The sequence below is a fragment of the Triticum aestivum genome, chromosome 2B (assembly GCF_018294505.1).
Source record: "Triticum aestivum cultivar Chinese Spring chromosome 2B, IWGSC CS RefSeq v2.1, whole genome shotgun sequence".
NCBI classification, from domain to species: domain Eukaryota; kingdom Viridiplantae; phylum Streptophyta; class Magnoliopsida; order Poales; family Poaceae; genus Triticum; species Triticum aestivum.
This window is the reverse complement of record NC_057798.1, coordinates 580,997-652,756: the sequence shown is the minus strand read 5'-3', so window position 1 is coordinate 652,756 and position 71,760 is coordinate 580,997. Positions and strand designations below refer to the sequence as shown.

Genomic DNA, 71,760 nt, shown 5'->3' with positions numbered 1-71,760 from the left:
GCATATTATTTTTTAGTAAGAAGGAACCAGATGCAGATTCAGTACACAGGTAAATTCGGAACTTCAGAGGGACAACATTTCTATAACATGTACCAGGAATCCAGGTTACATGGAGCTACTGTTAATCCACCACTGAGCATTGAAGGCAGTCAAGGTAGTCATGGTAATGGAATAATCCAGAGAGGGATGCATGAGAGCCACAATGGAAATGGAGTTACTCCACCACAGTTATCACTGTACTGCATTAACACAGGAGAAAAGCAGTTTGAAGCCAATAAAAGGGGTACGAACAGTCCAGAGAAAGAGATATCGAACAATCAGAATGGAGGTCTTCTGAGAGAGGAAATGGACACGGTGCCATATAGTGTTCCTAAGGAATATGGGGTGAGACATGTCCTTCAGGAGAGGAAAAATTATGAACCAGACATGAGTGTGCGGCGAAATGTTTCGGCTTTAACCCCAGATACCGTGCAAATTAATTCCTATTTAACCAACACCCCAACCTTAGTTGGCAAGAGAGGTCATTCCCAACACACACTACAAGAAACACCGGCGAGCAAGAAGTGGGCATCAGATAGAGGAATCCATGGTGGGTCAACGCAGAGCATTTTTGAAAGAACTCAAAATCAGGAGATGCAGATTCCTACTGAACCTAGAGAAGCTGGAGGTCAAGTAGCAGAAGAATGCGACTCGATCCAACTCGGCAGTCATGTTAAAAATGAAGGAAATATGCCCTAGAGGCAATAATAAAGTTATTATTTATTTCCTCATATCATGATAAATGTTTATTATTCATGCTAGAATTGTATTAACCGGAAACATGATACATGTGTGAATACATAGACAAACACAACGTCACTAGTATGCCTCTACTTGACTAGCTCATTAATCAAAGATGGTTATGTTTCCTAACCATAGACATGTGTTGTCATTTGATTAATGGGATCACATCATTAGGAGAATGATGTGATTGACATGACCCATTTAGTTAGCCTAGCACGTGATCGTTTAGTATATTGCTATTGCTTTCTTCATGACTTATACATGTTCCTCTAACTATGAGATTATGCAACTCCCGTGTACCGGAGGAACACTTTGGGTACTACCAAACGTCACAACGTAACTGGGTGATTATAAAGGAGTACTACAGGTGTCTCCAAAGGTACATGTTGGGTTGGCGTATTTCGAGATTAGGTTTTGTCACTCCGATTGTCGGAGAGGTATCTCTGGGCCCTCTCGGTAATGCACATCACTATAAGCCTTGCAAGCAATGTAGCTAATGAGTTAGTTACGGAATGATGCATTACGTAACGAGTAAAGAGACTTGCCGGTAACGAGATTGAACTAGGTAATGGATACCGAAGATCGAATCTCGGGCAAGTAACATACCGATGACAAAGGGAACAACATATGTTGTTATGCGATTTGACCGATAAAGATCTTCGTAAAATATGTAGGAGCCAATATGGGCATCCAGGTTCCGCTATTGGTTACCGACCGAGAATAGTTCTAGGTCATGTCTACAATGTTCTCGAACCCGTAGGGTCTGCACGCTTAACGTTATGATGACAGTTTTATTATGAGTTTATAAGTTTTGATGTACCAAAGTTTGTTCGGAGTCCCGGATGTGATCACGGACAAGACGAGGAGTCTCGAAATGGTCGAGACATAAAGATTGATATAATGGAAGCCTATGTTTCGACATCGGAATAGTTCCGGGTGAAATCGGGATTTTACCGGAACACCGGGGGTTACTGGAACCCTCCCGAGGGTTAATGGGCCTTAGTGGGCCATGAGGGAGAAGAGAAGGGCCGGCCAGGGCAGGCCGCGCGCCCCCTCCCCCCTAGTCCAAATAGGACAAGGAAGGGGGGGCGGCGCCCCCCTTTCCTCTTTCCCTCCCCCAAGTCCTAATCCAATTAGGGAAAGGGGGGAGTCCTACTCCCGGTGGGAGTAGGACTCCTCCGGCGCGCCTCCTCCTAGGGCCGGTCGCACCCCTCCTTGCTCCTTTATATACGGGGGCAGGGGGCACCCTATAACACACAAGTTGATCTACGGATCGTTCCTTAGCCGTGTGCGGTGCCCCCCTCCACCATATTCCACCTCGGTCATATCGTCGCGGAGTTTAGGCGAAGCCCTGCGCCGGTAGAGCATCATCATCGTCACCACGCCGTCGTGCTGACAGGAACTCATCCCCGACACTTTGCTGGATCGGAGTCCGGGGATCGTCATCGAGCTGAACGTGTGCTGAACTCGGAGGTGCCGTACGTTCGGTACTTGGATCGGTCGGATTGTGAAGACGTACGACTACATCAACCGCGTTGTCATAACGCTTCCGCTTACGGTCTACGAGGGTACGTGGACAATACTCTCTCCTCTCATTGCTATGCCATCACCATGATCTTGCGTGTACGTAGGAAATTTTTTGAAATTACTACGTTCCCCAACAGTGGCATCCGAGCCTGGTTTTATGCGTAGATGTCTTATGCACGAGTAGAACACAAGTGAGTTGTGGGCGATACAAGTCATACTGCTTACCAGCATGTCATACTTTGGTTCGGCGGTATTGTGAGATGAAGCGGCCCGGACCGACATTACGCGTACGCTTACGCGAAACTGGTTTCACCGTTACGAGCACTCGTGCTTAAAGGTAGCTGGCGGGTGTCTGCCTCTCTCACTTTAGCTGAATCGAGTGTGGCTACGCCCGGTCCTTGCGAAGGTTAAAACAGCACTAACTTGACGAACTATCGTTGTGGTTTTGATGCGTAGGTAAGAACGGTTCTTGCTAAGCCCGTAGCAGCCATGTAAAATTTGCAACAACAAAGTAGAGGACGTCTAACTTGTTTTTGCAGGGCATGTTGTGATGTCATATGGTCAAGACGTGATGCTATATTTTATTGTATGAGATGATCATGTTCTGTAACCGAAGTTATCGGCAACTGGCAGGAGCCATATGGTTGTCGCTTTATTGTATGAAATGCAAACGCCCTGTAATTGCTTTACTTTATCACTAAGCGGTAGCAATAGTCGTAGAAGCAATAGATGGCGTAACGATAACGATGCTACGATGGAGATCAAGGTGTCGCTCCGGTGACGATGGTGATCACGACGGTGCTTCGAAGATGGAGATCACAAGCACAAGATGATGATGGCCATATCATATCACTTATCACTACTAGGGAAAAGGCTAGCAGCAGCGCGGGTTTTAGATGTATCAGTAGCGCGGGGACCGTCGCTACTAATTAGGCGCTACAGCTAACGCATAGCAGTAGCGCGTGCACACCAGCGCTACTGCTACACAAGTGTAGCAGCAGCGCGGTTAGAGGAAGCTCGCTACTGCTAGTAGCGCTAGCGCGCTTTGCCTGGACACGCTACTGCTATTGAGGCGCTGCTGCTAACTTTTATACACTCGCTACTGCTAATTTAAGTAGTTTTTTTTGCCATATTTGTTTTGTATTTGAACAGGCTTTGTAGAAGAATCTTTAGCACATAGAAATGTCATCATGATACACATACAAATGCCTGCGAGACCACAAATGTAATCATAGCATGTACATACAAATAGTCTCATCATAATCATCATCCAACACAAAGTGATATCTTGTCATCATCTTAAAAATAGCGATACATGCAAGTCTCGAATACTTGCAACTACAACAACGTCATCCATCTAAACAAAGGTATATGTAAGAAGTGCTATCACTATGAGTGAGAGCGGAACTATGTAGTACATGAGGTGGCGGTTACGAGTCCTCTCTCGCGCTAGCGTGAACCTCAAGTAACTAGCTTCTCCTTCTTGTCTGCTTTTGAAGCCTTTATGGCTGGCGCCCGTGAACCCATTCACTTGCGCCTGACACTCATGCCACTCGTTGTACACCCCTGGAACCTTCCCTTTGTACACGACATAGCATTTCCATCTCGCCATCAATAAACTAGGTACATGTTAGAGATGGATGTTAATGAAGAGGATGTACAATCATATATATGCAACAAAATATACTAGAGCAACACCGAAAAAGAAAGGGTTAGCAACTAGATGCAACATATACAGTATGCAAATTAATTAACTAGAGGTACGCAGGTCATCGTACGCAAATTAACAAAGTAGCGTTACGCAAGTTCGGCAGGGACCGTGGACATCACAAAGTTTCATCGCTACAAAAAGTATACAAGTTCAACCGACACATATCATCATCATCGGCATCATAAATCACTAGAAGTTCCATCCTTCCATATCATCGAGGACGAACCCTAGCTTCTTGAACGGCGTGAGGTCTAGACGTTGCATGCCTATGCGAGTTCGGACGTCAGCTCGCGATATAGGGCCGTGGTGGAACATCCCCTTCTCATCGACGACTTCTTTCATGATGATCGTCGCAATGTCGCTTTGGATGCGAAAGAAGTCATCTCTAAGTTTATAATTCGCTTCTCCATGAGATTCTAGCCACTTGTGGATATGATCATCATTTATGCTGTTAATGCGAAGCTTTTGGTGATCCGTGTTGAACTGAATCATGAGATGGACGATGTAGAATCCATCCTTCTTGCTTGGTTTTGGGACATGGATGCAGGAGAAGTTAGTTTTATGCGCGAAACACATCTTCTTGTTCCTTTGTTTCTTGATCTGCACGTAGCCACCTCTAAAGCTGAAGCCTTGGAGAGCATCATCTAGAATATTCATTATGTGGGTGTAGTCCTTCTTCTCGTAGTCTCTGGAAGGGTCGAAATACACGGCGTGGGAGACTTGCGGGTAAAGAACGATAAGGACGGCGCGCCCGTTGCTGCGGGGAAAAGACACCTCAAATTATTCCCCATATGAGAGAGAAGGAATGATTGAAATGTACGAAAGGGTTGTCCGGAACTGACTTACTTTGGATGATAAGGAACGAGGACAATTTCCCGGTCCTTATTCTGTACCATGAAGTTTTGGAGGTACTCCCTAGCAGTTTCACGCTCAAAGTCGCCGAGACTCAAGAAAGACTCGTGCATGTAGTTCGGATCCGCCACACAGATTTGCGAGACTTCTTCACTCTTCATGACGGAGCTCATATGTAGCGCAAAAAGGCGGACGATAGTAAAATCAAGCCGCCTTGTTAGAAACATCTCAAAGATAGATTCAAACCGCAGGAAGAACACCTCCGTGGGCCGTGTGTCGATGTAGCACTTCCCCTCAGGCACACGAGCCGCGTATGTCAGATATCCTGGATCCTTTGAGGCTAGTAGGCTTTTCTCAGTCGACAGCACATGGTCGTGCAGTCTCCTGGGATCCCCTGATAGTGCCTCCAGCGGTTTCGGCGGTAGCATCGGCTCGCCCGTGAGATGGAACATGACCGCACCTTTCACGGGTACATGCTCTTCAGAATGCATCGTCTGGCTGCTGTGTGCTCTTGCTTGTTTGGAGGCAGTTACCTTCCCCGATCTCTTCCTCTCCTTTTTCTTGGGCACACCTTCCAGACCCTTCCTTAACCCCTGCCCTAGTGTTCCCGGGCTAAGTACTGTACGACCCTCGCGCCCGGCTAGTTGAGCCTGTGTTGAGGCGGCATCTTCAGGCGTTTCCTGTGAGGATTTCATGAAGAGAGACTTTTTGCAATCCATGGTACGACCCTGCCCGGGCATATCATCCATATCCTCATTAGCAAGCTGATAGCCCGATTTGTCATATGGTTGACTCATCATATCGATGTCACAGTCATACGCGTTTGTATTGAGGTAATCCATAGGGTCGACCTCCGTCTCATCATCCATTCTCTGTTCTACAGGAGAAATTACATCAGCCAGTACTATTGCACCCCCTTCATCATGTCGTCCGCCGCTCTCACCCGACACTATAGGAGCTGGTAATTGCGTAGGCGGGGTGGTGGTCTCCGCACATGCTTGTTGATGTGTGGTAGTTATTGGTGTGCTCTCGGCCGGCTCCAGACGAATAAGATTCTTCGGCCATAGCAGCACCCAACCCTTGCAGCTTCCAATCCGCGGCGGGGTCTCGTCGTCCGCTCCCACATGCTGTACTGGAGGAGGCAAATCCTCGTGCCCCGATTTCACACTGGTCAAGCTAACCCTGAAGTGCCCAGCGGGGATCGGCTGGTTGTGGAACGTGCGTTGAGAGGGGTCCATTATCATCCCCTTTCCCACGTCCACCTTCTGGCCTTTGATCAAGTAGAGTATGGTGCACGGGGTTTCTTTCGCCTGCAAACACATATGTCTGTGGAGTAAAACAACCGAAAGGCAACAAAAATGGAATATTATCTATATATATATGTTGGTGTGACATGTAATTACCGTGACGGCGTCGAGCTCAGCCAAAGACGAAGGCCCACCTAGCGCGCCTGAGACTGGGGACGGGCTGCTATGAGCGGGAGCGGCTGCGAGAGGAGGCCCGGTTGCTTGAGCAAGTGATGGTGCGATGGTTTTGTTGTTCATGGAGTTGCTCGCGACGAAACTGGGCATCGGGAAATCATGTACCGTCTTGTCTGGATTTTCCTTCGCCCAATTGATGATAACCGGAACCAAGTTAGTAGCAAAACCATTTCTGTAGGCAGTTACAGCTGCATTGACTGCCTGCTGTAGCAACTCATATTTGTCCTCGGCTGCTTTTTTCGCGTCCTCAGCTGCTTTTTTCTCGACCACAAGCTTCACCTTTGCGTTGATGTCCGCCTGACTAAACTTCTTTTTCTGCTTCTTGGCCTCCGGGCCGTCGTTGTAAAACACCTTCCACGTGGCGCGGTCTCCAGCACCGTGCACACGACCATATTGCGGCCGCTGGTCCAAAGGGAGTCCCTTAAGTTCGTTCAAGGCCCGGTTGAGAGGGGTGTCCCACTTGGGCCTCATCGGAGAAGTAGGGCTTTCGGCTGCAAACCGGTGTTGCTTCTCCAGTAGTCTAATCAATTTCCTCGTGATCTTGTCCATGTAAAAAACCTTTTTCTCCTTGTCTCACTTGTAGCAGGCCCTGATGAAGTCATGCTCCAAGGGGTTGGTGAACTTCGTGAAGGGGTCTGGGAGACCCGCGGCTTCACGTTCCGCGTCCTCCTTATCCCATATGGGCCTTTTACCGAGGTAGCCACGGCTTCCGAGGCGATGCTTGCCCGTGTTCCTTTGCTGAAGGCTTTTGAATTTCGCAGCCTTAGCCTTGGCTGCCTCGGTAGCGCAAGTGTCCTTGAACTTTTCGAACTCCTCTTCCATAAGTGTCGGATTTTCCTCCAGAATCTTGGAAAGGGGTTCATCAGCCTCAATAGCTCGTTTCACCCTCCCTTTCCAGGAGGCCAAATCATTGCTGAACATGCCCATGGCGTGATTGTTAATCTTTTTCATCTTCGGATCATCCCATGGTTGTTCTATGTTATCATCCCGGTCAGGGAACTTGAATCTCTTGTGCAACTTCGTTAGGAGCAACTGCGTCAAATGTTCTTTACTCCTTAAGTCATCGTTGTTGATGCTCGCGCATTCTCGTAGGATGCATCCTACTTGGTTCCCATAGCACTTGCGAGGTTCTTCCGGCTCTAACGGCTCAAACTTGCCAGGTGCCATCTTTGTGATCACAAGTCGTCCAACCCCTAGTTCTTTAGGTTTTCGTATCCTCTGCTTCTTATGCTTCCTCTTTTTGGTAGTGGCATCGGGGCCGGTACCTTCCCCGCCGGTACATTCCCCACCGGTCTCGGTGCCGCCATCGGTGCCGGCGCCGTCAGTGTCGATGTCGGCATCAGTACCATCATCGAGCCCGACCTGCAAACCTTGCTTAGCAGTCAAATAGTCGAGGTACTCTTGTTCACCCTCATAATCCATCTCGTCTGCATCTTGGTCAGAAGGCCCAGTTTCTTCGTTGTTCGACATGTTTCCTATGATTAAGTGGCCTCATTTATTTCTAAAAGTATGAATAAATGAGAAATGACATAAAAAGAAATCTATGTGCCAGCACTTGATATGCCAACTATGTAGCACAAATCCTGCCTTTATTCACGGGAAATTTCGGCATGACCTTTGCTAAAAAATGGACATATCGAGCGCCTGAAATTCACCGGAACGGAAATGAATCAACATTCCAGCGTAACATAGGCCACTCGGATCATTTTCCAAACATGACATGTCCAAAATATGACATATGCACATATCACATGTCCAGTTCAAATTTGCATATAAATTCAGCTAATTTTGAAACCTAGCTAAATTCATAACTAAATAGATAACCTAATTAATTAACATAACCGAAGAATCCTAGCAGAGAGAGGGGGGGTTTACAGAGAGTGCAGGGGCGAGGAGGTAGGCCCGACGATGGCCGGCAGGGGAGAGGAGGGAGGCGAGGGCCGACGGGTCGGGGGCGAGCGCGCCGGGGTCGGGGGCGAGCGCCGGCGCCGGAGTCGGGGGCGAAGGCCGGCCGGGTCGGGGGCGAGCGCCGGCGCCGGGACGGGGGCGAGCGCCGGGGTCGAGGGCTAGCGCCGGCGCCGGCGGAGTCGGGGGCGAGCGTCGGGGCCGGGTCGGGCGCGGCGGTGCGACGGGGGAGAGAGAGTGGGGATTTGGGGGGGAAATGGCGGGATGAAGCAGGGCGAGTGAGAATTTTGGGTTAAGTGGACGTAGCAGTAGCGCGTTATGTCAAAACGCGTTGCTACTAACATCAGTAGTTGTAGCGGTTTATGAAAAATCCGCTACTACTAAATTCAGTAGCTGCAGCGGTTTATGCAAAACGCGCTGCTACTACCGTTGCTACTGACAGTTTTCCTTTTTCTTTTCCTTTATTTTATCCCACTTTTATTTCCCGAGGGTAGTGAACGAAGGGAGGGCGATATATATTCCAGTTTTTCAACAGCTCATCGATTTCGGCACCGCTCCGCTTACGTGGAGGTCCTCGATGCTCAGCGTGACCATTGAATAGATCTCCACGGTTTCTCCATGGGTCGTCCTGTTCAAGCCATCTTCGATGCCCCATGTACACGATTTTCCAAGACCCGACATCTTTCCTTGACGTTAGCTGCTGAGACGTCGTATCATCCATGCACCGCGTGCATCCGCAATATCCATGGCACACCTGGCCTTCCACATATCCATAACCGAGATAGTCCTGCACTGTCGTGATCAGCGCGGCTCTCATGTTGAAATACTCACCTTTGTTGGCGTCCCATGTCTTGGCCGGTGTTTTCCATAACGTGTCTAACTCCTCTTGAAGTAGCCCCAGATACAAATTAATATTATTTCCTGGTTGTTTCGGCCCTTGAATAAGCATGCTCATGTGAATGTACTTTGATTTCCTGCACAACCAGGGGGGGAGGTTGTACATCCATACAAACACGGGCCATGTGCTATGGTTGGTGTTCTGGTTGCCAAACGGATTCATGCCATCGGTACACGCGCCGAGCACGATGTTCCTTGCATCACATTCAAAATACCGATAGAAGCTCTTCAACGCTCTCCACTGGCTTCCATCCTTCACGTGTCTCAGCTTCGGATCATCTCCATCGTCGGGCTTCTTCCTCTCCGCGTGCCAGCACATTTGCTTAGCGTCCTTGGGATCTACAAAATACCTCTGGAGACGGGGAGTGATCGGTAAGTACCATACAACTTTCTGGGGACATTTCTTCCCGGCCTTCTTGTATCGAGAAGCATTGCACACCGGACAACTTGTTTTTTTCCGCGTGCTCCTTCCGATAAATTATGCAATCATTGATGCATGCATGGTATCTAACGTGTGGCAGATCAAGAGGGCACACGATCTTCTTGGCCTCATCGACACTAGTAGGACATAGATTACCCGCGGGAAGAACATCCTTTAGGTACTTGAGATGCTCATCGAGGCTAGTGTCGGTCCATTTGTTTTTAGCCTTCGTCTTCAGGAGTTGGAGCGTGAAACTCAAGCGGGTCACCTCAGGATTGCAACCATCATACAATGGAGTGTTCGAGTCTACCACCAGTTGCTCCAGCTTAGCCTCCTCTCTAGAAGCAGCTCTCCCAGTACTCGTCTCCTTGCGAAGCAATGCTTGAACATGAGGGTCCCACACAATTGAACTTAGTACCGACGAACTCTGCTGCGTGGAGTCCATGTCGTTCTCTCCGCCGCCATGTCCGGCCCCTTCTCCTCCGCCATGTCCGGCCCCTTCTCCGCCGGCATGTCCGGCCTCTTCCCCGCCGCCATTATCGAGCATCTCTTCATCTTGCCCCGTGTCATCATTGCCTGCCCCGTCGGCATCCTCAACATCGTCATCCTCATCTTCAATTATCCACCGAGTATAGCCATCCATGAAACGAGTCATGAGCAGGTGCGCTTCAACACGACCATCGTCATGGGGGTCGAGCCAAACTATTCCTTTGCATTTTCGACACGGACATAAAACCTCTGTCCGGTTATTTTCTTTCATGTCCAGCACCGCCGACCGCAACCACCTGTCCACCATCGTTCCACTGACCATCGTCAACTCTGCACGGTAATAATAAACAAATTGATTATAAAAATGCATGCATGCATCAAAGTCATAAAAAAATTTGGCATGACCTTCCCTAAAAATAGGACATATATGGATCTTGAGTTTGCCCGGAATTCGTCGAAACGGAAATAAATCAACATTTCGGCAAAACATAGGCAACTCAAAAGCACAATTTGGTGGCATCAACTCATGCCACACACACAATTTCCACAAACATATCACACACACATAAACATATTTCCATTTTGCAAAAGCATGAAATTTTCATCACCTCTATCTCGATCGAGATCGAGCACACGGTGGAGATGATGTTGTAGGGAGATCAAAAGTGCACAAAGCTCTTCTTGACAAAGATAGATCTAGTTAGGGGGCAAATAGGTCACTTAACTAAATCCTACATCTACCTAGCTACCTACTTTGGGAGGAGATAACTTCAACTAGTGGAGGGGGAAGGAAAAAGAGAAAGGAGATGCATTAATGGAGGTGGTGTAGTTATGTAGGAGTAATGAAGAGAGAGAAAGGTGGATAGAAGAGAGAGAGTAATGGGGGAGAAGTATTGAGGAAGAAGAAGAGTGAGAGTGGGAGCATGGGGTGGAGGTAGGGGGAAGGGAAGAGAGGAGGGGGAGGGGGAGGTAGGGGGAAGGAAAAGAGAGGAGGGGAGGGGAGGGAAGAGTGGGGAAAGGTGTTGGGTTGGTGCGGGTTAGCAGTAGCGCGGGATCGAAAACGCGCTGCTGCTAAGGAATTAGCAGCAGCGCGCTTTGGGGTACAGCGCTACTGCTAACTTGGACAAAAAAGTGTGGCAATTTGAAATTTAGCAGCAGCGATCTTCGGAAAAGCGCGCTACTACTACATATTTAGCAGTAGCGCGGTTCGCACGACCGCGCTACTGCTACTTAGAGTTAGGTGAACACCGTTGGTCGATATTTGTAGCAGTGTGTTTTAATCCGACCGCGCTACTGCTAAATCCTTAGCAGCAGTGAGTTTACAGAACAAGCGCTACTACTAGTTAGCAGCAACGCTCATTTTTGAGCCGCGTTGCTGCTAAGATTCTGTGTATAGGCTTTTCCCTAGTAGTGTATATTGATTGCATGTGATGTTTATCCTTTATGCATCTTATCTTGCTTTGATTGACGGTAGCATTTTAAGATGATCTCTCACTAAAATTATCAAGAAGTGTTCTCCCTGAGTATGCACCGTTGCGAAAGTTCTTCGTGCCGAGACACCACGTGATGATCGGGTGTGATAGGCTCTACGTTCAAATACAACGGGTGCAAAACAGTTGCACACACGGAGTACTCAGGTTAAACTTCATGAGCCTAGCATATAACAGATATGGCCTCGGAACACGGAGACCAAAAGGTCGAGCGTGAATCATATAGTAGATATGATCAACATAGTGATGTTCACCATTGAAACTACTCCATCTCACGTGATGATCGGACATGGTTTAGTTGATTTGGATCACGTGATCACTTAGATGACTAGAGAGATGTCTGTCTAAGTGGGAGTTCTTAAGTAATATGACTAATTGAACTTAAATTTATCATGAACTTAGTACCTGATAGTATTTTGCTTGTCTATGTTTGTTGTAGATAGATGGCTCATGCTATTGTTCCGTTGAATTTTAATGCGTTCCTTGAGAAAGCAAAGTTGAAAGATGATGGTTGCAATTACACGGATTGGGTCCGTAACCTGAGGATTATCCTCATTGCTGCACAGAAGAATTACGTCCTGGAAGCACCGCTGGGTGCCAGGCCTGCTGCTGATGCAACTGACGACGTTAAGAACGTCTGGCAGAGCAAAGCTGATGACTACTCGATAGTTCAGTGTGCCATGCTTTACGGCTTAGAACCGGGTCTTCAACAACGTTTTGAACGTCATGGAGCATATGAGATGTTCCAGGAGTTGAAGTTAATATTTCAAGCAAATGCCCGGATTGATAGATATGAATTCTCCAATAAGTTCTATAGCTGCAAGATGGAGGAGAATAGTTCTGTCAGTGAACACATACTCAAAATGTCTGGGTATAATAATCACTTGATTCAACTGGGAGTTAATCTTCCTGATGATAGTGTCATTGACAGAATTCTTCAATCGCTGCCACCAAGCTACAAGAGCTTCGCGATGAACTATAACATGCAAGGGATGGACAAGACTATTCCCGAGCTCTTCGCAATGCTAAAAGCCGCGGAGGTAGAAATCAAGGAGCATCAAGTGTTGATGGTTAACAAGACCACCAATTTCAAGAAAAAGGGCAAAGGGAAGAAGAAGGGGAACTTCAAGAAGAACAGCAAACAAGTTACTGCTCAAGAGAACAAACCCAAATCTGGACCTAAGCCTGAGACTGAGTGCTTCTACTGCAAGCAGACTGGACACTGGAAGCGGAACTTCCCCAAGTATTTGGCGGATAAGAAGGATGGCAAAGTGAACAAAGGTATATGTGATATACATGTTATTGACGTGTACCTTACTAATGCTCGCAGTAGTACCTGGGTATTTGATACTGGTTCTGTTGCTAATATTTGCAACTCGAAATAGGGACTACGGATTAAGCGAAGATTGGCTAAGGACTAGGTGATGATGCGCGTGGGAAATGGTTCCAAAGTCGATGTGATCGCGGTCGGCACGCTACCTCTACATCTACCATCGGGATTAGTTTTAGACCTAAATAATTGTTATTTGGTGCCAGCGTTGAGCATGAACATTATATCTGGATCTTGTTTGATGCGAGACGGTTATTCATTTAAATCAGAGAATAATGTGTTGGGGAACGTTGCAGAAAATTAAAATGTTTCCTACGGTTTCACCAAGATCCATCTATGAGTTCATCTAAGCAACGAGTCAAGGGAGTGAGTTTGCATCTACATACCACTTGTAGATCGCGTGCGGAAGCTTGCAAGGGGATGGTGATGATGGAGTCGTACTCGACGTGATTCGGATCACCGATGACCAAGTACTGAACGGACAGCACCTCCGCGTTCAACACACGTACGGGACGGGAGACGTCTCCTCCTTCTTGATCCAGCAAGGGGGGGAGAGGTTGAGGAAGATCGCTCCAACGGCAGCACGACGGCGTGGTGTAGTTGGCCCCACCCGGTGGACCTCCGGAACCCTTCTGGTGGCTCCGGTACAATACCGGTATGACCCCGAAACTTTCCGGTGTCCGTTTGACAACTTCCCATATATAAATCTTTACCTCCAGACCCTTCCGGAACTCCTCGTGACGTCCAGGATCTCATCCGGGACTCCGAACAACATTCGGTAGTCACATACAAGTCTTCCTAATAACCCTAGCGTCACCGAACCTTAAGTGTGTAGACCCTACGGGTTCGGGAGACATGCAGACATGACCGAGACGCTCTCAGGTCAATAACCAACAGCGGGATCTGGATACCCATGTTGGCTCCCACATGCTCCTCGATGTTGTCATCGGATGAACCACGATGTCGAGGATTCGATCAAACCCTGTATACAATTCCCTTTGTCAATCGGTACGTTACTTGCCCGAGACTCGATCGTCGGTATCCCAATACCTTGTTCAGTCTCGTTACTGGCAAGTCACTTTACTCGTACCGTAATGCATGATCCCGTGTCCAACACCTTGGTCACCTTGAGCTCATTATGATGATGCATTACCGAGTGGGCCCAGAGATACCTCTCCGTCATACGGAGTGACAAATCCCAGTCTCGATCCGTGTCAACCCAACAGACACTTTCGGAGATACCTGTAGTGCACCTTTATAGTCACCCAGTTACGTTGTGACATTTGGTACACCCAAAGCACTCTTACGGTATCCGGGAGTTACACGATCTCATGGTCTAAGGAAGAGATACTTGACATTGGCAAAGCTCTAGCAAACGAACTAAACGACCTTTGTGCTATGCTTAGGATTGGGTCTTGTCCATCACATCATTCTCCTAATGATGTGATCCCGTTATCAACGACATCCAATGTCCATAGCCAGGAAACCATGACTATCTGTTGATCACAACGAGCTAGTTAACTAGAGGCTCACTAGGGACATATTGAGGTCTATGTATTCACACGTGTATTATGATTTCCGGATAATACAGTTATAGCATGAATAAAAGACAATTATCATGGACAAAGAAATATAATAATACTTTTATTATTGCCTCTAGGGCATATTTCCAACAGTCTCCCACTTGCACTAGAGTCACCAATCTAGTTACATTGTGATGAATCGAACACCCATAGAGTTCTGGTGTTGATCATGTTTTGCTCGCGAGAGAGGTTTAGTCAACGGATCTGCGACATTCAGATCCGTATGTACTTTGCAAATTTCTATGTCTCCATCTTGAACATTTTCACGGATGGAGTTGAAACGACACTTGATGTGCCTGGTCTTCTTGTGAAACCTGGGCTCCTTGGCAAGGGCAATAGCTCCAGTGTTGTCACAGGAGAGTTTGATTAGCCCCGACGCATTGGGTATGACTCCTAGGTCGGTGATGAACTCCTTCACCCAAATTGCTTCATGCGCTGCCTCCGAGGCTGCCATGTACTCCGCTTCACACGTAGATCCCGCCACGACGCTCTGCCTGCAGCTGCACCAGCTTACTGCTCCACCATTCAACATATACACGTATCCGGTTTGTGACTTAGAGTCATCTAGATCTGAGTCGAAGCTAGCGTCGACGTAACCCTTTACGACAAGCTCTTCGTCTCCTCCATAAACGAGAAACATGTCCTTTGTCCTTTTCAGGTACTTCAGGATATTCTTGACCGCTGTCCAGTGTTCCTTGCCGGGATTACTTTGGTATCTTGCTACCAAACTTACGGCAAGGTTTACATCAGGTCTGGTACACAGCATGGCATACATAATAGATCCTATGGCTGAAGCATAGGGGATGACACTCATCTCTTCTTTATCTTTTGCCGTGGTCGGTGACTGAGCCGTGCTCAATCTCACACCTTGTAACATAGGCAAGAACCCTTTCTTGGAGTGATCCATTTTGAACCTTTTCAAAATCTTATCAAGGTATGTGCTTTGTGAAAGACCTATGAGGCGTCTCGATCTATCTCTATAGATCTTGATTCCTAATATATAAGCAACTTCTCCAAGGTCCTTCATTGAAAAACACTTATTCAAGTAGGCCTTAATGCTGTCCAGAAGTTCTATATTATTTCCCATCAAGAGTATGTCATCTACATATAATACGAGAAATGCTACAGAGCTCCCACTCACTTTCTTGTAAACGCAGGCTTCTCCATAAGTCTGCATAAACCCAAACGCTTTGATCATCTCATCAAAGCGAATATTCCAACTCCGAGATGCTTGCACCAGTCCATAAATGGATCGCTGGAGCTTGCATACTTTGTTAGCGTTCTTAGGATCGACAAAACCTTCCGGCTGCATCATATACAGTTCTTCCTTAAGATGTCCGTTAAGGAATGCCGTTTTGACGTCCATCTGCCATATCTCATAATCATAGTATGCGGCAATTGCTAACATGATTCGGACGGACTTCAGCTTCGCTACGAGAGAGAATGTCTCGTCATAGTCAATTCCTTGCACTTGTCGATAACCCTTGGCGACAAGTCGAGCTTTATAGATGGTAACATTACCATCCGCGTCCGTCTTCTTCTTAAAAATCCATTTGTTTTCTATCGCTCGCCGATCATCGGGCAAGTCTGTCAAAGTCCATACTTTGTTTTCATACATGGATTCTATCTCGGACTTCATGGCTTCAAGCCATTTGTTGGAATCTGGGCCCGCCATCGCTTCTTCATAGTTCGAAGGTTCATCGTTGTCTAACAACATGATTTCCAGGACAGGGTTGCCGTACCACTCTGGTGCGGAACGTGTCCTTGTAGACCTACGAAGTTCAGTAGTAACTTGATCCGAAGTACCTTGATCATCATCATTGTTTTCCTCTTCAGTTGGTGTGGGCATCACAGGAACGGTCTCCTGCGCTGCACCACTTTCCCGTTCAAGAGGTAGTACTTCATCGAGTTCTACTTTCCTCCCACTTACTTCTTTCGAGAGAAACTCTTTTTCCAGAAAGCATCCGTTCTTGGCAACAAAGATCTTGCCTTCGGATCTTAAGTAGAAGGTATACCCGACAGTTTCCTTAGGGTATCCTATGAATACGCATTTTTCTGACTTGGGTTCGAGCTTTTCAGGTTGAAGTTTCTTGACATAAGCATCGCATCCCCAAACTTTTAGAAACGACAGCTTAGGTTTCTTCCCAAACCATAATTCATACGGTGTCGTCTCAACGGATTTAGACGGTGCCCTATTTAAAGTGAATGTAGCTGTCTCTAGAGTGTATCCCAAAATGATAGCGGTAAATCGGTAAGAGACATCATAGACCGCACCATATCCAATAGAGTGCGATTACGACGTTCGGACACACCGTTTCGCTGAGGTGTTCCAGGCGGCGTAAGTTGTGAAACGATTCCACATTTCCTTAAGTGTGTACCAAATTCGTGACTTAAGTATTCTCCTCCATGATCTGATCGTAGGAACTTTATCTTTCGGTCACGTTGATTCTCCACCTCATTCTGAAATTCCTTGAACTTTTCAAAGGTCTCAGACTTGTGTTTCATTAAGTAGACATACCCATATCTACTTAAGTCATAAGTGAGAGTGAGAACATAACGATATCCTCCGCGAGCCTCAACGCTCATTGGACCGCACACATCGGTATGTATGATTTCCAACAAGTTGGTCGCTCGCTCCATTGTTCCGGAGAATGGAGTCTTGGTCATTTTGCCCATGAGGCATGGTTCGCATGTGTCAAACGATTCATAATTAAGAGACTCTAAAAGTCCATCAGCATGGAGCTTCTTCATGCGCTTGACACCAATGTGACCAAGGCGGCAGTGCCACAAGTATGTGGGACTATCGTTATCAACTTTACATCTTTTGGCATCCACACTATGAACACGTGTAATATTACGCTCGAGATTCATCAAGAATAAACCATTGACCATCGGAGCATGACCATAAAACATATCTCTCATATAAATCGAACAACCATTATTCTCAGACTTAAATGAGTAGCCATCTCGTATTAAACGAGATCCAGATACAATGTTCATGCTCAAACTTGGCACTAAATAACAATTATTAAGGTTCAAAACTAATCCCGTGGGTAAATGTAGAGGCAGCGTGCCGACGGCGATCACATCGACTCTGGAACCATTCCCGATGCGCATCGTCACCTCGTCCTTTGCAAGTCTCCGTTTATTCCGCAGCTCCTGCTGTGAGTTACAAATATGAGCAACGGCACCGGTATCAAATACCCAGGAGTTACTACGAGTACTGGTAAGGTACACATCAATTACATGTATATCAAATATACCTTTGGTGTTGCCGGCCTTCTTATCTGCTAAGTATTTGGGGCAGTTCCGCTTCCAGTGACCCTTCCCCTTGCAATAAAAGCACTCAGTCTCAGGCTTGGGTCCATTCTTTGACTTCTTCCCGGCAACTGGCTTACCGGGCGCGGCAACATCCTTGCCGTCCTTCTTGAAGTTCTTCTTCCCCTTGCCCTTCTTGAACTTAGTGGTCTTATTGACCATCAACACTTGATGTTCTTTCTTGATTTCAGCCTCTGCTGACTTCAGCATCGAGAACACTTCAGGAATGGTCTTCACCATCCCCTGCATGTTGTAGTTCATCACAAAGCTCTTGTAGCTTGGTGGGAGCGACTGGAGGATTCTGTCAATGACCGCCTCATCTGGGAGGTTAATGTTCAGCTGGGTCATATGGTTGTGCAACCCAGACATCTTCAGGATGTGCTCACTGACAGAACTGTTTTCCTCCATCTTACAACTGTAGAACTTGTCGGAGACATCATATCTCTCGACCCGGTCATGAGCTTGGAAAACTAGTTTCAGCTCTTCGAACATCTCATATGCTCCGTGATGCTCAAAACGCTTTTGGAGCCCCGGTTCTAAGCTGTAAAGCATGCCGCACTGAACGAGGGAGTAATCATCAGCACGAGTTTGCCAAGCATTCATAATGTCTTGGTTCTCTGGGACGGGAGCGTCACCTAGCGGTCCTTCTAGGACATATTGTTTCCTGGCAGCTATGAGGATGATCCTCAGGTTCCGGACCCAGTCCGTATAGTTGCTGCCGTCATCTTTCAGCTTGGTTTTCTCTAGGAACGCGTTGAAGTTCATGTTGACATGAGCATTGGCCATTTGATCTACAAGACATATTTGCAAAGGTTTTTTAGACTAAGTTCATGATAATTAAGTTCTAATCAAATTATGAACTCCCACTCATATTAGACATCCCTTTGGTCATCTAAGTGTTACACGATCCGAGTCGACTAGGCCGTGTCCGATCATCACGTGAGACGGACTAGTCATCGTCGGTGAACATTCTCATGTTGATCGTATCTTCCATATGACTCGTGTTCGACCTTTCGGTCTCCGTGTTCCGAGGCCATGTCTGTACATGCTAGGCTCGTCAAGTTAATCCTAAGTGTTTTCGCTGTGTAAAACTGTCTTACACCCGTTGTATGTGAACGTAAGAATCCATCAGACCCGATCATCACGTGGTGCTTAGAAGCGACGAACTGTAGCAACAGTGCACAGTTAGGGGAGAACACTTCTTGAAATTTTGTAAGGGATCATCTTATTTACTACCGTCGTCCTAAGTAAACAAGATGCATAAAACATAATAAACATCACATGCAATTATATAAAGTAATGACATGATATGGCCAATATCATATAGCTCCTTTGATCTCCATCTTCGGGGCTCCATGATCATCTTGTCACCGGCATGACACCATGATCTCCATCATCATGATCTCCATCATCGTGTCTTCATGAAGTTGTCACGCCAACGACTACTTCTACTTCTATGACTAACGCGTTTAGTAATAAAGTAAAGTAGTTTACATGGCGTTCTTCAATGACATGCAGGTCATACAAAAAATAAAGACAACTCCTATGGCTCCTGCCGGTTGTCATACTCATCGACATGCAAGTCGTGATTCCTATTACAATAGCATGAACATCTCATACATCACATATAGATCATTCATCATTCATCACAACTTTGGCCATATCATATCACAAAGCACTTGCTGCAAAAACAAGTTAGACGTCCTCTAATTGTTGTTGCAAGTTTTACGTGGCTGAAGTAGGGTTCTAGCAAGAACGTTTTCTTACCTACGTGAAAGCCACAACGTGATTTGTCAACTTCTATTTACCCTTCATAAGGACCCTTTTCATCGAATCCGCTCCAACTAAAGTAGGAGAGACAGACACCCGCCAGCCACCTTATGCAACTAGTGCATGTTAGTCGGTGGAACCGGTCTCACGTAAGCGTACGTGTAAGGTTGGTCCAGGCCGCTTCATCCCACAATACCGTTGAAGCAAGATAAGACTAGTAGAGGCAAGAAAGTTGACAACATCAACGCCCACAACAAATTGTGTTCTACTCGTGCAATAGAGAACTACGCATAGACCTAGCTCATGATGCCACTGTTGGGGAACGTTGCAGAAAATTAAAATTTTTCCCACGGTTTCACCAAGATCCATCTATGAGTTCATCTAAGCAACGAGTCAAGGGAGTGAGTTTGCATCTACATACCACTTGTAGATCGCGTGCGGAAGCTTGCAAGGGGATGGTGATGATGGAGTCGTACTCGACGTGATTCGGATCACCGATGACCAAGTACTGAACGGACAACACCTCCGCGTTCAACACACGTACGGGACGGGAGACGTCTCCTCCTTCTTGATCCAGCAAGGGGGGGGGGGAGAGGTTGAGGAAGATCGCTCCAACGGCAGCACGACGGCGTGGTGTAGTTGGTGCAGCAGTACTCCGATAGGGCTTGTGTTGAACGCGGTAGGGAGGAGAGGTGTTGGGGAGGGGAGGGGCTGCGCCTTGGCTTGTGTTTTGCAGCCCTCCCCTCACCCCTCTATATATAGGGGAAGGGGGAAAGGGGGCCGGCCCTCTAGGGAAAACCCTAGGGGGGGCGGCGGCCAAAGGGAGAGGGGAAGAGGGGTGGCTTGCCCCCCAAGCCAGGGGGCCGCCCCCTTTAGGGTTTCCCCTCCCCTTGCCCTAGCCGCATGGGCCTAGGTGGGGAGGCGCGCCCAGCCCACCAGGGGCTGGCTCCCTGCCCCACGCAGCCCATGTGGTCCCCCGGGAGGGGTGGCCCCACCCGGTGGACCTTCGGAACCCTTCCGGTGGCTCCGGTACAATACCGGTATGACCCCGAAACTTTCCGGTGTCCATTTGACAACTTCCCATATATAAATCTTTACCTCCGAACCCTTCCGGAACTCCTCGTGACATCCGGGATCTCATCCGGGACTCCAAACAACATTCGGTAGTCACATACAAGTCTTCCTAATAACCCTAGCGTCACCGAATCTTAAGTGTGTAGACCCTACGGGTTCGGGAGACATGCAGACATGACCGAGACGCTCTCAGGTCAATAACCAACAGTGGGATCTGGATACCCATATTGGCTCCCACATGCTCCTCGATGTTGTCATCGGATGAACCACGATGTCGAGGATTCGATCAAACCCTGTATACAATTCCCTTTGTCAATCGGTACGTTACTTGCCCGAGACTCGATCGTCGGTATCCCAATACCTTGTTCAGTCTCGTTACTGGCAAGTCACTTTACTCGTACCGTAATGCATGATCCCGTGTCCAACACCTTGGTAACCTTGAGCTCATTATGATGATGCATTACCGAGTGGGCCCAGAGATACCTCTCCGTCATACGGAGTGACAAATCCCAGTCTCGATCCATGTCAACCCAACAGACACTTTCGGAGATACCTGTAGTGCACCTTTATAGTCACCCAGTTACGTTGTGACGTTTGGTACACCCAAAGCACTCTTACGGTATCCGGGAGTTACACGATCTCATGGTCTAAGGAAGAGATACTTGACATTGGCAAAGCTCTAGCAAACGAACTAAACGGCCTTTGTGCTATGCTTAGGATTGGGTCTTGTCCATCACATCATTCTCCTAATGATGTGATCCCGTTATCAACGACATCCAATGTCCATAGCCAGGAAACCATGACTATCTGTTGATCACAACGAGCTAGTCAACTAGAGGCTCACTAGGGACATATTGAGGTCTATGTATTCACACGTGTATTATGATTTCCGGATAATACAGTTATAGCATGAATAAAAGACAATTATCATGAACAAAGAAATATAATAATACTTTTATTATTGCCTCTAGGGCATATTTCCAACATAATGGTTGTTCTATTTATATGAGTAATATCTTTTATGGTCATGCACCCTTGAAGAGTGGTCTATTTTTATTGAATCTCGATAGTAGTGATACACATATTCATAGTGTTGAAACCAAAAGATGCAGAGTTGATAATGATAGTGCAACTTATTTGTGGCACTGCCGTTTAGGTCATATCGGTATAAAGCGCATGAAGAAACTCCATACTGATGGGCTTTTGGAATCACTTGATCATGAATCACTTGGTACTTGCGAACCGTGCCTCATGGGCAAGATGACTAAAACGCCGTTCTCCGGAACTATGGAGCGAGCAACTGATTTGTTGGAAATCATACATACTGATGTTTGTGGTCCAATGAATGTTGAGGCTCGCGGCGGGTATCGTTATTTTCTCACCTTCACAAATGATTTGAGCAGATATGGGTATATCTACTTAATGAAACACAAGTCCGAAACATTTGAAAAGTTCAAAGAATTTCAGAGTGAAGTGGAAAATCATCGTAACAAGAAAATAAAGTTTCTACGATCTGATCGCGGAGGAGAATATTTGAGTTACAAGTTTGGTTTACATTTGAAACAATGCGGAATAGTTTCACAACTCACGCCACCCGGAACACCACAACGAAATGGTGTGTCCGAACGTCGTAATCGTACTTTACTAGATATGGTGCGATCTATGATGTCTCTTACTAATTTACCGCTATCGTTTTGGGGTTATGCTTTAGAGACGGCCGCATTCACGTTGAATAGGGCACCATCAAAATCCGTTGAGACGACGCCTTATGAACTGTGGTTTGGCAAGAAACCAAAGTTGTCGTTTCTTAAAGTTTGGGGCTGCGATGCTTATGTGAAGAAACTTCAACCAGATAAGCTTGAACCTAAACCGGAGAAATGTGTCTTCATAGGATACCCAAAAGAGACTGTTGGGTACACCTTCTATCACAGATCTGAGGGCAAGATTTTCGTTGCTAAATTCGGATCCTTTCTAGAGAAGGAGTTTCTCTCGAAAGAAGTGAGTGGGAGGAAAGTAGAACTTGATGAGGTAACTGTACCTGCTCCCTTATTGGAAAGTAGTTCATCACAAGAACCGGTTCCTGTGACAACTACACCAATTAGTGAGGAAGCTAATGATATTGATCATGAAACTTCAGATCAAGTTTCTACTGAACCTCGTAGGTCTACCAGAGTAAGATCCGCACCAGAGTGGTACAGTAATCCTATTCTAGAAGTCATGTTACTTGACCATGATGAACCTACGAACTATGAGGAGGCGATGATGAGCCCAGATTCCGCAAAATGGCTAGAGGCCATGAAATCTGAGATGGGATCCATGTATGAGAACAAAGTATGGACTTTGGTTGACTTGCCCGATGATCGGCAAGCCATTGAGAATAAATGGATCTTCAAGAAGAAGACTGATGCTGATGGTAATGTAACTGTCTATAAAGCTCGACTTGTTGCGAAAGGTTTTTCGACAAGTTCAAGGGGTTGACTACGATGGGACTTTCTCACCCTAGCGATGCTTAAGTCTGTCCGAATCATGTTAGCTATTGCTGCATTTTATGATTATGAAATTTGGCAAATGGATGTCAAAACTGCATTCTTGAATGGATTTCTGGAAGAAGAGTTGTATATGATGCAGCCAGAAGGTTTTATTGATCCAAAAGGTGCTAACAAAGTGTGCAAGCTCCAGCGATCCATTTGTGGACTGGTGCAAGCATCTCGGAGTTGGAATAAACGCTTCGATAGTGTGATCAAAGCATATGGTTTTATACAGACTTTTGGAGAAGCTTGTATTTACAAGAAAGTGAGTGGGAGCTCTGTAGCATTTCTGATATTATATGTAGATGACATATTATTAATTGGAAATGATATAGAATTTCTGGATAGCATCAAGGGATACTTGAATAAAAGTTTTTCAATGAAAGACCTCGGTGAAGCTGCTTATATATTGGGCATCAAGATATATAGACATAGATCAAGACGCTTAATAGGACTTGCACAAAGCACATACCTTGATAAAATTTTGAAAAAGTTCAAAATGGATCAGGCAAAGAAAGGGTTCTTGCCCGTGCTACAAGGTGTGAAGTTGAGTCAGACTCAATGCCCGACCACAGCAGAAGATAGAGAGAAAATGAAAGATGTTCCCTATGCTTCAGCCATAGGCTCTATCATGTATGCAATGCTGTGTACCATACCTGACGTATGCTTAGCAATAAGCTTGGCAGGAAGGTACCAAAGTAATCCAGGAGTGGATCACTGGACAGCGGTCAAGAACATCCTGAAATACCTGAAAAGGACTAAGGATATGTTTCTCGTATATGGAGGTGACAAAGAGCTAGTCGTAAATGGTTACGTCGATGCAAGCTTTGACACTGATCCGGCCGATTCTAAATCGCAAACCGGATATGTGTTTTTATTAAACGGTGGAGCTGTAAGTTGGTGCAGTTCTAAACAAAGCGTCGTGGCGGGATCTACATGTGAAGCGGAGTACATAGCTGCTTCGGAAGCAGCAAATGAAGGAGTCTGGATGAAGGAGTTCATTTCCGATCTAGGTGTCATACCTAGTGCATCGGGACCAATGAAGATCTTCTGTGACAATACTGGTGCAATTGCCTTGGCAAAGGAATCCAGATTTCACAAGAGGACCAAGCACATCAAGAGTCGCTTCAATTCCATCCGGGACCAAGTCCAAGTGGGAGACATAGAGATTTGCAAGATACATACGGATCTGAATGTTGCAGAACCATTGACCAAGCCTCTCTCACGAGCAAAACATGATCAGCACCAAGACTCCATGGGTGTTAGAATCATTACTATGTAATCTAGATTATTGACTCTAGTGCAAGTGGGAGACTGAAGGAAATATGCCCTAGAGGCAATAATAAAGTTATTATTTATTTCCTCATATCATGATAAATGTTTATTATTCATGCTAGAATTGTATTAACCGGAAACATGATACATGTGTGAATACATAGACAAACACAATGTCACTAGTATGCCTCTACTTGACTAGCTCATTAATCAAAGATGGTTATGTTTCCTAAACATAGACATGTGTTGTCATTTGATTAATGGGATCACATCATTAGGAGAATGATGTGATTGACATGACCCATTCAGTTAGCCTAGCACTTGATTGTTTAGTATATTGCTATTGCTTTCTTCATGACTTATACATGTTCCTGTAACTATGAGATTATGTAACTCCCGTGTACCGGAGGAACACTTTGGGTACTACCAAACGTCACAACGTAACTGGGTGATTATAAAGGAGTACTACAGGTGTCTCCAAAGGTACATGTTGGGTTGGCGTACTTCGAGATTAGGTTTTGTCACTCCGATTGTCGGAGAGGTATCTCTGGGCCCTCTCGGTAATGCACATCACTATAAGCCTTGCAAGCAATGTAGCTAATGGGTTAGTTACGGAATGATGCATTACATAACGAGTAAAGAGACTTGCCGGTAACGATATTGAACTAGGTATTGGATACCGACGATCGAATCTCGGGCAAGTAACATACCGATGACAAAGGGAACAACGTATGTTGTTATGCGATTTGACCGATAAAGATCTTCGTAGAATATGTAGGAGCCAATATGGGCATCCAGGTTCCGTTATTTGTTATTGACCGAGAATAGTTCTAGGTCATGTCTACATAGTTCTCGAACCCGTAAGGTCCGCACGCTTAACGTTACGATGACAGTTTTATTATGAGTTTATAAGTTTTGATGTACCGAAGTTTGTTCGGAGTCCCGGATGTGATCACAGACATGACGAGGAGTCTCGAAATGGTCGAGACATAAAGATTGATATATTGGAAGCCTATGTTTGGACATCGGAATAGTTCCGGGTGAAATCGAGATTTTACCGGAACACCGGGGGGTTACCGGAACCCTCCCGGGGGTTAATGGGCCTTAGTGGGCCATGAGGGAGAAGAGAAGGGCCGGCAAGGGCAGGCCGCGCGCCCCCTCCCCCCTAGTCCGAATAGGACAAGGAAGGGGGGGCGGCGCCCCCTTTCCTCTTTCCCTCCCCCAAGTCCTAATCCAACTAGGGAAAGGGGGGGAGTCCTACTCCCAGTGGGAGTAGGACTCCTCCGGCGCGCCTCCTCCTAGGGCCGGCCGCACCCCCCCCCCCCTTGCTCCTTTATATATGGGGGCACGGCACCCTAGGACACACAAGTTGATCTACGGATCGTTCCTTAGACGTGTGCGGTGCCCCCCTCCACCATATTCCACCTCGGTCATATCGTCGCGGAGTTTAGGTGAAGCCCTGCGCCGATAGAGCATCATCATCATCACCACGCCGTCGTGCTGACGGAACTCACCCCCGACACTTTGCTGGATCGGAGTTCGGGTATCGTCATCGAGCTGAACGTGTGCTGAACTCGGAGGTGCCGTACGTTCGGTACTTGGATCGGTCGGATCGTGAAGACGTACGACTACATCAACCGCGTTGTCATAACGCTTCCGCTTACGGTCTACGAGGGTACATGGACAATACTCTCCCCTCTCGTTGCTATGCCATCACCATGATCTTGCGTGTACGTAGGAATTTTTTTGAAATTACTACGTTCCCCAGCAGAAAATCCACAGCCTGCCGAAGCTGGAGATCAAATTGTTAGATGCAATCAGGGAGGAGAGCCTAGATGTAGAACATCATGATCAGATATTCACCAGTCTGCCAAACCTGGAGATGTTAACTCAAGTGATTCATGGCTTCCTCTCAATGGGTCTGGAGGACCGATTAGGCACTTCCATAATTCCTCCAAGAAAATGGGCAGTAGGATTCATATGTACACAGGCAGGAGATCAGATATGAGGAAAAATCGTAGCCCTTTTCCTACTAGCAACAATAGATCACCGGCAAGGATGAATTCATTAAGAGGAGATGATAATGATCCATGGCCCATTAGAGTGTCTACACTGGCCTCTAGCGCTACTCCTTGTGAGTCTACATATGGTGCTTTATCCTCTCCTAAAACAATTACCGACAGATACATGAATATGGATGCTCATGTTTGCGGTAGTGACATTAGAAATGAAGCCCAGGTCCAAAGACAAGTTCAAATTAACAATGATGGCATAGGTGATGCACTTCCTGTTCTAGAAACTCATCTTGAAGGTGATGTAAACACTAATGGGGCTATGGCACCAGCCCTTAAGGCGCCATGGGCGCCATGAGGATGATTGCATGGAACTGCCGAGGTATGGGCCAGGGTCTCGGCAGTAACAAGATGTGCTACCTGACTAGGTTGATTCATGCGACAAAATCTCAGGTTATTTTCATATCTGAAATTAAATCATCTAAATATATCTCTTCTGATCTGAATCAACATTTTAACATGGATAACAGTGTTGTAGTTCCTTCCAATCGTCGATACGGAGGACTTTGGCTGATGTGGAGTGAAGACCTTCAAGTTCATGTACATATCTCTAGTTTCCATGTTATCTTAGCCTTTATTGTTAATGTAGCTTGTAAGGAGGGGTTTGCACTGGTTTGTATTTATGGTGATCCGTACCATGGACAAACTAGCCAAATATGGGACCTTGTGGCTTCTTTTGTGTATGATAATGCCGACAAGCCAATAGTTTGTATGGGAGACATGAATGACCTTCTGTATGATATGTACAAGAGCTCCCACTCTGTGAATACTAGTCGTATGCGTGCCTTCCGCAACATCATCAAAAACTGTGGGTTCTTTGACTTGGGTTATAGTGGCCCTGCATATACTTGGACTAACAAGCGTTATACTTCCATGCCAACTTTTGAGCGTCTTGACAGATGTTTGGTAAATTCAGAATGGTGTGCTTTATACCATCAGTGATCATGATCCCATTCTCATATCCACAGAAGGTAAATTTAAGAAGCCTTTGCAAAGTTTCAAATTTGAAAATTGGTGGCTTATGGAAAAAGACTTTCATGATCATGCTAAAGCAGCCTGGAGTAGTACTACTCATATACCTTATTATGCTAGAACTAACCATCTTGCAGGCTCACTGAAAAAATGGTGTAAGAAGAAAAAGCCGCTGAACCAGGAGCTGAATTCATTGGAAGAGCAAATAAGAGATATCCAATTGAAGCCAATACATGAGCAAGATCACAATCTGGAGGCTTCCCTTGTTTGCAAGTATGAGGAAAACTTGACAAAACTTACTCAATACTATAGTCAGAGAGCAAAAAAATATTGGGCTATAATGGGGGACAGGAATACCAAGTTTTTCCATCATGCTGTTCTTAAAAGGAGGAAAAATCAAATTGTCTCAATCAAGGACAAAAATAATACTACTCATTTTAACCCTGAAAAAATTGCTCACACCTTTGTTGATTATTTCAAAGATATTTTTGGGACTAACAAAACAGATCAAGGGAGGCCATACTTAGGAACGACTACAACTACTGATGAAAGAGATTACACTTATAGCATTCCAGACAAGCAGGAAATTTGGAGTATTCTAAAAGAAATGAGGGTGAGTGCATTTCCAGGCCCAGATGGACTAAATGTAGCCTTTTATCTAGCAGCTTGGGATTGGATAGGAGATGACATCACTAATCTGGTAAGGCAGTTTTATGATTCTGGTGTTATGCCCAAGCACATCAATAATACCAACATTGCTTTGATTCCCAAAAAACATGTTTGCAATATTCCTACAGATTATAGGCCTATTAGTCTATGTAACATTGTCTACAAAATTATTGCTAAATCCCTTGCGAACAGGCTTAAACCACATCTCCCTGACTATATTCATCCCTCTCAACAAGCATTTATTGAAGGAAGGAGAATTAGTAACAATATAATCATAGCTCAAGAAATCACTCACTCCTTTGCTCTCAAGTCTTGGAAAACTCCTGGTTTCATGCTTAAAATTGATCTTGCAAAAGCCTTTGATCGTCTAGAATCGAAATTCATTATTGGCGCTTTGGCACGTAAAGGGCTACACAATCATTTCATCAATCTCATTTATGCCTGCATTTCTACTCCGGTCTTTTCCGTTATCATAAATGGCCAAGAATATGCTAGATTCAAAAGTAGCAGAGGCATAAGACAAGGCTGTCCACTCTCTCCATATCTCTTTGTCCTTGCAATTAATGAATTATCTATCTCCATGCAGGAAGCTATGAGACATAACCATCTTTCAGGTATTTCCCTTGGACCAAACTGCCCCCTATCCACTCTCTCATGTTTGCGGATGATCTTCTTGTTTGTGGCCAAGCTACACTCCAAGAAGCCACTATTATGAGTCAACTCATTCAATCTTTTTGCGCTAGATCTGGTCAGATCCCAAATTGGAATAAATCTGGAATTCTATTTAGCAAAGGTGTAGACAGCAGCATTCAGCAAGCTATAAAAAACATCTTCCCTGTTGTTTCCATTGATAATAACTTCATTCATCTAGGGCATCCTCTCATTCTGCCAGCAAAAGATAGATCCTCTGCCTATAATTTTATAGTTGATAAATTCAAAGCCAAACTCCCTACTTATAAGGCCACCAAACTCTCTCATGCCGGTAGGCTCACTGTTATAAATTATGTGTTTGCTTCCATCCCAATATATTACATGTCCAATATTCTTTTTCCCAAGAAGTTCCTAGCCAAACTCACTTCAATTATTAGAAACTTATGGTGGGCAGGAGTTAGAGAGGAAACTAATGAGAGATCTCTCTGCCTCAGGGCCTGGAAAGACATTTGCACCCCTAAGAATGAAGGAGGTTTAGGCATAAAAAACTTGCAAGCCACCAACAAAAGCCTAATCCTTGCAGCTGCCTGGAGGATAGCAGAAAACCCTAATAGCCATATCTCAAAAGTTTTGCAGTCTAAGTATTACCCGGATTCTTCCCTTTGGAGAGCTAACCCAAACATCCCCAAATCTGCCTTTTGGACTTCTATCATCAAAGTTAGGCCAATGCTCATCAACAATTCTTTTTACCAGATTGCAAAAGGCAATATTTCTCTTTGGAGCTCTCATTGGTTCAACTCATGGGAAAATATTTATGATAATCTTGTTATCCAAAATAATGATTTTAAATACCCGGCACTAGTTAAAGATCTTTGGCTTCCTAATCACAAAATGTGGAATCACAATCTTATTGATATGCTATTTGACCAAGACACGGTTGTAATTATAAAGTAGGTTCCAATTATTCAAGTTGAAGATGATGATATTTTGTGCTGGAAACTAACTCCAACAGGGAAATTCAACACAAAAAGTGCATACAAACTTTGTCTACAGGTGATGAGGGAAGAGGGAGAGCCACAACCTAGAGCTCTAGCACACAATACTAAGGAACTTCTTATGGAAGTTTGGAAAGCAAAAGATATTGCTCCAAGAATCCAAACTTTTGCCTGGAGACTAATTAGAAAAGCTCTGCCAACAGGGAAAAGAGCAGGTAAACATTCTAAATATATCAGTACCCGTTGTGCTAGATGTGGGTTGGAAGAAGATGATATGCACATATTGTTTACTTTCCGTTTGCTAGAGCAGCCTGGTTTGCCAAACCTTGGTACATAAGATCTGATTTACTAATTCAAAATTCTGATTCTCTAGCTTCCATTATTATGAGTTTTGCTAGTTCAGATCACCCTTATGCTACTATAAGCAATATTTTTACATTCATGTGGTGCTTATGGAAAGCAAGGAATGATAAGCTCTTCCAGAGAAAAGATGTGTCTCCTTTCCAGATCTTTTTTGTAGCACATGCTATCACAAATAGCTTATCTTTGGAAGTAAGGACATTGGAACAGGGAAGGTTAACCACTGAAAATCACAGGATAAATTCTCAGGAGAAAGAAAATCAGAGACAGGGAACTACAATTGATAGTATCATGCTTCCAGATTCAGTCAAAATTTACACAGATGCGGCCTGGCATGAACTAAGAAATTCTGACACTATTGAAAGTGTAAGAACAGGAATTGGTATTTTTTTTGCAGGTACATCAGAGAGACCAAAAGATGGAAGCTACAATCTCAGCGACTATTGAACACTTACAATCAGCAATTCAAGCAGAGGCACATGGAATCAATCTAGGGCAATCCTTATCAACATGCTAAATATTCAACAAGCAGCCATTTTAACGGACAATCTTACTCTTGCAAAAGCAACAGCAACAAGATCTCCTAATTCTCAACCTGGACACTGGCAAATAAGGAGCATTCTGACAAACTTCTGTAATAACAATGCAACAAAACAGGTTTAGGTGTTTCATATTCCTAGAAGTCATAATTGTGAGGCTCATGTAGCAGCCAAGTTAACTCAGTCTCAGAATCTATTTCCTGAACAGAGTTCTAGGATAAGCTGTTGTAATCTTCAGCATAAAAAATGGCTTTGTCCCCTAATTCAAATCATTGCAGACATTACTAATCAGGGATATGTCATTACCCATGTAAACTGCAGATAAATGAATGTTTGTTAGGCGCCTTATGCGCCTTTCTCTTGTTCAAAAAAATTAAGATGATGATTAAGTGTGCTACTCCAGCTTGACTGATCATTTAATCCCAAGTAAAAGGTTTGCCGCTATAAAAAGTTACCCTCAGTCTTGAAAGGGAGGGAGTACATAATTAAGATGATGGAGCGGCAAACCTTTCATTCCTCACGGGCGGCGCAGCGATGGCACGGCGACACGCCGTCCCCCTCCCGCCACGCGTACACAGACGTCTGCCCCCCCCCCCCCCAGCGGCTATAAAAAGCTACCCTCTCCCTCGCCGGTGGACGCACTCTCCTTCGCCCGCAGTCCCTCTCTCGTCGCAGGGGCCCCATGCCATCTCTCTCTCCCCCGCCTCCAGCCACCACATCTACATTCGACGTTGAGAGAGTGTTTCCCCGGCGACGGTGCGGCGGCCAACGGCTTTGGCCGCCGCACCCTGCACAAGTGGGAGGCGTACCTCCTCCACGAGGCGAAATATCCAGCGCCGCCTGACATGCACGTGCCGAGGCGATGGAGGCTTAGCGCCGGAGGCGTCCCCGTCCCCCAGGCAGCCCGACGCCGACCGCTTCCATGGCGAGATCGCGCGCGTTTGGACCTACCTGCCGGAGGAGGTGCACGGCCGCCCAGAGTATGCCGCCAACAACCATGCCAGCTGGACGGTGTACTTCCAACGCTGCCACGAGGAGTAGGTCTCCTCCACCAACAACGCGCCGGTGAGGGGGCGCCACAACGCCGACGGCCGGCGCGTGTGGTGGCGTGTCCCCGGGCGGACACTGCACTACGTCCTCGAGCACCTAGAGGGCAGCAACCAGCCACCGCTCCAGTACCCGGCGGCTCTGGCGCCTCCGCCGGAGCGGCGACATTTGGCTGCCTTGGCACATGGCGGGTGGGTCCTCCTCCTCCACCTCCGGTTTGCCGGCGCTCTACAGCGTCAATGCCGAGCTTGTGTTGACGCCGTTTGGGCGGCACACCCGCGGTGGTGCCCTCGTCATCAACGAGGGCGGCGTGGCTCCAACTCCTGCCGCCTCGTCAAGCCGAAGACGGAGCCAGGGCTCGTTGTCGGTGTCAAAACCGGCGGATCTCGGGTAGGGGGTCCCGATCTGTGCGTATAAGGCTAATGGTAACAGGAGGCAAGGGACACGATGTTTTACCCAGGTTCGGGCCCTCTCGATGGAGGTAAAACTCTACTTCCTGCTTGATTGATCTTGATGATATGAGTATTACAAGAGTTGATCTACCATGAGATTGTAGTGGCTAAACCCTAGAAGCTAGCCTATGATGATTATGACTGTCCCTCCATGGACTAAACCCTCTGGTTTATATAGACACCGGAGGGGGCTAGGGTTTACACAGAGTCGGTTACAAAGCAGGAGATTTAATATCCGGATTGCCAAGCTTGTCTTCCACGCAAAGAAGAGTCCCATTCAGACACAGGACGAAGTCTTGAGTCTTGTATCTTCACGGTCCAACAGTCCGGCCAAAGTATATAGTCCGGCTGTCCGGATACCCCCAATCTAGGACTCCCTCAGTAGCCCCTGAACTAGGCTTCAATGACGATGAGTCCGACGCGTAGATTTTCTTCGGCATTGCAAGGCAGGTTCCATCTCCGAATACTCCAAAGTAAACCTCGAACACTTAAATCGTGTCCGGCTCTACAAGACGACTTCCACACTCCACCGTAGAGAGAATGATATCCTACAAATATAATCCGCTGACAACTTTAGTTAACGTGACACGACACTATGGTCGAGTCATTATTCGAACCGTTTTCCCACAACCAGACACAGCACATATTGCGAGGTGGTTCCCTCGGCACGTCTTGTCGAAGCAGAGATCATGTCCCGTAATCATGGGATTCTCATCAATACGGGTATGGGCAACCCAACCGCGCCATCAATCGTGGCGCTTGGGAAATAAGCGATCTTCAATGAGCAAGTGGGGAGGCGCACCGTTTTCGTCGCCTCTATAAAGGGATAAGGATTCCCCATTTTTACCCACGCCTTCTTCCTTCTCCGCTTATCCATTCTCGCACCCTTGAGCTCCAGCGCCCTAGTTCACGCCTTCTCCGCACAACCAAACATGTCCGGAGCAGGAGGCAAGTGGGTGGCCTCCACCGTCAAGGAGGAGCATATTATGAAGCTCCGGGCGGCCGGATACTTGGCCGCAGATATCACGCACTGGCTGCCGGACGCAGGGCAAATCATTCCGACTCCGGGACCCCATGAGAGGGTCGTGTTCCTTGCCCACTTCGTCCATGGACTGGGATTTCCACTTCATCCCTTTGTCCGCGGGCTCATGTTTTACTATGGGCTGGACTTCCATGATCTAGCCCCAAATTTTGTCCTCAATATCTCGGCGTTTATCATCGTGTGCGAGGCCTTCCTCTGCATCAAGCCCCACTTCGGCTTATGGCTACGAATCTTCTGTGTGAAGCCGAAGATCGTGAGCGGCCAGCAAGTGGAGTGCGGAGGCGCCATGGTGGGCAGGATGCCCAATGTTACCTGGCTTGACGGCAACTTCACGGAGACCGTGAAAGGGTGGCAATCGGGGTGGTTCTACATCACCGAGCCGCGCGATGCCAACTTGGCGGTGGCCCCTGAATTCCGATCCGGAATTCCCATGCGGCTCACCTCCTGGGAAAAGAAGGGCCTGGCCTGGGGTGAACCTACGGAGCTGACAGGACTTCAGAATTGCGTCAAAAATATGACGGACAAGAAAATAAAGCTTGTCAACATGGTCCAGGTCATGCTCGTCCGCCGAATCCTTCCGTGCCAAAGGCGGGAATTTAATTTGTGGGAGTTCGTTCCGGACGAACATCAGACACTTCAAGAGCTTTACGGCACGACACACAAGGATGCATGGAAGGTGCTGTTCAAGGCCTCCGAAATACCTCCCCCACATCCAAGGACCGCGGACTCCACGCCACATGGCTCCCCCATCCGGTGAGTTTTCTGACCATCACCAGGTGTAGCTTTCTCAGCGTACTCATGGGGGGATTTTAAGTCATCGTGTGTATTTTATCAAGATTACGTGGTGACGGCGGAGCGGATCGACTGTCCGGCTCCACTGCAAGAAGGTCCAGCAACCGCTCTCCTGACGGATATGCTAGTCCCGGCACCCTACAAGGTGCCGAAAAAGAAGGCCGAAAAGAAGGCCCCGGGGACCAGGAAGGGTCTCCCGCGTAAGGCCATACCGGACGCCTCGTCCGAAGATGATGAGGCACAATCCTCCCACGAAGGGGAGGAGGAAAAGGAAAGGGCCGCCCCATCCGGGGAGGCCGAAGGGCCTAACAGGGCGGCCCAGGGGACCAGGAAGGGTCCCGGCGCAAGGCTGTCATAGACTCGTCGTCAGAAGATGACGAGGCAGATTCCTCCCGTAGAGGCGGGGGGAAACACGAGGAAACTCCGCCTCCCTGCACTGGGGAGGAGAAGAAAAGGAAAGCCGCCCCGGAGGGGGAGGCTAGGATGCCCGAGAAGGGAAAGGGGTCCCTTCCGGATCACTCTTCCACAGCCGCCTACAGCGAGGAGGAGTGGCTGACCAGGGGGAAGCCCCTAGTAAGATCGTAAGTATCCGCACTCTGTTGTACTTTAGTGCGACTTCGCTTCATAGTTTTTTATAACGCCGAACACGTATATGCAGTCCGGCCAGGGCCCATCCCGAGGTATCCTCTTCGGATGGGTCTTTGAGTGATTCAGCGATGAATTCGCTCCCGACGGCCACTTCCCCTCGGCCTGCGGATGACACAGAGGTTTAGTCCCAAAGGCTCCCAGAGCAGGGGGAGGCGACTTTGGAGACGCCCCAAGGCAAAATTCCAGACGCCGGGCACACGGGGCATAAGGTCCCCTGCAGATTATGCCGACGAGAGCCGCAACAAGTTGGGCTCCCAGCCGGACACTATACCGGAACCTCCAAAGGTTCCGGATTCGGGCAGGAAGCCCCTCGCTAAGGAGGGCGAGCCGACCGTGCCGATGACTTCCGTTACGCCAGAGGCGTCGGATAGTCTGCTGGAAGTGCTTCGCGGCGCTTCCATGGATGAAGAGCACCGTACTCTTAGGAGTGCTGTGATTCAAAAGGTTCGGTCCGCCCAGAGCGGATTGATCGAAGCCTGTACCAGCCTCCTGACAGGCTTTGAGGTAAGTAATCAAAAGTGTGGGAAATTATCACCCAATAGACAGTAGCCCCTAATACTCTGTTTGGTGTTCGGAAAGAAAAGCCAAATGGAGGGTCAACTCTAAATCGTAGGAGTCTAACAGTATGTGTCTATGTGAATAAGCAGGCGGTGCTACTTGCCGCTGCTGCCCGCACAGCAGAGGTCACCGGACTCAAACGGGACCTGGAGCAGGCCAAAGGGGAGCTCAGCCTTACGAAGAGGCAGCTCGAAGAGAACAAAGGTGAGTGATACCCCGTTCACATATCACAAAGAATAGGAAAAATTGGTGACGCTAAAAAAAGCGTCATGATTTTGTAATAGGGGCCACGACCGAAGTGGCGTCCCTGAAGAAAGCAATGTCCGAGGCCGAAAACAAAGCGGCCACGGAGCGCATTGAGCGTGAAAAGCAAGATGCTAGGGTGGGCGAGGTATAGCAAGAGCTCCAGGAGCTCGGCAAGAAGTTCGAGTCCTTGGAGCATGACTTCAAGGCGAAGGAGTTTGAGCTTGCGAAGGCCCTTTTGAGCACGAAAGACGCCAAGGCTGAAGCCCAAAAGGCCCAGCAGGAAATCTAGGTGGCCAAGAAGATAGCGGCGGGTAAGGCATTCATTATGCAAAGCAAGCATGTGGAGGAGACATTTCTTTTTCTTACTCGAATTCGGAGCTCTCCAGGGGCATTCACAGATCTGCCACGCAGCGTATCGGATGCCGCGGAGTTCTACCGTGCCGAAGAGGGGAGCTCAACGGAGAAGTTGTTCTGGTCCCAGTATGCTGCAGCCAAACACCCAATGCCTCTGAGTGACCAACTGAAGCAATTGGTTCAACTCCACAGGGCGGCCGAAGTGGCCATGAAGGATTTCATAGTCCGGATGTGGCCTGGTGAGCCCCTGCCCGCCAGCTACTTCGGTCTTATAAAACGGATGGTGAATGCCTATACGCGACTTGAAGTTATCAAGCGATCCGTTTGCATTGAGGGTGCCCGCCGGGCCTTTGCCCGTGCGAAGATGCATTGGGCCAAGCTGGATGCGGAGAAGCTGGTGAAGGAAGGACCGCCAGAGGGCAAGGCGCATCGCTACCCCAAGAAATATTGTGACGGCGTGATTGAAGGTGCTCGTCTCGTGGCCGATGAATGTACCAAGGACACAATCTTTGAATGAATGTACTCATGTCGTCTTTTGTAGTATGAAAAAGAACTTGTTTGCGCTATGTACCTTTTTGTTGATTTAAAATATTACCTTCTGTGCGGCTGTTTATAAAATTCTGAAAGTAGGCCAGTCATCGGCTTCCGCCCCCACGTAACTAGTACTGGGGTGTTCGTGGAAAACCCAAAACACTCTTTTATCCAATATTTTTGGTCCGTGAAGGAAGTGTTTGGCGCAGCGAACAAGGCAATCAGACTATGCGGCTTTATAGTTCTCACTTAGCCATAGAAGTCTACAATTTTAAATTGCGGCGAAGCCCCTAGAATTCGGAAATCCGAATTGGGGCGCTATACACGCTTAAATCGGAGGAGGCCGACTCCTCGCCTAAAGCGGAAAAAATCTTTAAGGATTTTAAGACCTCTCGACCAGTGACCAGCTCTCGCCGCATCATGACAGTCAGTTTTCGGCTTTCTCTACTAAGGTGTTCGTCCGGAAGAACTGGGACACAATCGCAGTAGTTCTCCCTGCGCTACCTTAACCGATATAACGGAACGCAAGGTACCAAAACAAGGGAGCCGGCAAACCCAACTATTGACCCAAGACATGATTCGGAGCTGATGCATATAATGCTATAAGTTCGGGGTGCCGCACTGTCGAAAGTGTTCGGACTTATCTTGCCGTATTATGGGGCGCCATAAGAAGCCCCTGGCAAACTGAACGTACCAAAGTGTACGAATTCAATATTAAATAAACATTTTTAAAAAAATGTGAAGATAGGAATAATAAGTTGACACTATATATTATCTCCCATTAATAAATAATACGTCCAAGCGTATGTTTACAATTAATGCGTTGAGCAGAAGTAAATAGGACTATTTGACATGTCCTATCCAAGGGCGGGTTTCATGTAGGTATATAAAACAGGTATAACGATCATTAACAGATACCACCTGGGTATTCCCTTTGTGCGCAAAGCCTTTTGCCTCCTTGGTTCTCCCTCTTGTGAGGAGTCCGATGATCCGGTTCTCTGAAGAGGTTGCCCGAAAGTAGAGTCCTGAAAGATAAAGAGGGTTATTAAAGTATGTTGCGGCTGAACCGCACTGTTGACCGCATCACTTATTGCGCCTCCGCCTATGCCCATGGTATTTTGAGTGCATAATTGTATACGCGCGACACGAATGCTGCCTGAATGGGGCTGGGGCGGAGGCCGGACTGCTAGTCGCGCTCTTGGCGTGTCTGGCGATCCTATTGCAGGGTACTCCGGACTCGCTGGACGGTGTTCGGTGTTGTTGTCGCCGGATTGGTGGTTTGCCGGACAAGGCTGCTTTGTACTTCTGCCGCGAGGGCTGCAATATGCTCTTCTGTACGGAGAGAGCGGTCCGTGTTTCCATTGACTGTTATAACCCCGCGAGGTCCTGGCATCTTGAGCTTGAGTATGCATAGTGTGGTACTGCATTGCATCGGGTGAATGCGGTTCATCCAAGCAGTGCATGATAGCCACTATAGAAAGGGACGATATCGAAGATTAACTCCTCGCTTCGGAAGTTATCTGGAGATCTGAAGACCACTTCCAGTGTTATGGAGCCTGTGCAACAGGCCTCTACTCCTGGAATTACACCTTTGAAGGTGGTTTTGGTGGGCTTGATCCTTGAAGGGTCGATGCCCATTTTGCACACTGTGTCCTGATAAAGCAGGTTCAGGCTGCTGCCGCCGTTCATAAGGACTCGCGTGAGGTGGAATCCGTCGATGATTGGGTCTAGGACCAATGCGGCTGAACCGCCGTGACGGATGCTGGTAGGGTGATCCCTACGATCAAAAGTGATCGGACAGGCTGACCATGGGTTGAACTTTGGGGCGACTGGCTCCATCGCATAGACGTCCCATAGTGCTCGTTTTCATTCCCGTTTGGGAATGTGGGTGGCGTAGATCATATTGACCATTTTCACCTGGGAAGGAAATTTCTTCTGTCCCCCCGTGTTCGGACGCCGGGGCTCCTCGTCATCGTCGCTGTGCAACCCCTTGTCCTTGTTCTCGGCATTTATTTTACCGGCCTGTTTGAACACCCAGCAGCCTCTGTTAGTGTGGTTTCCTGGCTTGTCTAGGGTGCCACGAATTTGGCACGAGCGATCAAGTATGCGGTCCAGACTAGACGGTCCCTGATTGTTTTTTTTGAACGGCTTTTTCCGCTAACTGGATTTTGAGCCACTGAATCCGGCGTTGACTGTCGTGTCTTCAGTGTTGTCGCCATTATTCCGACGCTTATGTCTGTTGCGCCGTGGCTTGCCGTTATTGTCGCAGACATCTGAAGTGCCGGAGTTTATTAGCGTGGTGCTACTGCGAGCCAACCAGCTGTCCTCGCCCGCGCAAAAGCGGGTCATGAGTGTCGTGAGGGACGCCATGGACTTTGGTTTTTCCTGGCCGAGGTGTCGGGCGAACCACTCGGCACGGATATTATGCTTAAAGGCCGCCAGGGCTTTGGCGTCCGGATAGTCGACAATTTGGTTTTTTTTACTTAGGAACCGAGTCCAGAATTTCATGGCTGACTCTCCGGGCTGTTGGGTAATGTGACTCAAGTCATCAGCATCCGGTGGTCGCACGTAAATTCCCTGGAAATTGTCGAGGAACGCGTCCTCTAGGTTTTCCCAACTGCCGATGGAATTTGCCGGTAGGCTATTTAGCTAGTGCCGGGCCGGTCCTTTGAGTTTAAGGGGAAGATACTTGATGGCATGTAGATCGTCACCGCGGGCCATGTGAATGTGGAGAAGGAAATCTTCAATCCATACTGCGGGGTCTGTTGTGCCATCGTATGATTCGATGTTTACGGGTTTGAACCCTTCTGGGAATTCGTGATCCATCACTTCGTCAGTGAAGTAGAGAGGGTGTGCGGCGCCTCTATGCCGGGTTATGTGGCTACGCAGTTCGAATGAGTCTGGTTGGCTATGTTCGGCCCGGCCGGACTTATTGATAGTGTATCCAGCGTGACGATCATCGTCACGTGTTGGGGCGCGTCCCCGCGATCCGTAGATCGATCTTGGCTGTCCTGCCTTGTTTTCCAGTATGTCTCGCAGGTCCTGCCTATTGCCCCGGGCCGTAGTGTATTGGCGTGGGGGTGCGGGCTGGTATTCGGGCTGATACGGCGTTTTATCCCGGCCACGAGGTGGCCGGTCAGCCTCGTCCTGTGCTGGTAGTATAGGCTCCTCCTCGAGTTGAGGTAGCCACTTGTGCTTTGGATAACCTTTGGTGTGGCGCTCGAGTCCATATTCCTCGGCCGCCAGGACTTCAGTCCATCTGTCTGTGAGCAGATCTTGATCAGCTTGGAGCTGCTGCTGCTTCTTTTTCAGGCTCCTCGCGGTGGCCATAAGCCGGCTCTTGAAGCGCTCCTGCTCTACGGGGTCCTTAGGAACGCCGAATTCGTCATCGCCGAGGCTAATCTCGTCTTCGGAGGGGGGCATGTAGTTGTCCTCCTCCCGGTATCCGTCCGTCGCCTGTTCGTCTGGGCTAACCTGCCCGTCTTCCTATTCGGCGTGCTCGAAGGCAGGCTGATCGGGGTTGTATTCATCTGCGGCACCATCCGGATTGTTTTCGTCTCCTGTGCCGGTATTGCTGTGGCGGGGCTTGGAGCGGCGCCGATGACGCCCATTCTTTGCTTTCTTCCTTGAGGGGTTATCCTCCATTGCCTCATCGCCATTGGTTTCTTTCGGAGTGTCCATCATATATATATCATATGAGGAGGTGGCTGTCCAGCGCCCCGTGGGCGGTGGTTCCTCTTCTTCTCCTGCATCGTCGTCCACATCGTCGATGTCTTCAGAGTCGAAGTCAAGTACGTCGGTCAAATCCTCGACCGTGGCAATGAAGTGGGTGGTGGGTGGGCAACGAATTCCCTTGTTGCCTGCTTCCCACTCGAGCCGGACATAGTTTGGCCAAGAGTCTCCTGATAAAGAGAGAGACTTTAACAAGTTCAGCATGTCGTCAAAGGGCGAGTGCATGAAGATATCCGCAGCGGTGAACTCCATTACCGGAGCCAGACCGGATTCCGCGGGCTCGGGGGTACGTGGACTGGAACCTACAGCCGGACATGAGTCCGGGGGTCCGGTGACATAGGCTTCCTTGGGGGTGGGGTCTGTGTTCGGCTCTACCGCCGATGAGTGTGCGGCTTCCGAGGCGGGGTCTATCCACCCGTCCCCGGACGACGCAATCTGCACCGGATTTAGGTCCGGAGCTCCTACAGGCGCGATATCCCGAGTATTGTCCGACAGAAGGCCTAAGTCGCGCTTGTCGTGACTGTTCGGTGCTCCTGGTGTAGGCTCGAATCCGTCGAAGATCAAGTCTCCGCGGATATCGGTCATGTAGTTCAAATTTCCGAACCTGACCTGATGACCAGGGGCGTAGCTGTCGATCTGCTCCAGACGGCCGAGCAAATTGGCCCGCAGTGCGAAGCCGCCGAACAGGAAGATCTGTCCGGGGAGAAAAGTCTCACCCTGGACCGCGTTTTTGTTGATGATTGAAGAAGCCATCGAGCCTTGCAGCGACGACACAGAGGAACTCTCAATGAAAGCACCAATGTCGGTGTCAAAACCGGCGGATCTCGGATAGGGGGGCCCCGATCTGTGCGTTTAAGGCTAATGGTAACAGGAGGCAAGGGACACGATGTTTTACCCAGGTTCGGGCCCTCTCGATGGAGGTAAAATCCTACTTCCTGCTTGATTGATCTTGATGATATGAGTATTACAAGAGTTGATCTACCACGAGATCACAGAGGCTAAACCCTAGAAGCTAGCCTATGATGATTATGACTGTCCCTCCATGGATTAAACCTTGCGGTTTATATAGACACCGGAGGGGGCTAGGGTTTACACAGAGTCGTTTACAAAGAAGGAGATCTAATATCCGGATCGCCAAGCTTGTCTTCCACGCAAAGGAGAGTCCCATCCGGACACGGGACGAAGTCTTGAGTCTTGTATCTTCACGGTCCAACAGTCCGGCCAAAGTATATAGTCCGGCTGTCCGGATACCCCCAATCCAGGACTCCCTCACTCGTCGCTATGAAGAGCGAGTACGACGACATGGCCGCCGATGACGAGGCCGCCCTCAAGTGGGCGTGCGAGGACTACGTCCGGCTGGAGACGGAGCGCCAGTGCCGCGTCCTCGAGGAGATCACCACTCGGCGCGACGACCGCGACGAGGGCGGTGTCGTCGTCCTCGAGGACAGTGACGACGATGCACCACCGCCGCCAACCAAACCCGTCCACCAAGGCGACCCAGGGCAGGGGTGCAGTAAGGACGAGAACGGCGTGAAGGAGGAGGACGGCGGTAGCGACTACAGTGCCTTCGACGTGCTCTTCGGCGTGTAGGAAGGGCGGCGGACTGCGGCGCAATAGTTTTAGTTATGTATTTTAAGTTTTTAAATTATGTTTTAAAGTTTTTATGTATAAATATCAATAAAATCGTCTAGTTTAGCCGAATATGTGTCGTGTTTGGCCGAGTTTATTTTTCAAAAATCGGCATCTAGGGTGGGCTTCAGGCGGCGGTTGGAAAACCGACCGCCCCAACGCCGATATTTTCACCGGCGCGCCCTAGGCGGCGCTATTTCAAGCCCCCGGAGGCGAACGGCTGGAGATGCTCTAAAAGGCTGGGTTCCACTTCTAAGAGATATCGGAACAACTTCAGCATCTAATGCAAAATGGTGAACAGGAAAAAATTGCCGCACAACGCTATGACCAGCTCACGCGGCAATCAAATTCTTACAAAACGGGAGATGTCAATAGCAAGCCAGGGTTAACGATGAGCACTGCTGCATCATTCAAATCGATGAAGATGTAGATGTCTCCACCGTGTGGATCGGAGGTCGTGGTGAGCAATCTCCAAATCATTGAAATGATTCCAAAAAGAGATGTCCAAGGTAATGCGGCCACCACTAGGCGAGCTCCTTGTTGGCAACAACATTGCCGTAGCACCAGCCCAAGGTAATGCGATCTCTACAACACCACCTTTCCAAGGCCCCGTGAGGAGGTGTCCTCATCTAGGAGGATTGTCGTATACTCGGCGTCTAGTCAAGATGAGGCACCAATCACACCGCCCATGTCGATCGACTTGATTGTGCGTTGATTTTACACCGAAGTCGGTCTGAACTAAAAATATACTCCCGCGAAGTGTACCCCTTGCATACCTCGGTGAAACCACAAGGTCTTCGAGAAGTCCGATCCGAGCAGGACCCATGCTACTTCAACACAAACTACATGAACACTGCCAAGACCGACAAGGCGCGGTAGCGAGGGCGTGCGTGGCTAGCACAAAAGCCACGTCTTCAGCAACGCGTGTACCAACAAAGTCACGGGCTCTGCCGCTGCCCCCACACACCACCATCATCATGCATGGAGAATGTGAAGCTAAGACAACGAAGAAAATCACACGGCTTAATCAGATCTATCTCACGGAGTAACCAACGAGAGTAATTAACTGGGAGCCTTCTGAGGCCCCGGGAACCACGAGAGCGATCATCGCTACAGTCAGTCTGGCCGCACCAGTAGACCACTGAGCGCATATGTAAAAGGCTGTTGTTATTTTGTTTCTCCCATGGAAGATTAATAAAATGTAAGTTTCTCTATGTTTATTTGTGTATTTAGTACAGAGGCACGCCTGCATTTTTTATTTTCTCTGACATGTAGAGAGATAATAACGTAATAACTATGTTATGTTTATTATTTCTCGTGTGAAACACAAAGACATGTGCATGAAAGTCACATTTACAAACCTTGGAAACAGCCACAGAATTCATGCTCATGCTATGTTTAGCCAAGTCTGAATGATGTTTGCTACTCCAGAACATGCCTCTCATGGAAATTCGGGTTTGTGGGGGGGGGGGGGGGGGCATTAGATTTTTGCAACAACGAAAGGTAGGAAGATCTCTAAATCTAATTGCGTCAGGTTACCCAAAAGCACAGTGAAAGCATTTTTGCACATACAACTCCTTAACCTCTCGATCGGTAGAAAAATTAATCCCAACCAAATACATGAGCTTCCAAAGCATGCTCTCATTCTAAAATAGAAATTTAAAACAATAGTAACGCAAAATTGGGAATACCATAATCCATTAGGAAGATAAAAGATACCTTCTCGAAACATGCATATTTTTAATTTTCAAAAGTGACCAATATGTTAGGTTATTTCCATTCCCACAACGGCAAATATGTTGCCAAAACCATATATACAACTAAGCAGAAAACAAACAAAATATTAATGACACCCCGACCTAATAAGAAGGAGCTGATAAATAGGTGATCAACTTTCTACTTTGTGGTAGAAAAACAATATCTCTAGCAAGTACACTTACGTATACATATATCACATAACCACATCAATACAAATTTCTGGGAACTTCATGTCGCCATTCGATGAAGTAAACAATACTAATATCTGAGCATCTCTATGCCAAGAAACATACAAGTTGGCCAAAACACACTTACAAGTCAGAGAAACATGCTCGGACAATACCAGTCAAAAATACATTTTAAATGAAAAAAATGCATTGAACAATGAGAAATACAAATGCTCGTCTCCCACCAAGTGTCACCAAAAACTATGAATTGTCTAGGTCAATTTCACAACAAAGGGTTTATGATCCTTGTCAGTAAACGAAAATCACCAATCCTTATTCTACCAGAGATAGGTCTTCTTGCGCAAATACATCATTTTTCTCTTTTCATGACGAGAGCATTTTTACTTATTCAAATTTCCATAACAGGCTATATCCATAGCAAAAAATCATGTAGATGATGTATCATTCAGCTCAATTGGAAGTTTTTTTCAAATATGACGAGGGCCTGGTTGAATCACAAGAGTTCCAGATGTTACCTCTATAACGGTCTTAAGGTATCATCCAAGCTAGCCGCTGGGATGATCAGGATTCAAAGACAAACTTGTGTCTACCTGCAGTGCAATATGCATGAAACGGGGGAAGGCAAGACACAAAACATTGGCAAGAGAGCACACGGATATAAAAAGAAGAATGGTACCTCTTGATTTAGCACCAACACTCGATGAGTTTCTAAGTAGTTATCAGTTTGCTTATGTTGGAGCAGCACTCTGTTACTTCCATCTGAGATCTTCTCAGTGCATTCTGAAATAAACAACAAGTGTGATGTCTTGCATATGCAAAATTTCCTATTTATCGACTGTTATAGAAAACGTGTTTTCATCTAAAACATATGCAAGAAGAAAAAAATGGGAGTGCGACTCCTTCGATTGGGGACACACAATCAGAGATGGCAAAGGAGCATTCCATGCGACGTACTGACGTGTTTAAATTTAAACATGTAATAAGGCATATTGGAAGCTTGCACTGATCACTTAAGAAACAATAAACACTTGTTTCCTTCAGCTAAGTTAGTCTGCATCACAGGCCACAGATAATTGATGCATTAAAAAAGCTAACAGGATTAAGAAAATCCATTGACAGTTAATAAAACATATATGGATTGCAACCACACTGATGGACTGATTTTTACAAAACTGGTATGTAAGAATAGCATCACTCATTACAAAATATGTTTGAGTGCAACATTATTTAGTAACTGCAAACAAACCCTTCGCCCATGTGTTTGCAACAAGTGACAAGTGAAAAGACGGATGCATAGGTGATATAGAAATCTTGCGCTGCCAATTACTACCTCCATACGGAAATACATGTTGATCAAACATATGATTCTAGATGTATCTAGGAAAGAGAGACACGCCTAGATGGCTCTGGCTCTGGCGACTCGCGCCCCCCCCCCCCCCCCCGACGGCGCGGGCTCCGCGGCCGCCCGGCCGTCCCCTCCGCCGCCCTCGCCCTCGCGCCCCGGCCCTCCGCCGGCGCCCGCCTCCCCCTCGCCAGCCTCCTCTGGTTCCCCGGCTCTGCGCTGGGCGGACGTGGCCGAGGCGGAGGATTTGGCGGCTGGCCGCCCCGTCGTTCGTCGGGCTCGGGTTCCCCCCAAGGCGCCGCCGCGGCCGACGCCTGACCTTGCCGGTGGCTCTTCCCCCAGGGGTGGGGGATCAGCCGCCCGTGGGTCGGGCCGCCGCCGCCCCCCCCCCCTCGGCCACCCCTCCGGCTCGGCCTCCACACGGCGGTCCCTCGCGAGCTGGGCTCCCCCCCCCCGGCGGCGCCGCGCTGGCAGCTGGGGCGTTGCCGGCCGCGCCGACCGGGGTGCCGCCCGTGCCTCCTGGAGGTCTTCGCCCACCGCCGGCCTCCTCCAGGCCCCGCCTCCAAATGCCCCGGCCGGTCCGCCCTCTGCGCCCTCGCCGGCGTGCGCTTCGGCTTCTTCCGGGCGCAATCCTTACCGCCCATTCCTCCCCTCCGGCCGGCCCGCCGGCCCCCTCCCCCTCGGTCGCCCCTCCGGCCCGCCTCCCCCTCGCCGCCCCCGAACGCCCCCGCCGGCGGCCGCCGCGGTGGTGCTAGGGGAAACCCTAGCGCCCCGGCTGGTAACCCCCGGGCGGTCGTTTCGGGCCGCGCTGGTGCTGGGCCGGCCCGCGGACCCGGCTCCTGGGCCCCTTCCTGGGCCGGTGGCGGCTGGAGCGGCCTGTGGGCTGGTGCCTGCGGTGACTCGGGCGGGCCGCCCCGGCAGGCCGGCTGGGCCCCGCCTGGCCCACCACGGCCCCCCACGCCAGTCACTTTGGCTCCCGCTAGGGTTGCCACGCCCTCCACTTCTCCCCACCCCCGCGCCGCCAGCTCTCGCTCCTGCCCCCTCGGTCGCCGCCCCGCTTCCTGACCGCCTCGCCGGCGTCACCGATCCCCCTCCGCCCCCGTTCCCCACCGCGCCTCCCATGCCGCGGGAATGGGGGGACGAGGCGGGTCGCCCCAAACGCCGGGCCGACGACCGCCGTGAACCTCCCCACCCCTCCCCCGATGGCCGCCGGCGCGAAGAGGACCTGCGGCAGCAGCTTTCCTCCCGGCCGGCGCGGCACTCGCCGGCGCGTGAGCCCCGCTCCCCCGCCCGCCCATCGCGCCGCTCCCCGGCTCGTGACGACCGCCGCTCCCGGTCCCCATCGCGCCGCTCCACTCCGCGGGGGGCCCCCCGTGACCGTGACCGCGGCCGGTCCCCGGCTCGGGAGACTCGGCCGCCCCCTCGGCGCCGGTCTCCCTCGCCGGCCCGGCGCCGCGACCGGTCTCCCTCGCCGCCCCGACCGCTCCCCTCCAACGCCGAAGCCGACGCCACCTCCAGCCGCTACCAGCCCCCCCCGCTCTCAGGCTGCGTTCCCGCCGTCCAATGGTGGTAACGGCAACCGGGGACGCCCCGGATCCAAGAAGAAGAAGAAGAAGGGGCCCCCGCGCCCTCAAGCCACCACCGCCTCCGCTCCTGTGGCTCCTCCCCCGGGTGCCGCCGCCGCGGCCGGGGCTCAGCCGTGCTTCAACTGCGGCCTCTCAGGCCACTTCCAGGTGGCATGCCCCAACCCACCCTCGTGCTACTTGTGCAAGGAGTCCGGGCACCCCGCGATTCTCTGCCCGGATCGCCCGGTCTCGGAGGAGCTCATGATCTACGGGCACGGCATCGAGGACTTGGCTTTCTTCCACATCGAGGTGCCCGAGCTCGCCCCACCGTCCCCCTCGCTGCTGGCTGTGGTGACGGTGATGGGCGACGCTGTCGCCACCCCGGAGCTGATTGAGGCTGAGCTCAACCACCTGTGCCGTTGCTCGTGGGACTGGCAGGTGACCCCCACGGCCCCCAGCTCCTTCTCCGTGGTGTTCCCAGACGCGATGAGCATGGGCTTCTGCACTCGCAGCAACAACATCACCCTGGCGCTCAACGACATCGTGGTGAACATCGCTGAGCCACAGTGGGATCCCAGAGCCGTCGCCACCCTGGACACGGCTTGGCTCCTCATCTCTGGCCTCCCCGATGTGGCCCGGTCCGAGCGGACCATCCGCAGTATGTCCAAGATCCTGGGCAGGGTGGTGGTGGTGGATGAGCTCTCCCTGCGCAAGGAGGAGGAGGTGCGGGTTAAGGTGAAATGCCTGGACTCCTCCAAACTCCACGTCACGATCCGGGTCTTCTTCAACGATGATGGCTACGACCTCAAGATCCGCCCCGAGCCCCCGTCCCACGTCGGCCGTCCTTGCCTCTCGGCGGGCAGTCTCCTGGGAGGGGGCCCTGCGGCTGATGACGACACCCACCACCGCCGCTCGCGCTCCTCCCGCTTCGATGATCCTGCCGAGGAGGATGAGTCGGAGCACTCTCGCTCCCCGTCTCGGGACTCCCCCAACCCTCCCGCGGGTAGGGGTGGGTCGGGGCCGGGGCGCTCTCGGGTGACGGCTACCGATCTCGCGGTGGCCCTCCGCCTGGCCACCCCTCTGGCTCCCTCCCCATCGGTGTCGGAGTCCTCCGGCGTCATCTCCAGCGTGAGCCTCCTCGTCGCCCCGCCCTCGTCCCCCCGCTCCCCCGACGCCACCTCGGCCCGCCGCCCTGCGACACCAGGGGCCGAGCCCACCCCCGCCGGCTCGGACCCCCTGCTGTCCCCCGCGGCTGGTGATGCTATGGTGCCCGTCGCCCCCCCCCCCCCGCTGCTGCTCTGATCTCTCCACCATCAGGAGCAGCGGTGGGGGAGTCCCTGGGGTCACCCGCCCCCCTCCCCGCGTTGGGGCCGGCCTGCCTCACCCCCGCCTCGCCGGCTTCCCCGGCCGCCTCGCTGACGGTGGACGTCGCCTCCCCGGCCTCCGCGCACCCCCCTCCGACGGTGGCGTACACCAGGAGACCCCGGTCCTCCTCCACGCCGGTGACGTCCTCCCGCCGCAGCGCCCGCCTGGAGGCGTCACGGCCGGGCGACTCTCCTGCTCCTTCCGTCGCCGAGCGGGCGGAGCTCCGCGCCGCGGTGCGGAACCTTGAGTCAGGTGTGGATCCCGTACCTCCCAGTTCTTCTCGTTGCTCCTTTTCTGCTCTCGAGGCCGCTCCCCTTGGCCACCTTGCTAAGGTGGCCAACGACTCGGCCATTGTCTTCAGGGGGGAGGTTGGGCCCCCTTTAGATCAGATTGAGGCCATCAGGGCCCGGGAGATCCTCGACGGCAGGCTGGCCGAGTCTCGTGCCCGCCTGCTTCGGCCTCCAGCTCCGACCCCTCTGGAGGCCGACGGGATCATCCGTGGTCGCACTCGGTCTCGCACGGCCGCCCTTCGCGCGCAAAGCGCCTCTCGTGTCTTGGGGTCAAGCAGCCCCCCGATGGGGGTTTAGATGAGGGCCCTTTTCTGGAACCTCCGCGGCTTCGGCCATGACGGCCGTCGCCGCCAGCTCATCGAGTACATCCGGGACGAACATATTGACATTATTGCCATCCAAGAAACCCTTAGAGTCGAGTTCTCCCTACAGGAGCTGGAACATCTGAGCCCCCACCTCTTCGCGTGGCACTGGCTCCCTTCTAGCGGGACCTCAGGCCACTCGGGTGGCATCCTTCTTGGGGTTAAGGATGCCACTTTCGAGGTGGGCGGCATGGATAGAGGGGAGTTTTTCGTTAGCATGGAGATCTTCGAGCGGGCTTTGAACTTCAAATGGGAGGTCATTGCGGTCTACGGTCCGGCTGACCACCGCCGCTCCCCGGCCTTCCTTGCCGAGTTGCAGCTGAAGATCTCCAACTCCCCACATCCTGTTTTGGTGGGGGGCGACTTCAACCTCATCCGTTCGCCGGACGAGAAGAATAATTCCCGGGTTAATTTCCCCCGGATGCAGCTTTTCAACGATTGGATCGCGGAGCTGGGGCTCCGTGAGCTTGACCGGACTGGTGCCAGATTTACTTGGACCAACCGGCAAACTATTCCGACACAATCCGTGCTGGATCGTGTCCTAGTTTCCCCGGAGTGGGAATTGCGATGCCCCCTGGCATCGCTCCGGGCGGTCACCCGGATTGGTTCCGACCATGTCCCCCTTCTCCTCTCCACGGTTGACGAGCGCCCTCCCTCCCCGCCGCGGTTCCGGTTCGAGAGCTTCTGGCTCAACCAGGCGGGCTTCCGGGAGGCCGTCGTCGCCCGCTGGATCTTCGCCAGGTCGGCACCCCATCGCGCCATGTCCGCGGTCGATACTTGGCACTTTTGTGCCAAGTTAGCCCGCCAGTTCATGAAGGGTTGGGGGGCTAATCTTGGCCGGGACCTGAGAGAGCGCAAGAATTCCATCCTTGTGGCGATTCAAGCCTTGGATGCGCGCGCGGACTCGACCGGGCTCTCCTCGGATGAGTGGCTGCTGCGCTACGACCTAGAGGACCAGCTATCCCTCATCTACACGGACGAGGAGGCCTACTGGCGCCTACGGGGCACCCAGAGATGGGTGCTTCAGGGCGACGCAAACACCGCCTACTTCCAGGCGGTTGCGAACGGCCGGCGCCGTCGCAACTCCATCCACTGGCTGTGGGATGGAGATGCGCAGTTAGTGCAGCCCGCGGCCATCCGCCTCCATGTGGATGGCTTCTATAGGGCCTTATTTACCCCCACCCCGCGTGGTGGGGCTAGCCTTGCCCCCGACATTTGGTCGGGGGCGCTTGGAGTCTCGGCTGCAGCCAATGCGGCCTTGGTTGCTCCTTTCAGTGAGGACGAGGTCCTCGCTGCCATTAGGGGGATGAACCCCTCCTCGGCCCCGGGACCTGATGGTCTACCTGTAGCTTTCTTCAAGACGTTCTGGCCTACCATCAAGCATGAGGTCATGGCTCTCTTTGAGGAATTCTACTCTGGTACCATGGATTTGGGGCGCCTTAACTATGGTGTGGTGACCCTCATCCCCAAGGTCCCGGGTGCCGCCGATATCCGCCAGTTCCGCCCCATCACAGTTATTAATGTGATCTTTAGGATTCTGGCGAAGGGGTACGCCAATAGGGTGACCCTCCTTGCGGACACTATTACCCACCCGAACCAATCCGCCTTCATTCAAGGCCGATTTATCCTGGATGGGGTGTTGGTGTTCCACGAAGTGCTCCACGAGGTTCGTCTGAAGCGCCACAGGGCGGTCTTCCTTAAGCTGGACTTCCACAAAGCCTATGACACGGTCCACTGGCCGTTCCTGAGGGAAGTCCTGCTTCGCAAGGGCTTTGACGATCGGTGGGTGACCCGCGTCATGCAGCTCGTCTCCTGCGGCCGGACTGCGGTGAACATCAACGGCGAGATTGGACCCTTCTTCCCTACCCTTTGTGGGGTTCGGCAGGGGGACCCCTTCTCGCCGTTCTTGTTCAACATGGTTGTCGATGCCCTGGCCGCCATCCTAGTTAAGGCCACGGCTGCGGGGCATATTCGAGGCTTGGTCCCGCACCTTGTTGGAGGGGGAGGGGTGACCCTTCTCCAATACGCGGATGACACCATTATTATGACGGAGGGATCCGCCCTCGAGATTTCCAACCTGAAGTTCCTCCTTCTGTGCTTCCAGCAAATGTCGGGCCTGACCATCAACTTTGACAAGAGCGAAGTGATGGTGCTCGGCTACCCCGATGAGGACGCTCAGTCCATTGCCGATCGGCTTAACTGCCGGCTGGGATCTTTTCCCACGACCTATCTGGGGATCCCCATTAGCGACTCGCGCCTCACCGTGGCGGACCTCCGCCCCACGGTGACCCGTATGCAGCACCGAGTTGAGCCCTGGAAAGGGCGCTGGCTGTCGAAGGCGGCACGTGTGATCCTTATCAACTCGTCGCTTGCCAGCCTTCTGTGGTTCCTCATGAGCTTTTACAGCCTTCATGAAACCCTTCATCAGGAGATCGCCAAGTACCAGGCCAGATTTTTCTGGGCTGGCGAGGCAGGCAGACAGAAATATCACATGGTCAGCTGGCCAGACATCTGCAAACCCAAAGACCAGGGTGGCCTTGGGATTTTGTCCTCTCGGCGCATGAACATCGCCCTCCTCACCCGCTGGCTATGGCGCATTGCCAATGGGGAGGGAGGCCTTTGGTTGACTATCATCCGGAACAAGTACCTGCGTGGCCAGCCTCTGGCGTTCTGCCAGCGCTCGGGCGGTTCCCAGTTTTGGCAGGCAGTCGTCCAGCTGCTTCCAGTCCTGAGGATAGGCACCTCCATCTCGGTGGGCTCTGGCGCCTCGACCTTGTTTTGGCTTGATAGTTGGCTAGGGGACTCCCCCCTGGCCGCCCGGTTCCCCATCCTCTTCGACATTGTAGTTGACCCTCGGGTCTCGGTCGAGGCGGCCCTTATTGACTTAGGGCGCCTCGCGTTTCGTCGTCCTTTTGGCCCTGCCGAGGTGGCTGCTTGGGATGTCCTCCTCCAGGACATCGCCCTGTTGCCTATGGACGTGGCTGACTCTCCGGATGCCATCTCCTGGCGTCTGGATTCCTCAGGCCGCTTCTCCACCAAGTCCCTTTACGCGGCTATTGCCCCATCAGTTGCCCCGGAGCCTTTCGGCCTTATCTGGGACATCCGCCTCCCACTTAAGATCCGGATCTTCTTGTGGCAATGGATCCGCGGCCGCCTCCCGTCCGGCGTGGAGGTCCTCAAGCGCCATGGGCCTGGGGATGGGATGTGCCCCCTATGTGACACGGCGGAGGATGCCAATCACATCTTCTTCTCCTGTTGCACGGCACAGTTCCTATGGGCGTGTTTTCGCGAAACGGTTGGGGGACAGTGGTGTAATAACAACTTCCCCGACTTGCTTGCGGAAATCCAGGCCTCCCATCCACGCTACAGACATATTAGATGGCTGTGCGTTGGGGTGCTGGCTTGGACGTTGTGGACGGTTCGCAATAAGCTTGTCATTCAGAAGGTGCCTCTTCGACGTGCGACTGACTCCATCTTCAAAATGTGTGGTTACTTGCAGCTCTGGCGGCCGCTTAGCCGCCCTCCGGACCGGGATGCCATCGACAGACTCCTCTCCGACCTTCGTTCGTTGGCCTTCCGCCTGGCTCCGCCGCTCCCGCCGCCTCCCCCGGAGCCCGACTAGAGGCGTCTCTCTCCCGGCGTGTGTGCCGCTTTTTGTGTGTGTGTTGGGCTTGTTGAGCTGTGCCCTCAGCACTAACCCTTGATGCTTGTTTGTTCCTGGACTGTGTGTGTGTGTGAACCTTGGTGGTGTGAACCTTGTGGATGTTGGCTTTGGCATTGGCTTTATCTATAAAGCGGGGCGTGAGCCTTTTTCGGTAGATGTATCTAGATACATCGTTTGAGCGACAAGTATATCGGAACGGAGGTAGTTCTAAATTCAGGGAATTAAAGAACCATCTTTACCTCTCTTGTTTGTTGCTGCTGTCCATACCAGCGGCTTGATGCCTCTCCATTTAATTTCAAAGCTGTTGCAGACCAATATCTACCAGTACCAGTCCATGCTCATGTCCGATGAATATCCTACAGAAAAAATAGTTACACATGTGAACAAGCATCTGTGAAGTCGTAAATTTAGTATATGGTCCATACATAAAGAGGTCATCACAAGACAAAATTCAACACTTGTAGCCATGCTGTTGAAGCTCACCCTCAAGCATCTAAAAGACGAGCATGTATAAATTATGCAATAGAGGAGGTTAAGTAACACGCGAACACAAGGAATATTACAAGCTAGCAACATAGTCCTGTGCATGTCTGCGAAGCGGAAATTAACCGGGAGGCAACATTACAAGGTGTAAGGCTGTGAGTGTTATATATGGCTACATGTTTTATAAAACAGTAAAAGCATAGAGAGGGTATTGCTCACTGGTCGACCTCTATTTTTTTTTAATATTCATTTTTCATCATTAACCTAACCCGGCCTCTACCTACTTTAGAGCATAATTTGCTCTGCTACACATACATAATCAAGGACATTGTCGACAAGCCAATAAAAATAAAATTTTTAGGGTAACAAAAACAAGAATTGATAGCACAATTTAGTTACCTTCCTCCAGTTGAACATGCTAGACTGTGAACTCGCCCGAGACCAAAGCATAGGTACCTCTTCCAGCTAGGAAATGTCAAGAAATATATTACTATTATTTCTTCAAAAATTAATGTATAAGAAATGAAGCATCCGTATAGAAAAAAACATAAACTACATTGACGCCCGACTTCCACTGCTAAAAAGTAATGACATTTTTCAGTGATATACCATATATGTCTGTGGCCTGGGGGCTCGACGGCTACATGCAAATTTTGGATTGCTTGGTTAATCCAGAAGACACGTAATGATTTAGAGCTGATTTAGTCTTTTAATCATTGTGTTTCTTGTTCTCCTGATCAGGTGCTACACAATATCCCTTGTTTTTGAGTGGAAGCAGCTGCAGCCGGCAAAGAAAAAAAGAAGCTGCACGGTTGGTAAGATTCACGTCATTCTCTGCTCTGCTAAGAGGGCTGTGGAAGATGCTCTTCCCCTATCAGCAATTTAACATGGTCCATCTCTTTCCACATGGGTGGTAAGAAGGTAAGAGTTACTCAGACCCACTACTTAATAAAATAAATGGCTCAAATATACTCCTACAAATCATGTGAAAAGGGAAGATAAGAGGGACCATGTTTATTCTTGGAGAGCATGCATTCCGATAATAACAATATTTGCTATATTGCAAATATGCTTATGTTTTTGCGATATTACTAGTATAGAAAGAACTCAAATATATTGCTAAATTCTGAGATAGTGGCTGTGTGCATCAACCACGCGATGTGGAGGCCAGAGGCACTCCATCCATTTTGGAAGAACAAAATTGGAACTGAAAGATGGAACTAATAAGAGAAACTCAAAGAAAGTGAGAGTGTTCTCCATAAGACTGACGTTAGGTTAGGTATATTGGTAGATTATGATGACAATGCAGTTTTGCATACCAACTTTTACAATTAAAAAGTTATCAAAAGACCATTCAGAAAAATGCAAACTATTTAGTGAGTGAGAAACAATTTATGTGCCCGGAAGGTATCCTAATGGGTATGATATTATACGGAAGGTACACATAAAATTGGTCAGAGGAGCAAACTTAACTGTTAGTACGACACAACAGTTAGTGTGTACCTGTATGTTACTGCGCACCACACCGTGACAACTCCGTTATCTGTTCCACTTAATATGATTTTCAACTCGGGGACATAGCAGGTCGCAGTTACACCGCCGGCATGTTTAAGCGTGGCTTCTGGTTCTGTAACAGATGCAACCCCAAGATAATCCTTGGGCTTATCATCGTACTTCCACACCTATTTGATTCATCCAACATTAATTTTATTACACGTCATACACCAATCGTTCTGAGTATACAAGCCCTAGTTCTTTGTGTACATACCTTGGCAGTCTTATCCATAGATCCAGTAACTAGAAACCTTGCAGGAGAGTGAAGTCCTTCAGAATTGCCGATGAAGTAATCGACTGAGCATACTTGCTCTGAATGACCACGCACCACAACGTAAGGCTCCTGATTGCCTGCTGAAGCTGTCAGAGGATCATGACTCCACAGCTGTGTACATAGAAATGTACATATACCTTTGTTAGGTACGTGGGAAAACCATGATGATAGGAGATATATGTAACACATTTCCTTGCTGTATCTGCAAATACCTTTACTGATCCATCACAGAAACCAACACCAAATGATTCATCCTTGTCAGTGTTAAAAGAGGCATGAGTCACTGTTCTGAAGTAGCTTGGCCCTTCATACATACACGTCCAGTCCTCTGTGTTCCGGATCATAATGGTGGATCCAGTAGATAGTAACACATAACGCTGGGATGGATTGACTGCCAGAGATATGATACCCTTACCCTCACTAGCAACGACAGTTTTAACCTTCACGAGCCCCTCTTCAATCCAATCGAAGTTGCACACATACAGGACCCCATGATCGTCACCGGCCACAATATTCCAATCGCGGTTCCCTTCCACAAATTTAGCTGAATGAACTGCATGCAGAGGCAACAAACAGGCGTGTACTGTGATTGGTTACAATGCTGCAAAGGTAACATGAATCGAAAGGTCGTAAGCGGTGGACGGAGTAAACATGCCTGGCTTGTCGCTCAGTTTAAACGGTGCCAGAGTTACCTGCGAAGAAATTCATAACTTAAATAATGACTTAAATAATGGTGCCTCTGTTTATTCACAATAAACAGTAACTTGCCTTGGTGTCGTAGTTTAACATTACAATGTACCCGGACAAGAGACTTAACAGAATCCTGCATCATACAAGTGGCTATTCGTCAACATATTTTTGGCTCAACTTATGACAATGGAAAAAATGAACATTGTTAACAGTAACTATGTTTTGAAATAATTTTAAACTAACTTAGTCAACATTATATTGCATTAAAAACCTGGATTGAAATAAAATTCGGGCTTGTATTTACTAGGAGCCATGCTGACCGTTGCATGCTGTCTCAAGATTTGTCCGTGCTTTATTAAGATTTCAAGATAATTTAATTCTCATCTATAACTAACGGGCAACAGTGGTGTGCTTTTGAGAAGCTGCCTCAGGTCGCACATATCTAAGTTGTCATCTTTTCCAATAGAGCATGTGTGGCTGGTCAAGACGCCCATGAGCAGGCTGTCATCGATGGGAATATGGTCACCATGCCCCTGAGCGCCAAAGAAGCTCAGTGTGGAGCTGTAGTGGTTGATGATTTTTGTCCCTGTTTTTCATTTTAGCTCGGTAATAATTAAGTTGATGATTTGGTTTAGACTATGGTTTTGCTTTCTACACTCTTAGCTGTATTAGTGTTTTTTTTCCATTATGTCTTGTAAGCTTGTAAAATACTCCCTCCGTCCCATAATATAAGAACGATTTTAACACTACACTAGTGTTAAAAACGTTCTTATATTTTGGGACAGAGGGTGTAGTTGCTGAACTCATGATACCGATGTTCATTTTGATTTAAACGCGGGGGGCAAAACTGATGTGCGTGTACAAAATCAAACAGAGCTAATTCGCACTTACCAAGGTTGACTTGGATGCAAATCCATGTCTTGCAGTGAACTGAAGTTCTCTACATGCACAGCTTCCTGCATAAAATGAACATTGAGGATGTCATAACCTGTCAATTTAACAACTTTTTGCAAAAGCAAACCACTGTTGAAAATTGAGGATGAACATTGAGGATGTCATTTCCTACAAGCACTAAATCACCTCAGGTTTATCTGGGTCCAGAATATATGGGTCCAAGGTCTGCATGATGTTAGAGTACAACATTATAATTATCACCAGTAAAATAATGAATTGCGCTTCTATTGAAAAATAAGGGTTATATACATTTAATGCTATTTCTAAGAAACATGCAACTTCATCTACCGAAGGAGTCAGGACAGGCAAATCTACGCAAGAATAAACTGAGGTATTTCAAGAAGGGAAGGAACAAAAGATGCCCGGTTTGAGACTTTGAGAATGTCATTGTTGGTCTCAACCGCAGGCTGCCTGCTGGTAAGGGCAAAAGGTGGAGCACCTCCTTGTCACTCTCTTCGTCAGTCAGACAGGTGGACAGAGGTCCGGCAACAGCTATCAGTTTTGTAATTCTGAAAATTACAAGCTTCTTACCAGATCAAGAATTTGTGATATTTGCTTTGCCGTACGCCTGCGATGCCGATTGTGGTCCTTACAGTTCAATGCAATCCTAAGGCATGTTTCCACCTCTTTGGTAGCAAACTCAAGTGCACACCCTTGGTGAGTTCTTCTCAATGCCTCAGTCCACTTTTCTAATTCCTTTAAGTTGGAAAGGCATAGTTAGCGTAATGTGAAAAAACATACCAGCAAGGCTTTAAATTTTGGAAATGAAACATGCTTGTCCGCACCGCAATACGCCAAAATAAAAAAAATTGTTATTTTCGTGCAAACGCTGTTAAATTTCGGCACAAAATTTTCGTGCAAGTACTACTCCCACCATCCGAAAACCTTGTCACGGAAATGGATAGAAATGGATGCATCTATAGTTAAAATAAGTCTTGATACATCCATTTCTGCAACAAGTAATTCCGGACGGAGGGAGTATCGTAAGAGAAAATTCGAAAATGTCAACGAATTTTTAAACCATGGAAGTTGAAGAATTCCATCGTTCTTTTTATATGAAGAAAACCATACATATGAGAACTTATATGAAAAACCTAATGTTTTTATAGTGAACAGTATGACAAAATCTCCACCTAATTAATTTCACATACCGTCCATGGGTCTACCACAACTACATGATTGTACCCCCCCCCCCCCTCCTAAGGGTATACACAATTATGTGCGGGAAACTATTCTAGTAGTTTTTTTTTTCGAGAAATTCTAATAGTTTTCCTTGCAACAATCTACTTTTTTTCCTTCGTGGGGAGACAACCATAATAATTAAACCCATATATTCGTTGGTTTGTGACGTGGTAACTTTTATATTCATTTTACCAGCAATATAATGTTTATTTGATGGAAATAGCAATGTCAGCAAACATGCTGGCCAAAATAACTTACTACAATTTTATACACAATAGTAAGTATTTGTCACATTAAAAACTCTTTTGAATTCCAAGGCACAACATGCCAATGCTTCTAACTGACCTGTTGTACGAAACTTTCATTGTCCTCTTGTGCCTTTTGGTAAAGCTTAGGGCCTTTAAAATCTGTCAGAAGTTCAAATATTACAGTCCCAAGACTGTATATGTCAGCCTTGTTTGACACAAGGCCATCGTCGATGTACTCTGGGGCCGTGTATCCCCTGTAACCACGACAATAACGATAATACCATGTAGAGCATTAATAGAAGGAATAATTAGCATCAATATTCTCTTAGGATAGTTAGCTTACCTTGTTCCAACAAAGCTGAGGGTACTGGACGTGTTTTCATCATCAAAGAACCGTGAGATACCAAAATCTGCGATCTTCGGTACCATGCCCTTGTCCAACAGTATATTGTCGGGTTTCAAGTCCAAATGAATAAACCCTTTGCTGTGAATGTAATCTAAACCATTACAGATCCCCTTTATTATCTGATGGCGGTCAGGCCATTCTGCTCCACCGGGTGGACCTACACAAGGAAACAGGTAGCATAATTCATTTCTATTTTGTTTGCAAGTTGCAAAAGTAATTAATAGTTGGTCCCGAAGGAAACTGTGTTATACTTATCCCAGAGACTCATTTTTGTGTCAAAGAAAACAACAGCAGACCATTGAGTTGCACTATTTGATGGCTAATTGTAATCATGTCCAACACCTAATTAAAATGGGTTAACAGTCCTGATGTAGAAGAGTACATCTAGCAATGTACTGTAGGAGGCTAGGAAGAAAATGGAAGAATTGGAGATATTATGGAATGAAATTGAAAACATAACAAGCCAGTAAATGTGTTTTCTGTGGATTATATCATACCACCCTTTTTTACGGGCCCGTGGGGTACAAACTCCATGCAGAGCAGCCTTTCTCGCTTTTCTGCAACAATTTTTTCCCCATCATATAAGATTTCTTTTTCCTCCATGTGAATGCAGTAGCCTAGCAGCCGTACAACGTTCTTGTTTCTCAGCATCTTCATACTAGCAACCTCAGCATAAAATGACTTATCATCAACAACCCGTCGATTAATCTTAAGCCTCTTAACAGCGACCACTCTGTCATTTGGAAGAAACCCCTGTTTTATGTGTATGAGAGACAGAGATTTTATACTACTATCGGTTATATGGGTGAGAAGAATCCAGAGATTGTAAATATATTGGAGCTGTGAATAGTTAACTGAAATACCTTGTAAACGGTACCAAACCCTCCTCTTCCCACAACACGTTCATCTGAGAAATTATCAGTGATATTCTCAAAAAGTGAAAGTGGTAGCTGTTTGGCCTCCACAGTTGGATCCAATAGTATGTTCACAAGAGTATTCCGTAGGCTGTCGATATCACCCATGCTGGTTTGAGAACACGAAAAAATACACACAAGGGAACGCATGTCACACTGATCGACAGAGCCAGAAACAGAACAATGGAACAAATTAAACTACTTCTGATGTGAGCTCAAGTTCTGATCTATGCAAACCTTATCTCTATCCAGTTCAAATTAAACGAAACAAAGATTGAGAACATGTGGCGGCATTCTACATCAAGTTTAAGCAAGCGCATGTAGCAATGAGCATGGATATGAAGTCAAACAAGCAGGCAACTCGATGGAAAGAGCACTTGGATTAATTGGCACCGGCTAACCTTAAGATTTGCCGGCGGCCGGCCAGGCCGGGCACCGGAGATATCGGAGTCTTTCTTCTTAACTCGCCGCCGAAGTGGATCCCTGCCGTCACAAGAAAGAAGATGCTTCAAGCTATGGTATCCAGCTAAGAAGATGCGTCAAGCTAATCTAGGCCAGAGTTTCCAGCTAATAATTAAGATGCTCAGCGCGACCCTTTCTAGATCTGCGCCGCGCTATACATGGCCAGCTGTCACAACAATCAAGCAATAATTGTTAAAATATAATACCTTTCGGCCTCGTCTAGAGCCAAGTTAATGAAGCCGATTAAGTATAGAAGTCTGTGCTAGCTAGGATGACAATGACAACCCACTTTGCTTGCCTCCTCCAAACATGTACTCCATTAGCTAGCAAGTGGATGTACTTGGAGTTATTGTTTCATTGGCGTCCATTTTTACGAATAATTGGGTAGGACTAGTCAATTTGCACTTAAATCTAAATAAAATAGTTCAGGTAGTTAACCATTTTTTTTTTGAAAAGGAGGATTACCCCCGGCCTCTGCATGGAGCGATGCATACAGCCATCTTTATTGCATTATTCAACAAGGCCTTGTAAAATAAATACACAGATGAACCCAAAGCCATCATCCTAGCGAAAATTGTCGCCCTACCTACAAGATTGATGATGTGCCATCATCCGATCCGGTAAACCCGAATCTGGGATTTCCCCTAGGGCACACAGGGAACGTGAATCACACCAGAAAAACTCCAACGAGGTAATGACGCCCGCGGGTGGCACCAGTGATGGTTCTGGCCGAGGCCGAACCAAGCTTTCGATGGCAAATTCATGTGCATCCGCGGCTGGACCACCAGATCGACCTCCTCCGTCAACCAACACGCCCATGGGTATGCCGCCGGGAAACCGCACGACTGGAGCATCACCACCACCTAGGACAACCGCCATGCCTGGTTGAGCCATCAACGGCGGGGGGGGGGGGGGGGGGGGGGCTCACTGCTGTGCCACCGACGCAGGACGACGCACACGTCTAGGACACCCGCACGGATCTCCACGCAACCGCATCCGGGAGCCGTGACGGGGGAAGGCCCCGCTGCCGCTATCATCCCCCGCGTAGGCTTTGCCCCGCGAACTCCGGCGGTGGTGAGTAGAGGGGCTGTGGCTCAAAGCCCTAGATCAGACCGAGAGGGCGGGGATCGGGAAGAAGAAGATCAGGAGTGAGGGGGTCGAGGAGAGGGGTAGCGGCTCCTAGATCGGATTGGGAGCCTGCGTGTTTTCCCTTGTCAAATGTACATCATATTTACTTCCTCCATCCCATAATATTGCTAGCATCCCATAATTTTATGGGATGGAGGGTGTATTAATTTCTGGTGATTGTAACAATGGCTAACTCAATTCCAAGTGTTTAGAAAGGTAATAAGAGTGAGCAGCGATTTGTATTTATTTGGTACTTGCATTGAGGGAATATATAGGTATCCGTCCAGGAAGATAATTTAAGATAGATCTGAACTTGGTGAACGAGCCAACAGTTTACATGGAGACAAAGGCCATGTGATAGCCTTGTGGCTATCTTAATTAGCCGTTTGGATTAGGGAATAGGGATGCAAGTGGGAGCCCGTGAGCACTAAAAAAATCGTAACCTCATGGGTCTACAAATTGCGGTAACTTGCAACTAGTTGATTCTGTCATTCTCAACAGACCTGCACATGTTGTCTAGTCAAGTTCATGCATATGTGACACAACCATGTCTGTCATCTGAGAAGGAAGCTGCACCAAAATAATTTCAGACCAAACCATGGGCGGGCCCAATTTGATATTTTTATTGGGTGGGCCCAAGGTGGCTACCGACAGCGAAGTCTGCTGATCAGACATATCTCTTTGCTTTGCTTTTATATATGGCAAGGGGCACCGGCCGGCAACAAGCAATCCATTCATCTCAGATCTCAACTACATCCCCTCCTGGTGTTCTCTTCTCAGCTTGGATCCCGCACCAACTGTTCATCTTCAAGGTTAGTGGGCTTGATAAACTGCTTAATTATTTTCAGATACGACTTCCTTGTGCGTATCTTGTATCAAGTCAGCTGATCTTAAATATCACCTTGCTTTGAAAGGTGCTCATTAAATCCCACCTCTGGTTTTCTACCCAGCTTGGATCTCTAATCAGGCTTTTCTCCAAGGTCAGTGCCCTTGACAAACTCCATATTTTTCAGATATTCCTAGCCGTCATGCTTGTCCATATGTACTTAGTCTGATGTAGTTTAACAACTTCCTTGCTTTGGTAAATTGGAAGTTAGAGTTGCTCACCTCAATAACTTCATACATCGTCAGCAATGGCCACCGGAGGTATAACCATAGAAACCATACCAGAGGAACTTCCACTTGACTTTCTGAAGAAAATTACGAATAACTTCTCCAGCGACAGTGATCATCTGATTGGAACAGGATCATTTGGGTCAGTTTATAGGGTATGATTTTGCCACAACATCTTCTGTCTGTTTTTATATTTTTGAATGTTGATACATAGAAAGTTATGAATCCCGAGCACACCTGCTCTCTATATTTTGTTTTGTTTTGAAACCTGTTATATATATCTCGAACACCACCGAGCTGCTCTACGATTACATGACTACACGCGCTCCTCCCCATGTACGAAATTACATGATACAGTTGACAACAAGCCGGCCGAGGCCATCAAACATAAGTACATAACTGCAACCAGCCGCAACGGCTGGTCAAGCCATCCCTGCCACACGTACTTGGCTCGTCCCGGTCGGTATCTCGATCTAGCCTACCAGCTTATTTCTAGTGTATTTGGCTGCGGTGTGGTGTTCATAATTTCTTTTGCATAAAGGACCAGATCTATTATAAAGATTCTTTGGAAGTACAAAGCTCCTCAAACGTAATAAAAAGAGCAGTTTTAGCATGCTCCCTCTTACCCCCTCTTTTCACGTGAGAGGTAAGAGTATGTACATCGAGGTCCATCAACCACTGAACGACCAATTCCGCCACTAGGACCAGCCACCGACGCACCGATGTTGCTGCTCCCATACCGGAGCCGACCTGACATTGTGGATCACTCATTGCCGGAAGTCTTAGTGCACGTGTCCATAAGGACCAGCGCCCGAAGCCGCAGTCATCATTGTCGTCAATGAATCATTCAATCAATCTGAAGAACATGACACCAAATCCCGTTGTTGAGTAAGCATAGTAAGAAACGCTATTCTCATCACCCCATGGAGCTAGCAAGAATCTACAGCGGAGATTCGTCTAATCCGTCCTGACGGACGAACTTGAGTAGGATCGAAGCCCGGAAGACTGACTCGAAAAAGAAGCCGCACTATCTGTTCGTGCACCGCCATTGCGAGAACTAGCTGGACCCGAGGCACCAGAAATCCCCTCTCCGCTACAGACAGTAAGAGCGGCAATGAAGGGGAGGCGAATCCACGGACTCACCGGCGAAAATTGATGGGAGGAAGACTTTTTCTAGTCGCCTTGCGAGAGGGGAAAGAAAAGGGCTCCTATTAGATGGCCTTAGACAATCCACATAATGACAATAGATATGACGTGGTGCTCCTATATAATAGGCCTGGTTTATATGTGTCCGATTCAAACACCCCCCTAACTTCAAGTTCAGTTGTAGCACAACTTATACAGATAATATTCGAGACATAATTTTAACAAACACGGTGATTGCAGCGCCCACCGGTGAGGTTGCAACACCCCATCAGCGCCGGCCCGTGAGCTGGCCAGTTGCGAAAATTGTTCTTGTATTAGCTTTCGTACATGCATACACAGTTAGCTGGTAGTGATCACCACGCAATCTTGACGATAGAGATTCTAGGAGCTTCTGTGTTCAGGAGTCATAAAACCTAATATATATTAATTTCTTGTTACGTAAAATAGGGGTTTCTGGATAATGGCGAGGTGATTGCTGTGAAGAAACTCGGGGAAGAATCACCTGTGCCACGTGACAAAGTATTTGCAAATGAGGTTAAGAATATTATGGTGCTCGAACATGAAAATATTGTCAAGTTGATAGCATACTGCTATGACACAAACAACAGATTGGTGCTGAGCAATGGAAGACACATTATTGCAGAGATTACTGAAACTTTACTCTGCTATGAATACTTAGCTAAGGGCGGCCTCGACAAGAATCTTTTCGGTATGTCATAGAATATTTCACTATTCAAGCTATTTATGTTTATTTCTGCACTTCTTACTTTTTAAATGGTTTGGAAACTTCATCTATTCTTCAGACCATTATAAAAATGGGCAAGAAAAGAAAACACCCACACTATCAATAAGAAAATTGTGCTATTGATTGGTGGAAGTTGTTCACTTAAATGTCCTTATTTGTGGTTATTATTCTAAGAAATACTTATCATTTGAATCCATTATTTTAAAATAATTATAAAATTCTGTGATACTATAGGTGAACCCAGTATTGACTGGGATACACGGTTCAAAATAATAAAGGGGATTTGTGAAGGTGTACATTTTATACATACCTTACCTAGTCCCATTCTCCATTTGGGTCTGAAGACTCAAAATATATTGCTGGATGACAACTTGACACCAAAACTTTCGGATTTTGGATTCGCCAGAATATTTGGGGAAGAATACACCCGAATAAACACAAGAAGTGTTGTGGGACATGTGTAAGCTACTTTCTAACTATTCAGATCTATCAGCTACCTTGTTCCTATAATAAATTGTAAATTTTATTTTCACATCTCCAATAATCCTCAATTTAATCTTGATGTTAATGCCTTCAGTGGATACATGGCCCCAGAGTATCTATATAATGGTGAAATCTCGGCCCGTTCGGACATATATAGTTTAGGCCTAATTATATTGGAGATCTGCACGAAAGAGAAGAATAGTTCCAGCACTGACCAGAAGCATGCAAGGAAATATATTGACGGGGTAAGAATATATATCACATCATTACTGGAAAAATTGAAATTGAGATTATTCTAGTACAGTTAATTTGTTTACACACACACATGCATGGGAGGATAATTTAATTTTTTTTTATGCAGGTAAAAAAACATTGGTTCCAAATAGAACAAATAATGGCCGAGTATTCCGATTTAGAAGAACATTGTTTTGACCAAATAGAAGGCTGCATACATATTGGACTAGAATGTGTGGAGCTTGATCAGAAGAAGAGACCTTCCATAGAGCACATTGTGAACAAGCTCAATAATCTCCCAACTGAGAATAGTTAATTCCATTAGATTGTAAGACAATATACTATGATAGGTTAGCAAGTGCCTACGTACAAAGCCACACTCGTGTCATTTTTTAAGTTTTAAGAATGATTAAAATTCATTCCTATGTGGTTATTGGAAGGAAGTTAAACAAGCGAAAGGGTTGACTAAGAGCATCTCTAGCGAAGTGGTCGGCACGCTTAACAGAAGAATGCTCAATATTTGAAAACTCTAAACAGATCCTTTGTATGGAAGGATGCATATGAATGAATTATATTTCAAGCTCAACTATGAGTAAACATATAGCATCGGCAAGGCTACTAGTTTTATGGAGAATAGATCCACCCAAGGTGGGGAGTGCACCGGCACAAGTAAAGAAATCTTGAATAACATGATAGTAGATTTCCCAATAATATTTCGGCATAATAATACTATTACTCCACACAGTGACCTCTATCTGGCATGCATCTAGAGTATTACGTTCATAAGAACAGAGTAACGCATTAGGCAAGATGACATGATGTAGAGGAATTAACTCAAGCCTTATGATGAAAACCACATCTTTTGTACCTCGATGGCAAAAATAAAATATGTGTCGGTTCCCCTTTTGTCACTAGGACCAAGCACCGCAAGATGGAACCCAAAGCTAAGCACTTCTGCCATTGCAAGAAAAACTAATCTAGTTGGCCAAACCAAATTGACAGTTCGAAGAGACATGCAAAGATACCAAATCATCACTACTAGGGAAAACCTTATACACAAAAATTTAGCAACAGCGCGGGTCAAAAAAGGGCGCTAGTGCTAGATAGCAGTAGCGGTTGAGAAAAAACCGCGCTGCAGATACAATTGTAGCAGTAGCGCGTGTGATCGTAAAAGCGCTACTACTAATATTCCCATTGGTGGAACGATAGTCTACGCATAGCAGTAGCGGGCTTGGAGGAAGCGCGCTGCAGCTAGGGAATGAGTAGCAGCATGTTTTACAAGAAGAGCGCTACTGCTAACGGAAATAAAATAAAATGATAAACAAATAGAAAAGTAAATGAAAATGAAAGAAACAGAAAAGGAGAAAGAAAAAAATAAAATGTAAAGCAAAATAAATGAAAAAGTGAAAAAACATAGAAAGGCATAGCTGTAGCGTGTGTTTGAAAGAGGCGCTATAGCTAACATAGCTGCAGCGCGTTTCCTAGACCCCCGCTGTAGAAACAGAAAAGGAAATAAAAAAGGGAGAAATTTACATAGCCGTAGCAGTAGCGTGTTTTGTAAAACACGCTATAGCTTTAGCTATACGTTTGACTTAACCAAAAAACCGTTTCCCCCGGCCACCATTGCCCCCCAAACCTCTCGACCCACCCCGCCGCCATCTCCCCGATTCGCCGTCGCCCTACTTCGTCGCCATCTCCTGCCGACGTCGACGCCCCCGGAGCCACCGGAGCCGTGCGCCGTCGACGCCACCGGAGCCGCCCCCAACGCCACGGAGCCGTGCGGCCTCATCAACGCCATCGGAGCCGCCGTCGACGCCACCGGATCCTCCCTCGCCACAACTGCCTCCCTTGCCGTCACCAGAGACGCCCCTGCCTCCCTCGCCACCACCGGAGCCATCCTCTATAAGCCCCCACCCCTCCTCTCTCTCTCTCATGCATAGGTTAATTATCTAGGTTATTTAGGCAAAAATTTAGTTAGGGCTTTGACAGAGAACTAGTCAGGTTAACTACTTTAATTAGGTTAATTATCTAGGTTATTTAGGCAAGTTTTATTTTAAAGAAGATCCCTTCCTAGACTTTTATTGTTGATTATATCTTTTCATTGAAGTGGTCATGTTATATCTTTTCATTGAAGTGGTTCGATTGTGCCCAAGTGGCTTTGTTGTTTAAATGAAGCTGAGTGGCCTATATATGTTTTGCCGGAATGTTGATTCATTTCCGTTCCGGCAAATTTCAGGTTCTCGATTTGTCCACTTTTTAGCAAAGGTCATGCTGAAATTTTCCGTGAATTTCGGCATGACTTGTGCTACAAACTAGGACATACCGAGTGCCCAGGATTTGCCGCATCAGGAAGGGGTGGAGAGGTTAGGGACAAGAAGAGAAGGGGCGGCAGGCTCGCCTTCGGCCATAAGACCGACTTCTGCTGCATCCAGCAACCGAACGATTCTCTTAATGATGGATTCTATGTCCTACACCACATGCTGGAGTACACACGGGATCACCAGAACCTTCGCATGTCACCTACATCCGGTGATGCCCATATTCTGCAATGGGCAAAGAACGTAGGAGATATCGAGGATCATCGACTTCGAGCCGATTTCTATCACATCCAGCACGAACTTGCCCAAATCATCATGAAGGAGGTCGTCGGAAAAACAGGGATGTTCTACGAAGAAGGACAAATGTCGCGGGAAGACGTCCGAACATGGGTAGCCGCTCAGCGTCTCGACCTGAAGCCTTTCACTAGGCTCGGGGACAATCTCCCTGACATGGATGGATGGAACGACATGTTGGAGTGATTGTCGATATATGACAATGTGTCCGTTTAGTCCATACTTTCTGTATGACAAAACTTTGAGTTATGCACGGTGAAACTTTATTTGTGATGTAATTAAACTGTCCTCCTCCTTGACTAGCGAAAATCACTCTAGTAGGGCATTTTGGGGTACGATGAACTTTGTTATTTATGCTTATGATATGTTGTTTCTATTTTTGCCAAGTTTGTCTCTTTCTGTTGCTCAACTATATATGTTGCATATCATCGACTCATGTGACGATGCAGGTGCATAGATCATCGATGGTGAATAAGTGCTACGCCAGGAGTATATATACGACAAGTGGCCGGAGTGTCAGGCCCAGGTGTACCGGTTTCCGAGCGACAGGCAGTAGTTAGTTTAGGTTCACGCTAATGCGAGAGAGGGATACGAACTCATGTACTTAAAGTGATAGCTCTTCTCGCGTATACCATTGTTTAGATGGATGACGATGTATTTTCAAGTAATCGAGACTTGTATCGCTATTTTCGAGATGATAACGAGAGACCACTTTGTGTTGGATGATGATTATGATGATGACATGATTTGATGAGACTAATTGTATGTATATGCTATGATTACATTTGTATGTGTATGATATGCTAAAGATTATTGTATAAAGCCTATTCAAATACAAAACAAATACAAAAACAAATATGCAGGGAAAAAAACTAATAAAACTAGTAGTAGCGAGGGGGGGAAATTTAGCAGTAGCGCCGCATTACCAGTAGCGCTTCCCAGTAAACAGCGCTGCAGATAATATCAGCAGCGCCCTTTTCTAAAGAGCGCTACAGCTATTCATGTATAGCAGTAGCGTGGGACAACAGGCGCTACTGCTATACGTTAGCTGTAGCGCCTTATTAGTAGCGCCGGTCCCCGCGCTACTGAGAGGCCCAAAACCCGCGCTGCTGCTAGGCTTTTCCCTAGTAGTGGCATGCATATAAGAATTCAAAGAAGATTCAAATAATATTCATAGATAAGCTGATCATAAATCCACAATTCATCGGATCTCGGAAGACACACCGCAAAAGAGTATTACATCGAATAGATCTCCAAAAACATCGAGGAGAACTTTGTATTGAGAATCAAAGAGAGAGAAGAAGCCATCTAGATACTAGCTATGGACCATAGGTTTGTGGTAAACTACGCATGCTTCATCGGAGAGGCAATGATGTTGATGTATAAGCCCTCCGTAATCGAATGCCCCTCCGGCAGGATGCCAGAAAAGGCCCCTAGATGGGATCTCATGGGTACAGAAGGTTGCGGCGGTGGAAAAGTGGTTTCGTGGCTCCCCTGGAAGTTTTTTGGGGGTATTTGAGAATATATAGGAGGAAGATCTAGGTCAGGGGGTCAGTGAGGGGTCCACAAGGTCGGGGGGCGCGCCCTACCCCTGGGAGCGCCCTCCACCCTTGTGGTTGCCTCGTGGCTCTTCTGACTTGCACTCCAAGTCTCCTGGGTGTCTTCTTGTCCAAGAAAAATCATCATGAAAGTTTTATTCCGTTTGGTATTCCTTTTGTGCGATACTCTAAAATAAGGAAACAATCGAAATTGGCACTAGGCTCTAGGTTAATAGGTTAGTCGCAAAAATCATATAAAATAGCATATTAATGCATATAAAACATCCATAACAGATAATATCATGAAACAATCAAAAAATATAGATACGTTGGAGATGTATCAAGCCTTCGGATGAAGAATGGATGGCATCTAGTGGGGCTAAGTTAGCCTCTGACTCTCCTTCTAGATTTTAGAGAGTTGGAGCCCGGAATTAATAGCCTCCGGTCTAAGGCCGTGAGGCTGATGGTGGTGGCGGGTCCTCATCCTCCTCGCGCGACTGATGGCGGTGGGGCCCCCATCCTTCTCGCGTTGCGAGATCTTCGGCTGGAGCTCCATGGCGGCCCTGGACGCCATGGTTCTTACGGTGGAGAACCGCGCCGGGGCGGCGGCCCCTGATTTTTCCGGCGACCACGACTGCCGCTGTGGCGGCGAGGGCGTCTCGGCGTCTGGTTCGGGGGGCTCGATGCGGCTCAGCTACTCATCTCCGCGTGGTGCCGGTGGTGGCGGTGGTGCCCGCTGAGATCTCCGGCCTGCTGTTGGGAGTTGGCGGGTGGTGCGGTCCTTTGGTTCTTTTTTCTCTATGATGGTGTTCTGCTGGTTGCCGACCATCATGGATCTGGCCATTGACGAGTTCCGGAATGCTTCGCTGGAGATCTTCATGGGGTGCTTGACGCCTGTAGATTTCTGGATCGGATGGGATTCGGTCGTGTGCGCCCCTATTTTAGGCCGAGTGGCTTCAGGAGGGTGTGACGCGAAGCTTCGTTGTCTATTGACAGTATGGGACATGTCGTTATTTCAATTTCCATGGTGAAGACAGTGATAGAGAACGTCATTGCGGCTGAGGTCTGAGGACTTGTAATAGCGGATCGAGTCCTCGCGGCGATGAGGACTTTGCTTGGTGATTCATGACTCGTGGCGGCGGCATCGGTAAGTGGGGGCGGCAACATAAGCAGAGTACAGAGTCTCAACTTTCAGGGTGAAAGACCAAGGTCTGGCCTTAATTGGTTGTGCCTGGCAGTGACCTTGTTGAAGGCATTGTTTTGAGAGCGCGGATCTTCTCCAGGGTGAAAACCTAAGATCTAGGATCAGGCGATGACGGTGCTTCTACACTGTGTCCTTCTTGGAGGCGTCACTTTTGGAGAATTAGGACATCGGGTGTTGTCTATGTGGTGGTTCGTGCTGCAGCTAGAGGAATTGATCACCGTTGTGGGATATTATCTCCTTCTTCTTCTTCTTCTTCTTCTTCTTCTTCTTCTTCTTCTTCTTCTTCTTGTTTTTGGTTGTGTGCATCCGTAATCTCTCTTTACGATATTGTGTTGTTGCAGAGGCCGGGTGTAATTGGTATCTCCGCGATATTAATATAATCCCTTTGATGAAAAAAATTAATAGCCATAGAAACAATCAAGGGATTAATTTATAGGGGGCTTAATAGCACCTATCTCAACAGTGATATGGTTGTGAAACTTTTCTCTACTTGCACTTTGAGGGTGGCACATAAAAAGTTCTGACGCAGGCGGAGTATCAGTTAACCAATACATCGATGAAAGTTTCTCCAGACGTATATATCTTGATGTGGGGAGAAAGAAAATATCGGCTAGCTGCTCACTAGATAGGCCAACAAAATGCAGTTTGTAATAATTAAACTGGCATTTCAATGAAGACTCCGTGAACCACATCTATGCTTAGAGTCATAATTAACAAATTAACAAGAGACAATGTTTTGTCAAGTGGGCAAATAGAGCGATGTCTCAACTAAACCCCCAAGAGGCAAGTTAAGCTATACTAGTAAACCTCGATCACACGCAACACAACAAATATTGTAATACATAGTTTATGGTGCTACCTCTTCATTAATCTGTATGTGTAGTGGGAACACCCGGCTCCATTATTTGTGCTTTGAAATCGACAAACTGAATTCCTTGAGCTAAACGCCAAAATGTAGTTGAAAAAAAATTCCCGTGTAAGTTTTCAATCAACTTGCCGGCTATGATATAGATATACTCCCTCCGTCCCGAAAAACATGTCGCAGGTGTAGTTCATTGCCAATTTTATAAAAAAGCCCTCGTAGTTTCAAAACAATCACAAACAAGTCCCTCCACCCCCGTCTTCTTCCTCCGCCGTCGCCCGTGCGTCTCCAGGGGCCGGCGCCGCCAAGCTGCGTGATTGCCGCCCACCAGGAAGTGTTCCGCCTCCGTCGCCGGTACCTTCAACGCCGCCGCCGTCGCCAAGTACTTGCTCCGCCACCGCCGCCCAGACCTGCGCCGCCGCGATCCCCTCCCGGGGCGATTACCTACGGGCATCGCCGGAATTTGCCACCACGATCCGGTGGAGCAGGAGCTCCCTCTCATCGTCCTCGAGCTCCCGCGAGTCCTCCTCGTGCTCCCGCGAGTCCACCTTGAGCTGCCTCCCGTGCGCCATCGCGATCCAACTACGGCATCGCCGGAGCCGGCCTCCACGATCCGGTGGACAGCAGCTCGCGCGCGTCCTCCGTGGTCTCCGGCGAGTCCTCGTCGAGCTCCCACGCGCCGCCGTGGTGCTCCTTCTCTGCCTGCGTGCCCGCCGGTGGTGCTAGCCCGTGGTGCTGCATCTTGTTTCTCCTCTGTTTCTCCCCTGCCGCCGGTGGAGCTAGCCCGTGCTGCTCCTGCTCCTCTTCCCGTGTTGATGCTACTGCTCCTCTGCCTGTGCTGCTGCTGCTGATCCGTCTTGATGCTACTGCTCCTCTGTTGTTGCTGTTGACTGCCGCCGTGACTGCTGCTGCTGGTGCTACTTGCCCTCTGAAGAAGGTACTCCATCAGAGTACTGCTAGCTGAAGAAGGTACACCATCAGATGAAGTGTTTGTTTCCTTTGTGCATGGTTCTTTCCAAAATGTGGGAAAAACTAACTGAAAAAAGCATGCATGAGCAAAAATATGAGAGCACATACAGAAAAATTGCACACTTCCATGTCTTGCAGATACCGCCATTGGAGCTGAATTAATCGAACTGAGCAAGTTTCCTGTATGAGCAAAAATACTAAGCATTCCACCTTACGGCTCACAGCCAATTTGATAATGCATGCGTGGAAATAAACACTTCTGACAGATTACTTAAACACACAACAGCGTCTGAATGAGGATG

At 48.2% G+C, this 71,760-nt stretch overlaps 2 protein-coding genes across 6 annotated transcripts; one reads left to right on the top strand and one right to left on the bottom strand.

The window, feature by feature from the left end:
• Positions 1 to 43,597: 43,597 nt before the first annotated feature.
• On the bottom strand, positions 43,598 to 59,736 carry LOC123043023 (cysteine-rich receptor-like protein kinase 28). 5 transcript variants are annotated; one of them, XM_044465362.1, is made up of 18 exons: positions 59,631 to 59,736; positions 59,364 to 59,445; positions 58,912 to 59,071; positions 58,546 to 58,801; positions 57,986 to 58,205; positions 57,740 to 57,896; positions 56,744 to 56,908; positions 56,339 to 56,377; positions 56,150 to 56,214; positions 55,337 to 55,391; positions 55,224 to 55,260; positions 54,781 to 55,121; positions 54,509 to 54,679; positions 54,244 to 54,422; positions 53,140 to 53,205; positions 52,497 to 52,613; positions 44,346 to 44,449; positions 43,598 to 44,259 (listed from the first exon to the last, which is right to left on the bottom strand). In XM_044465362.1, the coding sequence occupies exons 3-16, from the start codon at positions 59,068 to 59,070 to the stop codon at positions 52,553 to 52,555; spliced, it is 1,971 nt and encodes a 656-aa protein (XP_044321297.1). In that variant the 5' UTR covers position 59,071; positions 59,364 to 59,445; positions 59,631 to 59,736; the 3' UTR covers positions 43,598 to 44,259; positions 44,346 to 44,449; positions 52,497 to 52,552. The 5 variants fall into 5 exon arrangements, with proteins under 5 accessions (XP_044321297.1, XP_044321295.1, XP_044321296.1 ...); XM_044465360.1 differs by lacking the exons at positions 59,364 to 59,445; positions 59,631 to 59,736 and adding exons at positions 53,350 to 53,544; positions 59,200 to 59,297; XM_044465361.1 differs by lacking the exon at positions 59,631 to 59,736 and having other exon boundaries at positions 59,364 to 59,601.
• Positions 59,737 to 61,219: 1,483 nt separating this feature from the next.
• LOC123039799 (cysteine-rich receptor-like protein kinase 25) lies at positions 61,220 to 64,747 on the top strand. Its single transcript, XM_044462804.1, has 7 exons — positions 61,220 to 61,364; positions 61,503 to 61,532; positions 61,684 to 61,820; positions 63,259 to 63,520; positions 63,791 to 64,016; positions 64,134 to 64,284; positions 64,401 to 64,747. The coding sequence occupies exons 3-7, from the start codon at positions 61,686 to 61,688 to the stop codon at positions 64,587 to 64,589; spliced, it is 963 nt and encodes a 320-aa protein (XP_044318739.1). The 5' UTR covers positions 61,220 to 61,364; positions 61,503 to 61,532; positions 61,684 to 61,685; the 3' UTR covers positions 64,590 to 64,747.
• Positions 64,748 to 71,760: the final 7,013 nt, after the last annotated feature.

Coding starts and splice junctions, on each gene's coding strand:
- LOC123039799 (XM_044462804.1), top strand. CDS start 61,686: ATGGCCACCGGAGGTATAACCATAGAAACCATACCAGAGGAACTTCCA. Junction 61,821..63,258: donor CATTTGGGTCAGTTTATAGG/GTATGATTTTGC, acceptor TACGTAAAATAG/GGGTTTCTGGATAATGGCGA. Junction 63,521..63,790: donor CCTCGACAAGAATCTTTTCG/GTATGTCATAGA, acceptor GTGATACTATAG/GTGAACCCAGTATTGACTGG.
- LOC123043023 (XM_044465358.1), bottom strand. CDS start 59,282: ATGCGCTTGCTTAAACTTGATGTAGAATGCCGCCACATGTTCTCAATC. Junction 58,802..58,911: donor GGTTTGGTACCGTTTACAAG/GTATTTCAGTTA, acceptor CACATAAAACAG/GGGTTTCTTCCAAATGACAG. Junction 52,614..53,139: donor GCATGTTCAACTGGAGGAAG/GTAACTAAATTG, acceptor TTTTTTCTGTAG/GATATTCATCGGACATGAGC.